The sequence below is a fragment of the Sylvia atricapilla genome, chromosome 3 (genome assembly GCF_009819655.1).
Source record: "Sylvia atricapilla isolate bSylAtr1 chromosome 3, bSylAtr1.pri, whole genome shotgun sequence".
NCBI classification, from domain to species: Eukaryota; Metazoa; Chordata; class Aves; order Passeriformes; family Sylviidae; genus Sylvia; species Sylvia atricapilla.
This window is the reverse complement of record NC_089142.1, coordinates 81,115,457-81,187,545: the sequence shown is the minus strand read 5'-3', so window position 1 is coordinate 81,187,545 and position 72,089 is coordinate 81,115,457.

Here is a 72,089-nt window from a genome sequence, read left to right as displayed (position 1 = left end):
TTTGATATCTACCACAGAAAATATTTTCTTTTCCTGAAGAAAAAGTGAAGTTTCACAGTGGTTTTGAGGTTTCAACTTTGTTCAGAACTGAGCAGAACTGCCTCAGAATGAAGTTAATTTTCCCCAAGTTGTGCATGTTTCATTCCCTCTTTCTCTACCACCCTCAACTGAAGATGAACAAGGATTCAGGAATACAAACCCTCAGTTTCTGTGGGCCTCTGTGTTGTTCTGGTGGGAATTGCCCGTTCCTTTTATCAAGATGTACTTGAAGATACAAGAGAGAGTCCTGCATTGCTGAAGGAGGTGGTTGCTTGGAGCCTATTGTTAAAAGTGGGGCAGGACTGGCCTCAGCATGTTCCTGTCCTGGCTCCTGTATGTCACCTGGCCAAACTCTTGTCTTACCAAAGCCAAACTCAGACTTTATTATGCTGAAGTTACTGAGGAGAGCAGACTTCTGCCTGCTAACTGATTGTCTGTATGATTACATGCTACTATTTCAGTTGGACAGTTTTATTTTTCTGTGCCTCTTGGCTAAATGAACCTCTGACCTGTTAAGTGCCAAATGCTGAAAGAATTACCCGTTTATTCCATCCACCTGATGGACTCCAGCAGAAAGCCTAGTGGGCAATAAGGCAGCCTTGGCTTTAAGGAGGTGCTGAACAGTGAGAATAGAAGTCATTACTCTTCATTTCTCTATTAGTTTCACTGCTCATTTAATAGTGATGGGCAAAGAAAAACATTAATATCCTATCCAGCAGCCAAATGCACCAAAGTGGGAGTGTGACTCGTGTGTTTTCCTCTTTCCTAATGGTATCATTAAAATTTAACAAGTCCTCTAAATCACGTTAGTATTCCCAGGGTTAATATGCTGAGATTGCTGGCAGCATTCCCACAGGAAGAGTTAACAGTGGCTGAGGCTGTGTGGCTGGTGTTTGCTGCTCGGAGAGAGGTGTTGGGACTGGAGTAGCCCTGGCACCAGAAAGGCACAATCGAGTCTTTGGTGACAGGGGCACTTACAATACACATACATATTCTTTGGTATTTACCTCTCCCTTTGCACTCCCTCCTTGCTTTTCTCTGCCCATTAGCCCTAAAGCTGTCAGATATCTCGTCTGCTGTTAGATTTCTAATGGAGATTCTTGACAGTAAGCCTGCGTATGTGTGAACCTAGCAGGAAGGCATACAAGTGTGCTGGTCGGTGTGAGTGTCAGATTTAAGAGATTGTTAGACCATAGATGGCTTTTACTGGAGGTCGAGAAGGCTAACAGAGTAGGAGATGCAATTAAAATGGTATTTGTTAGAAAGGAATAGCTAGCTGTCTGGGCAGACTGAATGTGGGGAAATGATGGGTAGCTGGAAGGCCATTAATGATGGCTTTGTAAGCAGCTCTGCAGCATGGGTGGTAAGCCTAAATCCAGAGCTGTACTTTTAGTATGCCTAATAAGACTGGCTTTTTTTTTTTTTTCCTGTTTCAAATCCATTTCTGAATAATGGATTTGACAAAAAAATCTCTGGATTTTGGATTGGATTTAGAGATGGGTGAAATAAGTTATGGTGAGGAAGAGAAGAAACTGGCTTTGGGAGCCTTCTCCATCACCTTAAAAACAAGGCTCTGCAAAATTCGATAGAGTTGATCTTTGTGAAGGATTTCAGTGCTCTGGCAAAGAGGCTGTTTGGTGAGGAATATGAGATGGGGCAGGCAACCCATTGAAATGCTTCCTCATTTTGAATGATTGGGATCTGCTTTGTGTAAGCTCTTGACAAGAGCTTAATTGTTACAGGTATTTAATCACATCTCTCCTTTGTTCTGGGTGTGTGTGGTTTTTTTTTTTTTTTTTTTTTCCCCACCGTTGAACTGTTCAGTGCTTGGCTTCACAATAATTTTTAACAATTTTCAAAGTTGCAAGGAATGGGGTAGGCACTGAAGACAGGTTGGCCAATACATTTTGGTGTCCTAAAAGACGTGAGCAGCTCTGTGTATAGAAAGGACCCGAGGAGAAATATGAGAGGAAGAATACAAGGTGTGGAGACAGAAATGAAGTGGGGAACAAAGTTGGTCCAGGCAGCAAAGCAGCAGTGCTTCCATGGCACAGGTGGCATGCTGAGGAAGCAAGGAGAAATGAGTAATAAACCATGGTTCTGTAAAAGCCTGAGCTTGCTGTAAAGTCTTGCAGAAATTATGCATATGAAAGTTGTGTTTTGCTTTTCCTTTAGAAAGCTATCTCTAAAATTTATTGTCACTCAGTCTGTCTCTCTTTCTTAAAACAGAAACTAGCAAGCAGCTAGAAGAGTAGAAAGCATTAACTCAAAGATGTCTTTGGTTTAATGCACTTTGTTATTTTTCATTTTGAAATTTATTTATTTTATCCAAAGGCTAAAGTGCTGGTGTATCCTGTGATCTAAAGATGTGACTGAGCTTTCTTTCTTACATCTAATTGATTTGTTTCTCTTTTTAGCAGTCACAAAGACATTTCATCTATGAAATGTTCATCTATGTCAAATTGAGATTTTGTATGAAATAGGAATTCAGTTCATTGCACTAGCAATTTTACCCAGCACAGCAAATAAATGATGTGTATTTTAGTGCATCAGCAATAGGAATGAATTCAGTGTCGCTTTCTTTTGCCTGTGCCTGTCTGTGAAGGGAAAAAATCTTTGATTTCCAGATTAATTTGAATTCTTATAATGTTAAGCTTACTAATTCTGTAGTATTATTATACTAGACACTCTAAGGCATGATATTAAGTGGCAGTACTTGTTAATGCTTTAAAAGCAGAATAGAATAGACTTAAGGTGTGAGAGGACAGCTGAAGGTGGAGGGCTATACATGAAGGCTGAATCCACTGGCACTGATGGCTCTAAATGAAGCACTTTACAGACTGAAGTGCTTTAAATTGCCATCCTTCTTTGTCAGTCCTAGTTACTTGGTTCTTCCTAGCCTGGTCTGCTACTGTCTTGCCTGTTTAATATTCCACTTAAGTATAACAAGAGATGAAACATCCAAGATGTCTGTATCCTCCAGGAGTCAGCACTACTGATGGGAGTACTTGTGTTAGCTGTTTATAAGCAATGAGCTAAACAGGGCTATAAAGAGGAGAGGGAGCAGGAGGGAAACTGTTGTGACTTCTCTTAATTTGCTGTTCTTTTTATCAGCAAAGGAAATAAATTTCGTACCTTTCCGACTCCAAACCCATGTGCTCTGGGTAATACAAATTGTTTCAATAAGCGCACACTGCTAAGGCCTAGATAAGGGTTATTTCTGTGCCTGAAATACCAAGGACTGGAGTGTGCTGTGTGGAAAGCTGGTGTGGAATCGTGCTGCTGAGGAAGCTGTGTGTAGTAATGCGCATGGGTGACACTGATAAATGGCTCCTCTAAGCAGGCATCTGCAGCAAATTGTCACATTGAGACTTCCCGGCATACCCCAGACCTCTGCATGAATGAAATCTCTGTTGTGCCATTATTTACCCACCTCCGTATGAAATGAGGGGATAGGCTTCAGTGCAGCTTTTATATGAGTTTTCTCTCTTTATGTTCATATGTGCATATATATTTATTTTCCTGCACTTTCTACAGCAATGGCTGCAGAACTCCCAATGTTCTCTCACTGATTAGACATAGGGCTTTCTGAAGTGGGATAAAATGGCTTTCAGGGTAAAGGATGGGTCTTTTACTTCTAGAAACCTAAAATGAAATGTTTTATTTATTCTGGTTTTTGACTAGACATGTGTTTAATTAAAGATAAATAATAAGCATGGTTTGGTTTTTGTTGATTTATTTTGTTTGTGGCTGTTTTAGTAGAGGTTGCGGTGGCTGGAAAGGGGAAAAGCTGGATTGTTTTCCTTTATGAACGAGTCATAATTACTTTCTTCAAAAGGCAGTGAGATAGTCTTCAAATTATTTTGCACTGAAGGAAAGCTTCATCTTTTCCTCGTTATCCCTGGACATGACTCATTCATGACAAGAATCAGACTTGCTTTTCACCTTTCTTCAACATATTTTGGTTTTTTATTTTTTCTGCCTTTGTGGTGATTTTCTAGGATAACTTATGATTGAAACTCTGGTAATTTAAACTTTGATAGAAAGGTCTCTTAAGATCAGGGTAGAATTTCTGGCCAACCTAGGAAAAAAAGTAGTTAATTTTTTGTAGTTAGCATATACTCCCAGTACATAAAGATGCTGATAAGTTCCCTGCTGTTCTTAATTCCAGTCAATTCGTCCAGCTTCACGTCTCTAAGCTGCTGCGAATTTACCTGCAAGGATGTAAAACGATAACCTCTGAATTCAGCAGCAGAAGGATAACATTGTGTCAGGCCAGAAGCACTTAGCACCTACACAAAACTTAGCTCCTGGATTACACTAACAAGCACCTTAGCCGAAGTTTGCCTTCACCGTGATGCGCATAAATCTGACAGGGAGTTTGGGTGCAGCTGAGGTGAGGATGGATGTCCTGTCCCACCACCCTGCTGTGGTGTTGATGGCTGTCTCCAGCTCTCTGCTCTGCCCTGCTGCTGCAGCTCCCTTAAATTGTTGCTTCATTATTGGAACCCTTAGCTTCTTGCTGTCTTAGCCTTTGCCGTCGGGCTGTTTCTGTATGTCTTGCTGGCTTTCAGCAAAAATTGGATATTTGCTGGTGATGTGGAATGGGAATTTGCCCACACAATTTTCCATAGGTGAAGACCTTTTTTAATCACTTGGTGGAAGAGGACAGATGCTCTTAGAAGTAGTTAGGTGGTTTGTAACAGAATACTCATAGAAGTCACAGGATTTCACACATCTGTGAATATTCACACCAATGTGCCCATTACCAAAGTAGGTACATAGATCTCATCTGCATGAAATATTTACCTCTTCTGTTTTTACAGCTGAGAAGAGTAACAGAGCAATCTGGTGAACTTATTAGTTGCATAAAATGGTGTCCAGGTTTCTTACCTGCTTGTGATGTTGACTAATAGACTTTTCCCTTTCTTGCTAATGTTCCATTCTCCAGCAGTTTTATGCTGATTAGGTGTTGGCTTTTCTGACTCTGTACAGAGAGGGAGAAGGGACGTGCGGTTTGCATTTAAAGCTGTCAGCCTTAAAGGAATTGGATATGACAGTTGAATATATGGTAACTACTTACCCAGGTATAACAAAAATTTATTTGGAAAGACCTTGACTTCTGATTCTTTGTCTGGTACCAGAAATTGGCTCTTAGTTTACCAATGACAACAACAAAAAGATTGCTAATGGAGTTAGGTGTGTTTATTAATTCTCTTTCTTCCTACCTTGGACAGTTCACATCTATGAATAATTTAATTGTCCTTGGCTGTTTGCTGGTGTGAATGGCATGCTTTTAGGCATTCTATATTCATGTAGTATTTGTTAATGTTTGTTTTGTATTCTGTCTGCCACTGTGCCTTTCCAGAGATCAAATGGATGATGCAAGACTTGACAACATATAAATGCTATTAAACTGGATCTGAAAGAACAGAAAAGGAAGCCTTTGTCATTTAATTAGTTAGAACATTAATTGGAATAGATCCTTCAGTGTTTTTCTTTTCAGTGGAGAAGTAAATATTTGTGAAAGTGTTTTGCTACTTTTTGTAAAGTTTGTCTTGAGAACATGTCTAGAATTTATAAGTAACAATTTGTATTGGCTTACATGATATCTTAAATGTGTTCCATCTCTGTTTTCTTTCCCTATACATTCTTTTATATTGTCATTATTAACAAGTTTTAAACTGCAAAAATATTAGTTTTGGGGTTTTAATTCTCTTTGTCTTCACTGAGGATTGTATTGCTTTAACTGCTGTTGTCATGATACTCGTTAAGCAAAAAAAAAAAAAAAAGGCATCTATAAATTTTTTGTTTCCATCCTTCTGATGCAAACATAAGCATCTTTATGAGGTATTTGTTAGATCCTGTCAGTAACCCTCATGAGCCTTGGGTTGTAACCCTGAGAACAGTAGGCAAAAAGCACACTCTGAGATACTGTGGTCTGCAGTTTTGCCAGGTGACAAGGAAACCAGGTTAATGCTTTATTGCAGTTCTATGGAGTGTTCTCACTGTCTCTTTCTGACAGAGTTTCATCTCTCAGAAAAAAACCCTACGCAAAAAACAAGAAATAAAAACATTTTCTATCATGAGTAAATTGCTTAATGCCTGCTTTCCTGCTGGCTGTTACATTAATAGTAACTTTTTAGGGTAACATTGAAATTTGTCATCCTTAATTAAAGACTGTTGGAAGGTATGTTGCTGCTCTAACAGCCTTCACTTTTGTAGCTATTCTGCACAAGCTCTCCAGAGTTCCTCAAAACTATCTGTCTTCATGTGGTCTTGTGGTGCCTGCCAGAGTCCACTACATGTGCTGGGCTTCATAAAAATGTTGCATATCCCTTTAGGCAGCAGAGGGTCTTTTAAGGTACTTTTGATGCTGACTGCCTTGAATGCAGAGGAATAATTTCCCCAAAGCCAGCCCCAGTGTTGCTGGACAGTTGGTTAGCAGGTATGTACTCGCTTTGCTTGGCCTTAAAGTCCTGCCCTGCAGCTCTGGGTGTCAGTCTGGCTGTGCTGCTGAGCTCGGTGCCAGTGCTGCAGTGTGCCCTGAGGAAGGTGTTTGGAGACACCGTGCTCAGTGTGGGCAGGGCTGGATGTGCTGCCTCTTTGTCTGTGGAACGGCTTGTTAGGCTGCCTTTAATTTGAACCGTCTGTGACAACCTACGTGGTCTGTTCTAATACTGTTTTCATGTCAGACTTCCAGTGGCATGCTGTGAGAGAGCTGGAGACCAGCAAGGGAATTAAGGTAGAAAATCCACGGGAAACATGTTGCAGTGCACGTACAATTAACTGGCAAATAATTATGCTCATTGTTGACTGTACATCCCACACCAGACACTGTCACTGTTTTTATCCTGTCAGCTGTAGAGACTCTGAAATGGCAGGGTGTAAAACAAGGGTGAAATGCATCTGTAGTTGTTCCAGTGTTTGTTAAAGGCCACCCTTCTCTTGGGTGAAGCGGTATTGGACTTTGTGCTTCCCTGTATCATTGTCCCTTGAAGGATCCATTCAGGCAGTCTGGGACTTGTTAGAGCACCCAGAACACAGAGTTGCTAATTGGCTTAAAGCCCTATCCTTTCTCTACATACTGCTGTTTCTCTTCCTGTAACCAGGAAACATACTGTATACCTTTTCCCTTTAAAAAACTTCTCTGTTTTTTAACCTCTCTACCCCATTTTCTGCTCCCTTTTGGTAATTTTATTTTCCCTAACTAATGGCTCACCTGGATAGGATTGCTGCTGGCTCTGTGATTATAGCAATTAACCCTAACCCTAAGGAAATGGCTTGCTGTGTTGCCTGGCAGACAGGGTCTGCAGAAGCTGGTAAAAAAGAACAGATCACACTTCACTTTACTTTCATTTTAATCTTGTTATTGATTTTTCAAGGAAAGCAGCTTACTGTGAAGGATTTTGTCCATTTTCAGGTTGGCTAGGTTATTCCAAAATCTGTTGACTTGGCTAGTTTTTCAGAGTTGCTGTGAATTTCTTACAGCTTATAGCAAACAAAGGGTTTGGTTGTTTTGTAAACAGGACTTCTCAACTGGGTTAAAGGAATCGAGGACTACAGCTGGAAACACTGTCATAACAGTATTTTTTTTCTGCATGTTGGACTTGATTCTATAGAGGTGTTTAGCAAAGTCTTAGTGTTGTCTTTCACTTGGTGGTATAGAATAATGAAAATCCAGTTTTAAGTGAAGTTAGAGCCTTGGGAATACAGTGTTGTCTTTAGCAAGCTTGCTCACACATGAGTAACTAACACCAGATGTGTAAGCAAGAGTTTTGAATGTTGGGATTGAGCAGTGTATGTGTAGGTATCTGAAAGCTGGCCTCACTCTGTGCACCAGGTGTTATCAAAGAGCACCTCTCAACTAACAGCAGAGGCAATAATGTGAACAAGCTGCCTGAACTGGGGTGGCATGGCACAATTAAATCTTTGTAGGGCTAACCTCTCAGCCTGCTGAATTGGCTGCATGAGAGGTAGATCTGCACCCAAACAATCACAGGGCTAATAAACCTACAACTGGTTTTTGTGCTTTCATAGCCCCCATAATCATTCTTTTGCCCAGACAGAAAATTCAGAACAAGCTCAAAGTTACTTAGTCCAGCCTCCACTTCAAAGCAGGGTGGACTGCAGTATTAAATCAACTTGTTCTGGGGCTCATGAAGAGAAATGATGAGCATCTACAAGATATTGTACAGCCTCTTGTACCCCTCTTACCATTGCTTTTACAATCCTGTCCTCTCAAGTGCACATTCTTGCCCTGTCTTACACCTGCATTTACTTTTCTCATCTCTTTGTGAACTTGTTAGAGAGCTAATGTGGCAAAATCAAACCCTGCCCCAAACTCATGGTCCTGGTAAAAAGGGAGCTTAATGCATTAAATGTTGCTCAGTAAATCAGACCTCGTTTTACCTATGATCTCTTTCAGTCTGGAGCTATTTGTGGTTTTTAGAGCCAAACCCTACACCCTGATTGATCAAGACATGAACTGCTCATCTTACATCACTATACATAAACACTATGATTCTCCTTACAGCCGTGGGCAAGTGTTTTTTTTTTGTCCTTTTGCCCCACAGCATGTGAGTGCATGATGAAAAAACATGCTTGTAACTAGAGGGGAAAAAGCTAGACTTTTCACAAACTGCAGTCTTATTTGTTACACTTCTGTTAGCATTCCTCATGCTATTTTGTTGGTATTTTACTTTTTTTTTTTTTTTTAAACTTTTTATCCATTTAAATGAGAATGCCTACCCTTAAGAGTTGGTATGAAGGCAGTGAATTTGTATGGCAATGCAGGTAGATGGACAAGTGCAGTATTGACAGGAGCAGTTTAAATGTGGTGTTTTGTACTCTACTGATGTGTGGTGATGGGTGACCACTTGCAGTGACAAATAGCAGATTATATTTCATCTAATCGAAGAAAGTCTAGAAGAAGGAAAAAGGTGCTTGAAATCCATAAATGGGTCTTACAGACACATTTGAGTTCCCCCTGCACATGCTGAAAAGATGGGATTTAACCCTGCTGAGACCAAGGTGTTTGTACCGTACTGGTGTCTGTTTCCTTACCAGACAGTCCAACACAGAAAGCTTCTTTTCTACAGCTGTACAACATGCAGAGCTTTACCTGGATCTGCTTTTCCTGTGGCTAAACAGCTTTCTGCAGGTGCCTGCCTTTGGGAGGGAGTGTGACAACAGCTGCATGGGGCTTCTCCAGGTTCTCTGTTTTTGGTCAGCACAGGCACTGAGCTCTTAAGCTCCTCTAGAGCGTGTCCCTTAGTTGTTCAGAGCTTCAGTGCTGTTGATTCTCTTTCTCTTCATCCAGCTGTGGTGGAAAAAAGGAACTAAGTGCAAGTCCCTTGGCTGTCACTACCAATCATACAGTACAAGAATTTAGTACAATACAAGGGTGCTTTCTACCATTTCATCAGGTTGGTGTAATCGTAAGTGTAAATGTTGATCAACTTCCTTTGCATCATCCACTCTCCTTTTGTTATCATTTTTGTCCTATACACCCAATAACTCTGTCTCAGCGCCCCCTCACTTTTTTTTTTTTTTTTTTTTTTTTTTAATTATAGCTATTTTGAAAACTTAGAAAAAGATCCAAAGTTTTTTGAGTAACCCTCTTGGTAAAAAAATGAAACCATACCTCCAACGGTCAGATTTTAAAGAGATAATGGGACTAACCTCAGACCTGGATGCCAGACACTGAGCAAGTATCCTTGTATCTTCAAATGGTTCTGAACTTGATCTGCCCTGGTTTGTTTCAAGGCACAAATACCAAAGCTCTTGGACCAAAAGAGTAACTAGGGAGTGGCAAGGTAGAAATGAGCCCTGGCAATGGCCTTCCCTCTCTGAGTGGATACTGGTTCTCTCAGCACTGCAGGAACACACATATAAAGTAAAGGAATATGGATGCTAGATACCCATTTTTTACATGGGCAAATCCTCTAGAGGCTGGTTGCCTGGGTTTGCTGGCCAAATTGACTGATGGTGTTTTCATTCCACAAGTGGCTACTGTCCTGCACTGTGAGATCTTGGTGAGCATGTGTGATAGAAAAACAAATGGCCAGAGAAGGAGGAGAAAATCTGCCCCAAGTTTTAATTCATTCCTGTCAGTTTCTAATGTCTTTTGAGCTGCCTCCTTGTAGCAATAGGAATTATATTTAATAGGAGCCTTTCCATGTTCAGACAGTTTAATTATTCAAAATGCATTAAGATTTTTTAAATATCAGGACAACTTCTAGTAATAAATACATTAGTTCAGTTTTCAAAGCGCACCCAAGTAATTCACAAGTATTAATGAATTTTCCTCCAGGCTTTTGTCTGCCCTGGAGGATATATGACTAAAGATCAAAGGCATGGAAGAGTGAAATGACTTGCCATAGTCAGAGAGCCTGTGATTCCCAGGACCTGTGTTTTAATGACAAAAAGCAATGTATCACAGCGAATAGTTCCTAACCTTCTATATGGAAACTGAACATCTTTCTTACAGTAGCACAGACAAATCTTATGGCCTTGAACAAACTGTGTTACCTACAAGTTTTTTTTTACCTTTCTTTGCCCTGACTCCTTTGTATCTCTGCTAAGACTGTAAATTCTCACTAGGAAAAAACTTGACTTCCTTGTACAGTGCATGGCATAAGGGATCTTGATATTTTTTAGTTATTGTTTTTAGCTGTTGCCTCTAAGAGCTACCAAAATGTGAAAAATAAAATAAATTTAGAAAGGGATTTTGTGTAATGTTATTTCAGGTTTTACTCTCCCTAATGTTGTTTTCTGTTTTCTTTTTTTTTTTTTTCATTGCTGCTTTAGCACTGTGAGTGTCTATAGTGCTTTAGATTGCCATAAAGCTTTATATTCTACATACTTGCATAGAATATTACTTTCTCCATGCTAGTTGCTGCTGTTATAAAAATTAAATGCTCAAACAGTAGTCTATTTCACCCTCCCTCATTTAACTACCTCTTATTTTGAATTATGGAAGTACCTGGTAGATTTGACTTAACTTCTCCTGCTCTGTTTTTCTTTTCTTTTCTTTTTTTTTTTTTTTTTTTTTAAATATGCCGCACATAAATGCATTGACAAATTTAAATTAGCCTCAACGGTAGTTTACTGTTGGACCAGCATACACTCTACCCAACTGTAAAGAAAGAAGAATGTGTTAATGTCACAAACACATCCTCTCTTTAACAGCTCTGTAGTTGTAAGCAGCATGGTTGCCTGTGTAATGCTTGCTGACACTCAGAATTTTGTCTTGTAATTGCAGCAGGGGAAAATACAACCCCTGTCAGAGTCAGTGGTGGGTCAATGGAGAACAAAGGCAGTAATCAATCCAAGGCCTAATTAAAGGCAATGGTGCCAGGAAATGATAGGGAATCCAACATCCTGACACTCAAACTTCCCTAATTGGACCAATGTTCTTCATAAACTGCCCTGTGACCCACTCCGCATTGCCCCAGCTATGATATCTCACTCTGTGCTGAGTGTTTTGCTTTGCTCTCGAGTTCCAGGCAGAGTTGGATAGAGGATCGATTAGCAGCGATTGCTGTCGGTTTATATCCCTTCACTTCACTCTTTTTGGTAAGGGCTCAGCTTCTGAATGATGGTTATGAGCCAGTCAGCACCCTACCAGAGCTGTTAAGCTCTTGAAAAGGGATGAGGTAGCTCAGAGAGGAATATGATAAGGCTGCTGCCATTCTCAGGTTCTTTAAATGGGAGAGCTAATAGGGAAAATGGTGCTTTGGGATGGAGGAGGGAACTTTGGCTCATTAATGATTTCATTTGAAATGTTGTAGTTCCTACTTGACAAGATTAAAAGAAAAACCCTCTGAAGAACTTGACAGCAGAAGAGGAGTTTAAACAACCAGTATTTGTGACCAAGAAACAAAATTGCTTTCTGCATCTGTACATTTTCATGTGTGGTAAAGTGTAGCAGTTGCTGCAGGAGTTTGAGGAAAAATCCTACAAACCCTTTATGAGCTCTCCATAAGTGTAAAGCCAATAAATACACGTTAACATGAGTTGTGCATTATGTCCTAGTTAAATAATTTTTAAGTAAAGTTAAAAAGCAGGTGCTCCTGCAGAGCATCTCAAGTGTGGAAGAGAAATCCTAATGGAATTAGTAGCTTTGCCGAGAAATATGTTTTGAGCAGCAGGCTAATTGTACTTCTGCAGAAATTTATTCATTTCTTCTCCAACACTTGTCTATTGGCCATTTTTGTACAACAATGAGAAATAGTTAATGCTTTCTTTCACGCTGAGGAAAACTTTCTAGAGAATATAGTGGAACTAAAGTCTGGAAAAAATATCAAGATCTAGCACTTTTTTCATGAAGGACATGAAGATCTACAGCTGGGGACAGGGAGAAGGTTGTGGGTGGTAAATTGCAGCATGTCAGAGTTACTATATAGTTGACACTACCATGCTTTATTGTTGATGTGATTCTGAATTTTTGCAGTTGTATCACTCTTGTACATCCCTCCTCAGCTATAGTACAAGGTAGTCAACAGTAATTAATGAACTTAATGGAATGTTGCATATGTAACATTGTTATGATGCAGTTAATGAGAGATGCCTCTGCCTGAATTAAGGTGCAAAGGAGACCCATATGCTGAAGTCAATATTCCAGATTTTATTTAACAAAAAATGTGAGGTAGAGAGAAACAGAAATGTGGGGTGGGTGGGGGGAGAGAGATTGATCAAGTAGAGGATAGTCACCACCTGTGGACCCTGTTGTGTCCTGTTGGTGCTCTTTCATCCTAAAGTTCTTGGTGGGGGATGGGGATCCTGAGGTTGTTCAAGGGTTTTTGCTATTAATACATTTCAAGGGAGGAATTAATGCTCATTGGCTACACAGTTCTGTGATGCTAATTAGTCCACATGCTCAGTCTTTCTCTGCTCTCAGGCTGGTGGGTTTCCAGGCTCAGCGGGCCGTGAGTCGTTCTGATCTCCCCTTGATGGAATTACATCTTACCCAGTCAGAGCTGATTCAGCATAGTTGCTGAGTTGGCTTTCCTTGTGGCCCATAAATTCTGCATTTTTTTCTGTCCATTATCAGTGATACATTCTTCTCCCCCAGCTTTGTTAACCTCCCCCTAGGTCTGAGATAACACCTAGACAATAGTACCACCTTTAATCCCAAGTTCCTGCTCTGGGGGCTTATCTTACAGTCCAAGTTCCCTTCTGTGCTTATCTCATGGCAAAGTCCTTCTGTGGCCTTAACAGTGTTTGAGATGGGCAGCTGTACTCTCTGGGTCCCCATACATATGCCAGCATATTTCTGAAGGGCTGGGCTGCACGTTAGGCTGTGACATTGGTGTGCCCTGGTAGCAGCTGAGACAGGAGCCTTCCCGTGAGCCAGCTGCCCATCAGTCTGTGGAACATGTGCTTGTTCAGTTTGCTCAGGAGTGTGAGTGCTGGGTACAGTGCGGACAGGGATGATTCCCTGGAAATGAAATTACTTGAGATATTTTTCAGAGTTTCTTTTTTTTTTTTTTTTCAGAGAAATTGGAGAAATTATAATCACACCTGTCTAGCTGCTCATTGAATTATTTAAGTGAGCTACCTATAGCTCTTATTTCCTGAGTATTTTTTTAACTGAGAGTTCGATGCCACTGAGTAAGAGGTATTCTTCATTGTGAAGTGGAAAGATCATTATTTAAAATACAGATAAATACAAGCTACCCTGTCTGTGCTAGTAGTGGTGTGGGTGGTGGTTTTTTTTTTTTTTTCCCCCAGAGCCCTGTAAATGTTGCAAGAAAAAATGAATTTTGAACATAGGTGGAATAGATCTGAGGTAACTAGATAGTCTCTGGACAAAAAAAAGGCCAGATCTCAGGTTTTCTCCGCGTCCACTGTACTTGACTGCAGAATTAACTCTTTAGATGAAAAGGCATTGAAGGAAGTACTGAGTAACTTTTTTCCTGTTTTCAGGTAAAAACTGATGCTGATGACACTTCTAAACACTTTTGAATCATGCAAGTCTTAAGGCAACAGAGCAATTTTTTTCTATACCGACAAATTTGAGTGAAGTTGTTTTCTAGTACCTAATCACGATAATGAAAGTTAATCCAAGTTTGAACTTCAAACCATTTGAAGAATAACTAATAAACACAACTAATGAGTGGTCTTTCTGTGTATGTATTAGAGATAGGGTTTCTTTGTATGCTACTTAAAAAAACTTGGAAATGTCTCAGTTGCTTGTTATAGGAGGTGTGGAAAACTCTCCACAGACTTGCCTGTCTCCTAAGCAGCCCAGCCTCCTGCAAATTATACATCTTGCAGGGAAGCATTATTAATTCCAGTGGAGTGGCCTGTGGCACCGACCAAATCTGTTTATAATCCTTCAGCACTCTGATATTGCCTGTACTTCTAACAAGAAGAATCCAGAAGCATGTAGAGGGGGAGAAATGGATCCACATTTCAATGTGAGTAGTACTTTTATAAAAGAACAGCAACTGTTTCCTGTTAAATATCTGCAGTTTAACTCTGTCTAGTGGCAGAGGAGTTTTATAAATTTTTTGCAAATTAAAAAACAAACCTAAAACTTAATAAATATATCTACTCAACCAGCCAGTTCCCAAAGATGGAGAGGCAGGCTTTTTTTTTTATCTGCATGGTACTCTGATAAACTAAGTTTTTGGTCAGATCCATGAACCTCCTCTCAAATAAAGAAAAACAACTTTGGTGGGGGGGAGGAAAGCCAAGACCAAACCATAATGAAATCATAATGTTGTATCCCTGTAAGGCTATCAAAGGCTGGTATGTCATTATTTATCTTTTTGATGAGTTTATTACTGTTTTTGTGTGCCCTACCAGGTTGCCATGTACTGGGACCTAATAGATGCATATTATATATATGTGTGTCCATATTAAGTGTATATATATACACATAAAACATATATATATGTTACTTAGCTACAGATCTAACTGAGTAGCAGGCTATTTTGAGCAGAAGGACCAGCTAAATTCAGAGCTCTTTCTGGTTGGCAGGTCAATAACACAGCTCTGCTTTTATCTGGCAAGATAAGTCTTCCCCAGCCTCATTCTGTTTTTCTCTGTGCAGTGTATAGCAGATGGATTTGAATCGCAAGATTGGCTGATGCATCGTATAAAATGCAGCCCAAGATAAAAAAATTCTCCTAAACTTGCTGCAGAGAATAACGCTGACTGGAGTAAAACAAGATGAGTAGGTTTTTGGGTAGACTTTAGAGGATTTGTCAAATTTAAACGGAGAATTTCGTCTGGCTTTTGAGCTGATAGAGTACTTCAGTTGCAACTGAGTTTTTCTGCTGCAGTAGTTCAAAGGCATCCAGATTAGTTAGTCCTTGTTATTACTTGTAATCTTTATATGTTAATTAAATCAGAAGGCCTTCTGATGAAGTGATGATTTTTTCATCATCAATCTGCATCTGATAGTCACTGCACAATATTTGTTTGATACCTGCTATCGTTTTGTGGCATTAGCAAGACTAACTCTCGCAAAGAGTCCATGCTGCTTTCTGCTGTTGCCAAGTCACTGGTTGCACATCAAATTGCACTTTGACTGTTCACATGAAAACTGGGGTTGCAACTGAGTCCCCTGTGGGCTGGTGGCTGTTTACCCCCAGTTTTGCCCTGAGTGGAAGGAGGCAAATGAGAAGTTTACAGTGGCAAAATGTGTCAGGTATGGACCATAGCCTTTGCATGCCACCACCTGACCTCGTGCTGGACGTACATGTTGGAATGACATTCAGACTGGGTTATTAACTTATGCCTACCTTCTTATGAATATTTTTTTTAATTGGCATCACTGACAGAATTGGTGTCTTCTTTCCCATATATATTCAGATTTCCATTGCATGCCTCCTAACCTGTAGCCATCACTGTGCTTTTAACAACTCATCTGATTTCAATAATATTTCTTCTTTTGGTTGTGTTTACTATTAGAAATCAGTATTTGCTGACACCTACACAACATTCAAAGCTGAAATTTATTCATGTGAGCTATGAACTTGAAGTCTGTCAGATGCAGCAGGGCATTAATGAAAGGAAAACGACAGACTCCTTAACAGTGTTGTTATATTTTGAAGGGCAAACTTAATGTTATTTAGTGTCTTACATGAGATTGTCCTGTTCATAATAGAGCAGGTTAGGGGAAGAAAAAATACAGCTCATTGAAATTGTTTATGAAAGTTTGTGTCCAGTGTCATGTTCTTTCTTGCTTCATTAGTATTGGTTATCTCCTGCTCTTTTTTACCTTTTCGTGCCTCTTGGGCAGACTCCATCATGTTGGCTGTTGTATTTCATTATTTGTATCTTCTGCTGAACTCTGTGGGAATCAGGGTTCTGTAATGATGTGCACTATGTACACAAAAGAAAGAACTGCTTGATAATGATAGCAATAACAGAACAACACCCTCAGACATTCTACTTAGTTTGAATGTTTATTCTCTTGCTTATGACATGAGAGTACTGTTTAATCATGCTACACTAGTAGTTATTCAGCCAGACAGTTTTCTGTTCTGAAAGGTTTCTAACACTTCTAAATGCTGTGTAGCCCCAGGAAAGGGGTTGCCGAGCTCAGGATGCAGTGTCTCCTTATGTTTTCAGAGTGTGCAAGAAAACCTATAGAAGAATTTTAGGACTGAAGCAATGGGATGGAAATGTGTTTCACAGAATTTCTGTGGAACTTTCTACAAATTCCAATGCCTATGTTTCACTGCCTGAAGTAACACAAGCAAACAACCTGTTCTAGAAGGGCCACAGGAAGCTTAAGTTGGTATAAGTTTATTACAGAAATCTTGAGGTGACAGTTGTAAAATTTTAGTGTGCTGTGATTAAACTGTATTATCACTCTAACTTATGACAGTTGTAATAACATAAATGGATTTGATGATTTAGTCAACATGAGTGATTGGACATGGTAATAAAAAAGTTAATTCTAAGCAGTAGACTGTAAATGCAGCTGCTTATTCTGTTTTTGTTGTAGAAGCAAATGAGGAATAAAATGTCATTATATGGATAAAAACTTCCCCAAGTCTCTGAACTTTCAATGAGTAAAGCATTAGACAGAAAAAAAATGTTTCTTCAAACATCTCAACTCCTTTTTCTTTTCCTTCAGGCAGCAGTTTTCATGACTATAGGGAAGTTTTACCCTGCAAGGGTTATTTACCACCTGGACTGTTATACCACTGCAACTTCTAGGATGTTTCTACTCAAAGGCAAGAGGAGGTAACTTTGGTAAATGGCTTATAATTCCAGGTCTTGCATCTTTCACCCTGCCCTGTGCTTAGTGCTCTGCTCTGTAGACACAGCTGGAGACAAGCTGTTGGCTGAGAAATAAAATGTCATTAAATGCTCTCACAGGTTATTACCTTGTTTTCAGATTAGCTGAAACCGTCAACACAATCAAACCCTTCTGCTTGTGTGGTGACAGCCCTTTTCTGGGGTTTGTTTTTCAGTGGCCAGTGTGTGTGGCTATAGCTCTAGTCCTGCAAGCAATCGAACTGGCAAGGTAATTCTGTGCCAGTTTGTCTGTGAAGGCTGGTAATGGGTTCCTGGGTGCAGAAAAGTGGTTCTTGTGCTGTCAGTGCAAGTGCCAGCTTGCCCTGCCAGCAAGCACTTCTATCTGGCCTTCCTCCTTCCTTGCTGTGATGCTCCAACGTGCACAGTTAGTGTGGTGTGCTTCTCTTGTAGCATCCCACAGTTTTTCCCAGTTTTGCTGCCTGTGGGCTAGCTCTAATGTATGGGCTTTTCATTAAGCACTGGGGGGCTGATCTGTGTCCAAGTGTGTATGTCAGCTTTGTGCCCTGTGTTCAGAGGCAACACAGTGCTCTGGCATCTGTTTTGTTGTTTGGTGTGTCAGGAAGGTACGTGGCGTATGTGTTACTCCTGTGATGCCGATGCACAAGCCCCCTCTCTTGCTTCTCAGTTCTGTGTGAACCAGTGCATGGCATTTCAGCTAAATTCTGTAGTTTGTGGTCATAGGAGCATGACTCTCTTCAGTCTTTTGAAATCCATGGTGGGATGGCTGTGTGAGGAAATCCTTGATTTGTGAATAAGAACACTTTGTCTAGACTTGGGCACAGCTTGGTTCTTAATTCTCTGTGGTTGCTTGGGCTAGACCAACATGAATGCAAAAGGGTGGAAATGATTATTCCATATCTTGTTTGACACAGCTTGGTCCTAGTGAAAATGTAATGTGCAAGACAGCAGGGAGCACAAGGTGTTCTCAACTTGCATAGATTCTGTCATCATTGCTATCATGTAATCACATCAGATTTTAATACTCAGACCTGCTGGATTTTCTGTTGTTTTCTTTCAAATGTCTGTAAAGTAGAGCCCTTTTTTTTGCCTGAAATCAGTGTTGTGCTGACCTTAACACCTAGTCTACTGCTCAAGTAGTGTCTGGAGAAATTCCTAAGGCTTCGAAGTACGTTTTGCTTGGATGAAGATATCAGCATTAATCCAGTGGATACAGATAGAAAAGAAATACTTTGGAGGAGAGCTCATGTGAGCCAGGGGTGAGTTGTCTTTGCTTTTTAAAAGATGATTTCACGTGCAGTGCTTCATCTGTGTGTAAAACAGCATTAAGTGCTTTACTGCTGCTATTGTGTGAGCAGTAGTAGAAGGGAATTACAGGAAGGGGTAAAAGGGAGTTTTGGCTTGACTTGCTGTGAATCCCTAATCAGATGTTGAGTGAGTGACTAAATATTAACACCTTTCAGGACACTAAGCACTTATAAATTCTGCCTTAAATTCCTGTGAGGGTACTTGGCATGGAGAAGGCAGAAGCAATTTGTTATCAGGATAGGCATGCCTTTGAAAAGGGTTTGTTGATTTGAGAGGCTGTGCCTAATCAGGTGCAATGATGAGCTAAATTTCTAGCTCAAATGCAGCTGTATGTGAGTGAAACTGAACAAATGGTGTTTTCTGGATTTCAAATTTCAGGTGTACCCCACTTCAAATTTTCCCTTGCCAGTAGAAATGCTGCCTAGCAAGCCTCTCAGTGGTGAGGGGCTGATTCTAGCTGGAACGTCAGCTCTTCAGGACTGACTTGCCTCCAGCAGGATGGTGGTGAGAATTGAAGGGCAAAAGCGAGGAGGAAACCGTTGTGGGATGAGATAAAGACAGTCTAAAATGGAAAAAAACCCCACTCCAAACAAACAAACAACCAAACAAAAAACCCCCACAGGATCTCTCCTCACTTCCACGTTTTGTTTTGGTCCAAAACAAGCCATGCAAAATGTTGTAGTGGGTTCTTTTTGGATAGTGTTTTTTCTTTGAGGGTTCTTGTTGGTATAGTCTGTAGTTACCTGATTTGTGCAGAAAGCTAAAGTGGAAAGTGTATTGCCAATCACCTTTTTCTCCCCTTTAAATATTAGGCTGTGACTATTTTTCCCTTGTTTTAAGTCTTGTAATTCAAGTGGCTCCCATCAAATTTCTAACCCTGCTGGTGGATGGCAACTGAAGAACTTGGTACAGCCAGGTATCTTCATCTGTCCTACTCAGGGAGCACAACTTCTGGAAAAAATAAGGCATGTGAACCTTATATTTGTGAACCTATATATTTGGAGGCACAATTTTATTTTTATAGCCAAAACTATGTGAACAAGCAGAAGTAAAGAAACAAGGCCAAAGTCCAGACTAAGTTAACCTAATTATCTGAAGCTGCTGAAAGCTTCTATTTTGGGTGAAATTCTAGACTCACTCTCACTTTAGTCCTGACTTTGAAAAAATCTGAATAACAAAATTATAATTTCCATTCCTCATGACAGAGCTAGCTGCAATTACACAGAAAATACTGAGAGTGCCTGTGGGCTTTCTCAGCATGCAAAATAATCCTGAACTGTGGCCTGCCTTTAAAAACATCAAATGCTATTAATGGAGAGCCTGTATTCTTCAGAATAAGTGAGAGGGCGTAGGAAAGGAAGAAAAGGGTCAAATTGCCTCCAGCAAGTCGTGTGCTTTAGGTAGTGATGGACTGGCAGGTTGTCAAAACACAGATGGATGCTTCTGTAATGTATGAACAACATGACATCAGAATGAATGAGCAGAGTTCTGCTTTCCCAGTCTCCTTCCACCTCTGTCGGGTCATTAGCTGCATTGCATAATTTGTGTGTGTGAAACATTTTATGAAGTCACTGTGGTACTTGTCAAGCTACCTGTCATTATCCCCCATGTAAGGCAGTTATTCTGTCTGCTCCTACTTTGGTCTGTCCCCCTCCCCTCGGGAGGTACAGCACAGCTGACTTGGATTTCGGTTTTAACTGGTGCCTAAAATTGCCCCTTCTGAAAGACATTGGTTGACTTTTGGCGGTGGCATTGCTTGCAGAGCTGGAGATAGATCTGTTGGTAAGCTAAGACTTAGGTGCTTTTGGACCAGCAGGAGAAGGCTGTTCGTGTTTCCTTCTTCACTTGAATGACTCTATTTACTTCATTGAGTTCAGTGCTGGCAGGAGAAGTGAATCTTTCCCTTGATTTGGTGCATTTCTTTTAATTTTGTTGTTTTTTTTTCTATGTTTAGGTTTTCTCAGTTCTCTTATAAAAGTGCTGTACACTTTTGCCTAAAAACATGTATATTTTATACTTTTGGTAGTCTGAAGAAACCCTGCTGAGTGTGTTGGGCTCTTAGCAGTATTTAAACTCATGCTTATAAAACCAAATTTTCATCACTGTTAAAATTCATAAGACCAGATTTTTATCTCAAAAAATCAGCAAATGACAGTGGAGGAAGACTCCCTACATTCTTTGATGTGTCAGGTTGTATCTATGATGAGGGAATGGATGGCAGAAGCTGGGAAGTTTCACTGCTGATGAAAGCTGGACACAAGAGGTGAGTTTTCCAGTAATGTTTGCTGAGTGTTTTAGGACCTTGCTTACAAGTCTATGTATTTTAAAGAAAAGATATACCAAGACACACACACACAAATTGTAGACAAATTTGGCTCCCACATACATGTCCACCAGACTTTCCAGGCCTAGTTACCTCCATCTTTCCACTCTGACAGGTTTCAGGTAGGCTACAGATGTCACAGGCACTCGAGAACAGCTCCTGTCAGTGATGTGGGCAAGCCCCTGTGTGTCCCATCTGTGTATGCAGGAGATGGTGAAGTAGCCAGCTGCTCTGATTTGAGTTTATGCTTATTTCTGTTGTTGCTATTTCTGCCTAATTGGGCATAATCCTAATGAAAGCACCATAGAGAAAGTTACATATGTAAATCTTTGCTGAATCAGGACCAGAAATATTCCTACAACTTCCCACTATTTAAAAAGACTACTTGCCTGTGACCAGCATTACCACTTTAATTTTTATTAGAATTATTCTTGGTCTCTGCAAAAAAAGGGCTGGAATTGTGCTTCAACTGAGGAGGTTCTGACATTGCAGTGTGTTAAAATCAGAGAAATAACTGGGCTGTCACTAACTTTGTGCCTCTGAGGCTGATGTTTGCCAGTAACAGACAAGGACAAGGCAGGATGTGAAGGTGTGCGTAAGGTCGAGGGGGAGGATAAGCTATGGGTATCTTCAGGGAGGATGAAGGTACTGATGGAATCATGATGTGGGTTGTCTGGAAGCATGGAACATAGAGCTGGGATGCATGTGAGAAACATTGGTGTTGGATGTGGGGTATGGGGAGAGGAAGAGGGGTGTTTTCTGCTGCAGGTTCTGTGCTGGCCTCTGCCCAGACTGCTGTGTCCCGGACTGAGCTCTGGCTCCATTTCCTTCAGGTAAAAGCAGACAAGCACAGCTTGTGGCACAGCCTCCATAGTAATCAAGGAAATGGTAATTGGTCTCTTGGGTAAGTAGCTGTGCAAGGCTACAGGAGGGGTGTTTGTTGCTTATGTCCCTCCCAAAATGCTAGTACAGGGACTGAGTGGGTGGGACCAGTTGTGCTGCCGCAGGACTAGTGTCTTACTTGCCTTCTGCAGAGCAGGTTGTCAAGGTAATTCACAAATGAGTGTGAAGTGGTTAATATTATAAATGACACCAGAAGATTAATCTTTACAATAAAAACCCAGCTACAAAAAACATCTTAAGTCAAAACAAGGCTTGAAAGATGCATTTCTAGAGCAGTAAAAATTAGTTTCAGGTAAGTGACCTCCGTCACTGTTTGAAAATGCTGTTCTTGGTCTTTTAAGAACATTTACTGGTCTACTCTAACAGCAGGTCCTTCTCTGAACTAACATTTTTTTTGTGAGTGTGTGACTCTTCTGTATTGGTGTGGTACAGCTCCAGATCTCCTCTGTAGACAGGATGGTTTTCTTGGCAATCTGTGATACAATTACATGTTGAAGCATGCAGTGAGAAACTACTTTTGGCCAGCAATAAAATGACAGTGATTGCCCATAACTGCTGAAAACAGTTTTGAATTTTATTAATGAGATACTCCAAACAACATCTTGTAGACTATTGTCTCAGTTAACAGCCAATTTGTAAGAGTTAAGTGTTGTGTAATTTACATTTATTTCCCCTATTTATATTGAAAGGACACTTGCTGTCCATAATCACCCATCCTCCAGATACAAGTTGATGCTTTTCAGTTGCTGTTTCTCCTAAAAAAAGTGGAAATAAACACACAAATTAGAGTCATATTGATTAGTCTCATCCAGGATATAAGTAGAGTTTTTATTATGCATCTGTTTCTCTGCATTTTGGGAAGGCTAGCTGCAAGCACCAGGAATAATTCTAATAAAAATTGAAGTGGTAAGGCTGGTCACATGGAAGTGTTTTTTTTTTTAAATAGTGGGAAGTTGTAGGAATCTTTCTGGTCTTGATTCAGCAAAGATTTACATATGCAACTTTCTATATCATGCTTTCATTAGGACTGTATAAAGAAAAATGAACAATGAATGTGCAGTACAAAAAATGGAGGAAACAAATCTTAGCAGAGAGAAAAATTCTAAATTGTCGTGTCGATTTATGGTGTGGTTTGGCTGTGCTCCTGGGAGGAAAAAGCAAGCAGGAGTGACAGGTACAATGAGGTGGTTGTGGGAATTCTTAGTCTCGTTGCCTACATACCAAGCAAAGTCAAGGACATATAAGTTTCACCTCTCTGTTGAGGACTAAAAGATTTCCTTGTGTGTCCTGCATATAATGAACAACTTCTCCCCAAACTTTGATGTTACTGTTCACCTTCAGGGTCAGGTGGAGGGGTAAGTGCTGTTGATTCTTCATGTGTGCTGATTTTGCGTAGTAGGGCCCACTCTTTCTTCACTTGTCCCTTCCTTGCAGTGAAGTTATGGATGTACTATCTTCAATGAGCTTGGTCCAAATAAGTATGAGAGCTCCTCATCGATATTGAAATCAGCTTACCTGAGTGTATTCCTGCCAGTTGGCTCTGTTCTGTGAAGGAAATGGGATCTGAGGCTTCTTGAGGTCGCTTTCAGTCTGAGGGATACTGTAATCCTGTTCCCTGATTAATGCATGCTTTACCCCCATGGTCCAGTGATGCTGACTCCAATCTGAGGAACAGGAATTACTGTGCTATATGTAATAATTACCTTCTTTTGTAGCATTGCTTTAGCAAGTTTATTTTAGGTTGAAGCTCTAGTAGTCATCTGGGATCAAAACATTAGGAAAAGTAGTTCTCCAACAGAGCAATAGAGGAGGTTTTTATGTGCATAATTTCTTCCCATAGATATTTTCAAATATTATAGCTTTGAGGAAATAAAGTCCATTGCAGGAAAATGAGGGGAAAATTAACAATTCCACTCTTTCTTGCTTTGTTCATCAACACTCTGTGTTTTGGGATAGAGGAAATGCTGAGGTAAACATGGGGTTTGGGATTGACTTTCTCCCCAGCTGTGACAGGTTTAATAGAAATGCATATGATGGAGTGATTTCTAGTTTGGTTTTGTCTCTCTTCCCTCCATTGCTGCCATACCTGGGGAGGTATTACTGCCAGTTTCCTGCAGGTGGTGTGAAGTGTTGCAGAATGTTTTGTTTTACTGCAGGAGAGGAGGAAGAGATATTTCAATGAAACAATTAATTTTTCTACTGGGAATTCTAATGCTAACAAATACCTACATAAGGCTAGTGGAACTCCATCCACAGACTTGATACTACCCTCTGTAGTGAAAGAATATGCAGGTAACTTCTGACAAGGATCTATCTTGATTGCTGAACCTTCTTCAGGATTTTGTCTCTTGGTAACTAAAATCATGTATTTGTACATAATATTCATGTCTAAATATTACCATAAGGAGTAGAATATGAAATAATTCAACTCTTTGCTTAATCAAATAAACGGTTATATTCAAAGATACTTTTTCAGAGGAAATGCTCTGAAATTCATCTTCTTGTTCCTTGTTCTCTGCAGGAACTGATTACCTTAGTTGCTGTGGAAGTCACATGAAGGGTCGTATATGCTGTGGAAAAAGAACTAAAGACAGTTTTTCTCACTTCCTTTAATGATACACAAATATGTCTCTGTGCAGCTCATGTGAACAGCACAGTCCAGTAGAGTGCTGAATTTCTTGCTCATCTGATGAATTACAGGAATGTTTCCACAGATGCTACCTGGTGCAATTAAGGAGGGAAGGTACATCTCTCTCCCCTTTCTTTTCATTCTTCATTTGCTGCTGCTAGCTTTGCCTTTGTGCTGACTTGCTCAGGAGGAGCAGAAAGACGAGATTCAGAAATGCGCTGCTCAGAATAAAAATGTTCAGTGTAGTCGTATCTCTGAAGCTGATGGTAGAAGATAGAAGATTGATTGTGACTTTTTTTTTGCTTGTGAATCTATGAATGAATTTGTTGATGATTTTCACATTAGGGAGGTCTCCCAGTGGTGAGACAGCTAAAGGTTTAACAGCTCTTGCTCCTTACGTTCTCTTTTGAACAGGATTTCAAGAGCAGGTGGATCTTAAATGAGAAAAAATGTTGCCCTGAACTGGTGGAAAGAATGGAGTGAAGCACAACAAGCTTCCAAGTCTGATTATAGGGATCAGTTAATCAAACACTGAACTTATGAATTTAATCATGGTTTCCTTCATCTTTTTCAAGAGGCTGCAGTAACCATAAAAATGAAAGATTTCTTTCAACTTTGCAGGTAGCAACACTGGAAATACTTCAGCTGGTTCAGTCAGTTTTGAAGAAACAATGCTATTAAAGAGACCTGTAATCACACAGGCCTGCAAATAGTAATCACTGGGTAAGAAATTATGGTCTCTTTTAGACACAGGGAATATCTAATTGATCCCTGAAGCTATGGGTGGGCTAAAACCTGCTGTGACACCTTAGGTGTACATGGGCGAGAGAGCAGGGGGATTAATCCTTTATTAAAAAACCAAAGCAAACCCCAGAACATTCACAGCATTAAATATCTGTCCATCAAGCAAGCCTTGGATTGTTTTTATTAATAGCCATTAAGCGCTGTGCATAGTAAGCGTGAAATTGTTGTACTTGCAAGGGAATAGAATTGTCTTGTGCACACAGCACCTTTGTGATGCACTTGCCTTGGTGTGAAGTGGGTTGAAGCCTTTTAATTTAGTTTTGACTTCTAAACAGAGATATGTATGCTTGCCTTAAATGCCCTACTATCACCTCCTTCCTGTCTTCCCACTTTTCCCCCAAAAAATTTAATTATGAGTAGCCTCAGGAGGTCTGTGGGGGCAGAATGGTTTGTCACATAGAAGTTAACTGTTTTTACACATAACTGATGTGTAAAACATGAGTCTATGCCTTTTAACAGAAAAGTTAATTTTTCTGTTTCCAAGAATAACTTTTAGTCATAGTATGTAATGTCCTCTTGCTGAACTTGAAAAGTATTTCACTATTAAAGGTAGAAAGATCTTATTTGTAAGATAATTTCAGCTGTGCTTGTGGTTGGATGTGAATGCAAGATGAATCATCATTATGGAAGAATTAAGTTCTGTTTGGGCAGGTGTGTACTACTCATTCTGTGGTACACAGTTTACTTTTTTTGTGTCTCTGTGTGTAGCATTTGAAACAGTTCCTTGGGGGCTCAGATTTGTAAATAAAGCTAGTCCCAGTGATGGTATGAATTTGTAGTGAATTAGGAAGGTGAATAAGGGAATATATTCTCCTTGGTCTTTGTACTGTCTCACACATACATGTCTGACAAATAAGATTTTCTCCCAGATAATCCTGCCGTACAATTTCATTTGGCAGAAAAATTGACGGCTTGTTTACTGGTATTAGAATGAGTGCTGATATTATACAGCCTGTAACTGTTGCAACATTAAAAAATAAGTTTAAAAAGGTTGTCACTGATTAGGAGATACAGCATCTGAAAGCAAAAAATCAGCCCTTTACAGAGGCCCCATCAACATGTGCCATTCCCAAGAACTGAGGGAGTTGTAGGATGAGTGATAAGACATCTACTATGTCATCCGTGGCCTGCAGATGCTCTATCTGAACAGTATATAAGAGTTAAAGTCCCAAAAGCTTGTGTCAGACTTTTTTACTATATACTATTTTTTTTTTTCATTATTTCATAAACGGTTAAGGATTCGTGTGTGGTTTTTCTCAGTCTGGAGGTTCTGTGAAGGCTCGGGCTTACTACCATGAGGTGATGTGTCCCTGTCCTAAAATCTTGAATCAAAAGTCTTCAAGAGTCTGAATCCATAGAGTGGAGTTGATAGTAAATTCATTGTCCCTTTACTTATTGAGGCAGTGTTATTTGTTTTTCTTAGGAAGTTATATGCAGGATATGTTCCTCTGATTTGCTACCCCAAGGGAGACATGGGTCTCCCTTGAAAAAGGGATTTGATTACATGAGCGAAGGAGAACCTGACCTTCAGATGGTTCACCCTCCACAGTTGAGGGAGGGGAGATAAGAGTTTAAGCATACACTTGAGGGAAGAGAGATGTGCAAATCTTGCTTAGGGAGGCAAAACTCTTAGGCTTAATTACTGTTATATCTGAAAGAAGCTTGATGATTTTGTTCCTGCTGTTTGATTCGGGAGCAGTAACTGATGTGGAGGACAGAGTAATAGGAAAGAAATCCTTACGAAAGCTTTCTGGAAGCTGACATTTCATTCTGGGATTTTTTGTCTGGTAGCAGTTGGCTTGCCAGCTTGTAGTCCTGAGCTCCGGGCATAACAGCAACCACCTTCTTTCCAAAACCTGTCCTTTTGTTCTACCTCATCCCCTCTAGCCAGTGACATGTTTTGTCAGGTACAGCGGTGCTCACAGTTGCTGCTAATGGCTGAGGAGTGAGACATTTTTGGGGTGCTGGGTGTTATCTAGGCATAGATGATGCTTGAAATGAAACTTTATGATGTTAAATCCAAGTGGTCATTAATCTCTGGGCTGTAATCCTCTTTGCTTCAGGTCACTATTGTTCATGTGAAAATGAGCACGAGACATAGTTTTGCGGGCATGTTTATGTGCCCTTCAGAAGTGTTTTGATGCCAATTTAAACCACATCACGACACTTAATATCTCGGTGTCTCTGGAGACTTGAAACCCTCATGGTTTCAAAAATATGATGGAACTATTTATGTCTGAGTATTTCTGTTCTGCCTGATAGCAGCTCTCTCAACATGTGTTAGGGCCTAGGCTGTCAATCTAGTTGTCAATACAAGGATCAGCTGTTATTAACCTTCCGAAACTATGTACTAAAGCTTTTATAATAAACTGTGACTCAGAACTTAAATGAGGTTATTGTTGCTATTGCCTGGCAGAATGATTTCCCAACCTGAGCCTATCAAACATTGTGCTTCTCAGACAGCAGCTTGAAGAACAGCATCAAAACAGGAGGATGAGCATGTTAGAAAGTGTTAGACTCTTCTTGAAGTGCTGCAAGACTGCTGCTCAAACACTTGTAACTCTTCTTGAATCTGAAGGCTTTCTTTTTCTGTTTATTGGATCAATCCCTTTGTGCAGGTGAAATAATGAAATGTCTTTATTTGGAAACGGAGAAATGGTGTTGCACATTAGCCGTGGCCTTTAAGGTGTCTGTAAATACTTTTCCTGGACTGGTAAATTCCACTAAATCTGCAAGTGAGGACAGATTTCTTTCATACTATCATGTAGTACTGAACTGTGAGTAAACCTTATTGCTGCATGCTTCATGCTTTCCTAGCTTGATAATGAATTACTAAGAACTATTGATCAAAAACGTGGTGGTTTTGTTTTTTTTTTTTTTTTTTTTTGTTCCCAGCTGTGTGCTTCTTTAGCTGTAATTTGATATGACCATACTTCTGTAGTCCACGAATGAAATATGTGGTATAACTGAATTATATTCAGGCAGTCAAGTTGTACATCTAATCCTTTTCTGCCGTAATTTAAGTCATATATTGGTTTAACTGTATTTGCTTTCTGTTAACTGTTGTGATTCCTGACATTCCCGACATGATTTGAAGTAAAGTTTTTTTTTTATTTCACTTCAGCATTGCTATGGGTATCAAAGCTATACTGACCATTCCTTTTAATTTCTCCCTTTTTACTGCTGGTAATTCAGTTTGCCCTTTTGTGATTCTGTATGAGTTCTTAAAAACTAGTTTATTCTTTAAGTATTTTTGGTACATCTCATTGAACCATGCCAGCCTAAATATATAGTCTGTACCTACTTTATTAATTTCTCTTTTTTCTATTTTTTCCTATCTTAAAATGCTTGTTCTTAATTCTTATTAAAAATAATGTAAAGCCCAAGGTAAAAGTAGTTGTTTGAGCTGTGCCATCAGGTATTTCTTCACATTCTCTGTTGGTTAGTAGAAGACTTTCCTACAGTAATGGATTTGTCTAATCTGCATCTTTCTACTTCTAACTTTTAGTTATTAATTTAACTTCTGTATTATTTCCCTTGGTAGTTGTGACTCATAGTGTGCCCATGCCTTAGCCTTTCTGATTTTTACATCTCTCCTGCTTGTATGTGTCTCTTTATACTCATATCAATGTATCTTGGTACCTCTCCTTTTTTGACTTCTACGATCCCGAAAGAGCTCTTGCTGAAGCCTTATTGAGCTGCTGTTATATATCTTTGACTTTCATCCCCAGAAAAACATTTTGTTGTTGGATCCTTTAACGCTACTCTTCTTTAGAAAAGAGCAGCTTTTCATTTTTCCCTTCTGAGTTGCTTCCTATGGGATCACAAACTCCCTCACCACTTCTTCCCCTCCCTATTCATACTCATTGTTGCAGAATCACTTCAATCTAAAATGCCTTTTATGCTTAGTCTGGCAACTAGAGGCATTTGTTGCAAAGGGAGTTTGCACAAATGTGATCACTAATTTTGATATAATTGACAAACTAGGGTGACTAGATTCTGAAGGCAACTTGAGCCCAGAAGGGTTTATGTTACTCAAAATCAGATTAGATATCTAGAAGGAGAGAAACTCCCATGGATCAAGGACAAATGAACCCCTAAATGAATTGGTATAGAAGAGATGGATGGACCATTACTGTGATCAGATACAGCTATTTCTGTGCTTGGCTGATAACCTGAGAGGTGGTAGATTGGTGTATGGTCTGTCAGAAAGAGGGAAGAAAATAATTTTGTCTTCCACTGTCTGCCAACATCCGTGTATTTTGGGGATAAGGATTAAATAATCGTGATAAACATCAGTGTTGCAACTGGCCGTGTTGGGGAATTATTTATGTATGTGAGCTGTGTATGGGATCAGATGCCAATATCTCTAATGGTGGTGTCCATGGAGAGGAATTTATTTTAAAGTTTGTGGAATTATTTTAAATCTAGCCTTGTAACATTTCATACTGCTTATAAATGTAATACATCCATAGCAAATACATATGTATGGGGACAGATGACTGAAGGTGCAGTAATTTTAATTTTCCAATTGTTCTGCATTTGCCAGCAGGATTGGCTTCATGCTCATTGTCCATTCTGTGATAATTGTATTGCAGATCCCTGTAGACACATGACTATTTGAGCACAGAGCAACTGATATTACACAGTTGTTTCCATGTCTGTGTTTGTTAAACATATGGAAAATAGGCATGGAAGCTTCAGCCCTAATATTCCTCTGAAGTTCATTATTTTATCAAACTTTCTAATGTTGAGAAAAAGTACCAACTGTCTTTCAGCTGCTTATTGGTTTGTGTTTCTGTGGTGGTTTCTTCGGGTTTTTTTTCTCCAGCTCTTTAAATCATGTTCCCAAATAGCTTTTTCTGTGTGTAGGTTTTCTGTGACTTAATATAAAGCACATCACAGACTTTGGAAACCAGAGAATCACTTTCCACAATCCCTTTGTTTGTTTGTTTTGTTTTGGGATTTCTGTTTTATTTCCTTATCAAAGCAAAATACTTTTTCTATGTTAAGCATGTTGTGAGTGTGAAGGGTGCTCTGTGTCTTAAGCATGATCTAGTGTGAAGCAGACAGACCACCCATTTTCAAAACGTCTCAGAGAACAAAAGATGTTCATACTGACAGATCACATGTTCTGTCATTGTAACACCAAACTATTAAGTAAAACTGTCCCTCAAGGCAAAGCATCTCATTTATTATGCTTTGAATGAGTATCTTGTTTATTAAGATGTACTAAGTAGCTAAATCCAGATTGTACTGCAGGCAAGGAAAATTGATTTATCACAGCTCTTTGTTATCGGGTGCTTTATGTTTAGTGTAATTGTCTTTAGTTTAAGACTAAGGAGGATATTTTAAAGTATCAAGTCCTGCTCCAGAATATGCAATTTGTTGTTTTTAAACTGGCTCACTCTAGAAGTTATGGTGATGAATGACAGCACATGCTTGCTGGAGTGAGCAAGATGCATGAGCAGCATGTGCACACTTGTCTTTATCAGCGCTGTTATATTGAGTAGGGAAAAAACCTGGGGTTCTTAGGTACCTAAGGGTTCTTCTGGATCTTCTTTTGGTGAATAAAAATATGTGTGGTCCTGCTGAATTCTGCTTATGTAATCTCAGTAAGGGTCATCTGGTCAACATGAACTGTCATTGGAAGACATGACATGAGGTTTCTTGGTCTGACATTTGTTTCCCTAAATCGTCAGAAGAGATGGAGGAAGGAGGAGGGGGAAGGAGTAAACTGAAGAAGACAGAGGAAGGAATTCTGTAAGGCATGGAAGTGTTTGAGAAATTATGTGCTTATGAGTTGTTGTGGAGGTGGGAGGCAAAAATGTTCTCTGTGTCAGCATTTATATCTTTACACAGGATCTTGATCTGGCAGAAGGGGCTAAAGCTGAGGGAGACAGCGGGCACACCAGAATTAGTGGTAACAGTTAAGAATCAAAAGAAAGTAAAATCCCAGCTCCAGATGGTCTAACCTTGTGCAGTGCTTCTCAGTCATCTTGTGGGGACACATGGTGCTGATTAAGCTTGAAACTGCAAATAATGGTATAAATTGACTGGCTGGTTGTAGGCTGTTTATGATCCCCAGCTTAGCAAGATTTTGTTACCTCATCTGAAAAACATCAACTCAGACAATCATGTCTAAGGCTTTTGGGAAAGGTTTTAAGGAAAGCCAGTGGTAACATTGCTAACAATATCTCCTCCCCACTCCCAGATGCCTCCAATCTTCCCATTCTTTTTCTTGAGAGAGGAGAATTACTCACTGTTACATGTATTGTAGCTCTTGGCATGCAGGGACTACTCATGGGTTTTCATTCCATCTGTGGACTTGGTCTCTGTCCTCTGTATTCTTTGAATTTGTTTTGGGCATGGCTTTTTGATGAGCTATGCCACTGAGATTTAGTAGTAAAGCCTTCTCTGACAGGCTGTTAAGCTGAGAAAGACACAGTGATGCTGAGCCTCATTTCCTCCATCTGTGAAAATCTGAAAAAATGGTGGAATGAAATATTACCTGTCTTGTTTCACAGGAATTGCAAGCAGCCAAAGGAAGGTGTGATCTTTACATGAGCACTTGAACAAGTATGTAGCACGCCTGCCTCTGGCTTTAACCAGTTTCTCTAAACCACAGCACAACTGGTGATGATGATGGTTTGTATCTCTTGGTTCTAGAATAGGAGCAAGGACTTTCTATGGAGAGATTATATTTAGAAGTCTCTGTTTTCTGACAGCTAGTACGGCCATCTCAAAGATTCTTGTACGATCTTTCTGAAACTTGAACCGAGGTTGACACTGTAGCTGTGTTGTGTGTTGGAGCCCGTTAATTCTGACTTGTATGTGCTGGGTGGGTATCTTGCTGTGTAATGCCCCTAGACACCTGAATCATCTGACTGACCAGGAATATGCCTACAGCAATTGTGTGGAAATCAGGAACACACTCATTAGAGAATACTAGCAGGCTGCAGCTTAGCTTTCCATTCAAGATGTTTCTCTGTAGCACATGTGTGTTTTATCTTTCTCATTTGTTCCTTTTGGGAGGGAGGGAGGGAGAGGAGGAGAGCAACAATCTACAGAGCCTCCTGAATCCAATTTATTTTTTCTCCTCCCCTTTTGAAAGTCGTATTTCCCCACTCGATGCAGACACAGCCGAATTGTAGTAAATTCTGCCATCTGCTGATGATCTCTTCTGGCTGCTTGCCAGCATCCTTGTAATGTGTGGCTAAATCCAAATCAGTCGAGGACATTAGTAGGATTCGGCCCACGCTATAGGTAAAGAGAGGCAAAGTATCCAACTGTTTTAGCCAGTGGCCTGGCTTTTGATAAAACAATTATTTTTGTGCTACTAGAATTATTCTTTATGTTCTAAATCAGCATTCACATGCAAGAACTGAGTTTCTGTTTACAGCTTTATTAACTACGTTATATTAATCTCTTAGTTACTGCTGATTACAAAAAGTAGTAGCTAACCAGTCTCTTGAATTTGAATGTTGTCAGTTGCTGGGAAATATAGGCAGTGAGAGGGGAATTCTCGTGTTGTAGGGGAGTTAAACCTTTCCTGTATTTGTGTTGCTTCTATTGTAATTTGGAAACAGATAAAATTGTGGTGATGTATTAATTGTCTGCAGATGATTTGGTTGGGGGCTTCCAGAAACAGGGTATCTCACAGTGTTTGTGGTTTTGTGGGAAAAACTGAAAGAACAGATAAAACTGTATCCAGTTGTTGATTTGTATTTGCATTCCTAGCACTTGCCTTGCCCTGGATCCCCTGTGCTTTTTTGAGTGTATCTCAGCACCAAAGGCTACCTCTTGGGCCAATCTCTTCCCAACCATTGAAACACAAAGGCAGCAAAAATGAGAGCAAGCTTACAGTGAACTTGGAGCAGATAACTTACAGAAGAACATGTAAAGATACAATATGGAAACAATCTCTGACGGTATTCCTCCTTCATTTATTTTTCTATTGATTTTTCCAATAAAAGAAACTGTTACTGTGGCTGCAGTAGGCAGGATGCACATGCTCTCAAGTCAGCTTTGTTATGTTGGTCCTCATTTTTTAGGACAGGCTGGTCACTGGAGGAAGGGGAAAGAGACTTCTGGTGTATTGCACATCAGTCTGAATTTGAAGTGTTTTGCATCTTCCTCAACAACATACAGTTAGTTGATTAGAACAGAAGTTCTGGCTCGGCTGTGTTTCTGGTGTAGTATTTTTTACACGGCACTTCTAATGCTATGTTTCAACTCCTTTTTAGTGGCTGAATGTGAAACAGTTAGCAAAGAAAGATCACTGAAGTTCTTAAATCTTATGCATGGTGGGCAAGTAGGGTGTGAGAAGGATTTCCAATAAACGGGGAGTATGTGATATTTTAATAATAAACTCTACCCAAAGAACACGTCATCCATGAGAGCTGCTTAGAAAGTGATACCTTTTAGTCTTGAATTCCCATGTTTTGTCTGCCATGCTATTCTTTAAGGTATTACTGATAACACCTGTCCTGGGACAGTTGAAGCTAAGACCAGCTATGTTCCTTGATGCTTTTCCTGTCTTTTTTTGCACACTGCAGTTTTCCAGCAGAGCGTCTAGAAACTCAGTGACACAGCTGCAAGATTTTCTTTCCTCTGGGTTCCCTACAATTTGTACTGTGGCTTGGCCTCCTTTTCTACTAGGCATGCTTTAGGTAAAGGTACCAAAGATTAGCGTAAATGCGGCAGTAGGCTATAGAAAGATCTGAGTAGGCCTCAGAAAATGACAAAGTAATTTTAAAATTTTAGCCTTCAATTCTGGAAGTACTTAAGTACCTACTTTATTTTATGCACCATGACTAACTGTACCAAAAGCAGTGGGACTCCGATGACCCTGATGCAGTTCAAGTGAGAGATGCTACATAGCTTCAATCTGGAGTATGATTTTGATCTGTTAAATGGCATCTTCTTTGCAAACAGGCTCTCCATCTTAGATCACACTGTCATAGGTTAACCACTACACACACTATGGTGAACCCTTCGTGTTTTAACTGAAATTCAGAGAACACCTGGTAGCTGAAGTACAAAGAAGCTGAGTGGTTTTCACCAGCTGTGGTTTTCCAAAGACACTTTCTGCTTATTGCTTTCCAGTTCTAGATACTCTCCCTCTTTCCCTTTCTTGCCTGGAGAAGCAAGAAGTTATCCATTTATTAACAACATGTCAGTCTCTGTCAAAAAGACCAGCTGTAAGTCGGGATGAGGCGAGAGAGGGGATGGGTATGAACTGAAGAGGTTCTTGGGTTCTGCAGTAATACAAGCTCTGGCTTGGATTGCTGCCAGCCACTGGGGGTTGCAGTGTCGTGGGAGGGGAAAAGGGGTAGGTATAGGGATTTATTTAGCAGTTAATTCAAGTAGCTTGTAAGCTTTTGAATGGTGAGCAATCAGCCCAGTAGGGGAGCTCTTCCACTGTGTCTTGTGATGTGTGCTTGCTATTAAGCGTTTATTACAGAATGAAAGCATGTTGTGTTAAAACACTGGGTACTTAACAAGCAGCATGCCCCTTGGCTAATCTAACAGACACCCTGTGTTTGGCTGGAGGAGTAGAATAGGTCAGCATGGCCTTTCTTCTTTTAAATTACACTGTTTAAATTCTTGTTGACCTCCTCTTCTCATGAAATAACTGAAAAGTCACATCTTCAAATTCAGCAACTTTTCTTAAAACCTTGAGTGGTTCACTGGCACAGACACTGAGGGAGAGGGCATCGGTGTCTGCTTGCCAAGGTAGCGTGCACAGGTTCTTGCCTGAACAAGTGTTTAGAAAGAAGAGATGACATACACAAAGGGATCAAGTGCACTCCAGCAAGTTTGCAGATGATACCCAGCTGAGTGGTGTGGCTGACACTCCACTCCTGAAGGATGGAATGCCATCCAGAGGGACCTGGATGAGCTTGACAAGTGGGCCCATAGGAACTTTGTGTGGTTTAAAAAGAGCAAGTGCAAGGGGCTGCACCTGGGTTGGGGCACTCCTGGTATTGATACAGGCTGGGGATGAACAGATGGAGAGCAGCCCTGGGGAAACGACCTGGGGATGCTGGTGGAGGAGGCTGGACATGACCCAGCCATGAGAACTCTTAGCCCAGAGAGCCAAACGTGTCCTGGGCTGCATCCAAAGCAGAGTGGGCAGCAGGGCAGAGGAGGGGATTCTGCCCCACCGCTCTGCTCTGGTGAGACCTCACCTGGACTGATGCATCCAGATTTGGAGTCTCCAGCTGAGAGCATTGGGATTGTTCAGTCTAGAAGAGAGAAGGCTGAGAGGTGACCCAGTTATAGGCTTCTAGCACCTGAAGGGCATCTACAAGAAAGATGGGAAGAGTCCTGCTTACAAGGGCATGTAGTGACAGGACAAGGGGTAGTGGCTTTCAACTGAGAGTAGGTTAAATTAGATATTGGGGGAAACATTTTTATCGTGAGGGTAGTAAGGCACAGAAGGTTGCCCAGGGAAGTTGTGGATGTGCCATTCTTGGAGCTGTTCAAAGGCAAGCTGGATGGGGCTCTGAGCAAGCTGGTATAGTAGAAGGTATCCCTGTCCATGGCAAGAGGATTGGAACAAGATGATCTTTCAGCTCCCTTACAACCCAACCATTCTATGGTTCTATGATTTTTTTAAAGTGGCTTTTAAGCAATTGGGATTTATGCCTTTGATTTATTTATTTCTGTTTTGAAGTACAAACTTTTAATTTTGCCTAATTCTCTTCTGTACCTTTCATTTGTGTTGAGAATATTGAGTTTATGAGCTATCTTATCAAAGCCAAGCTTGAAATGTATGCTCTAGGGTGGCAAGAGGACGCATTAACTGAATGTATTAAATCTTAGCCGAAGGTGTTTTATCTAAAATTTTAATTGTATGGTTGTGTTAACTGAATGCAAATAAAATGCTTCTAAAGTAGTCTGACCTAAACCATAATCTTTTTGGCTTTTGTCTGTGGCTGTCAGGATAGATGGTGGCAAGACACGTTTGGGGTACTGGAGAGTTGTAATGTGCTTTATGAAGCATTTTAGTGTTAAAGTGAGTATGTGAAATGCTGTGTAATTGTACATCCCCGAAGATAGTTGATATGTAAGTTTAGAAAGATAGAGTAACAGGAAGATTTTTCCACCTAAAAACTAAAAGGTATAGCACTAGATGTGATCAAAGAGGTGGAAAATACTGTATGTATTTTTTTCTGGTTGGTTTGTTTTATCTGGCTAAATCTTGTGAACTCCTTCCTGCTATAAGCAAACTGTAGAAAGCAAAGAATAGTGGTCAACCCATCATGCATCTCCTGTGCTCAGATGGGGAATTAAAAAATATTTTTCTAGGCTTTCCATAGGTGGCTGCAAGCACAAAGCAATTCTTTAGCTTTAAGATTGGTGTTTAAGGACTGCGGAAAGGAAAGGGGCATTGTTCCTGGGGAAAAGGAAAGATCAGTTTCTGCAGAGGAGTTGCCCCACTACAAGCTGGTCTTACAACTGTACAGCTGCCAGGACTTGTGTGCATGGTGAGGGAGGAAATAGAGTCTCATGTTCCTGATTCAAGATGGAAAATTTCAGTTTTGCTGTGGGAACTGGATGGCAAGTCCTGAAAATGTGCAAGGCCCTGCGCAGAGGGGCACCCTCATTTCTGAGACCATGGTTGCACCAGAATCTGTCATCTGGTGCAGGTAAGAACTGCATTTTCCCCAAATCTTTGGGAAGCACTACTTCTGCTTCAGTGAATACTGTGTGAAATCCACTTTGGTTTAGATGAGATGTATAAGGGAATAGCTTTCTTTTGTGGTCTTTCATTTTATTCTCAATGCAATAAATGCTTTGTGCTTCTACTAAATGGCAACAGCTGCTGATAATAGATGGGTGTCAAATCTCCCACTGGTTCCTGTACAATGTGAAGGTGTGTTGAAGGCTGCCACACCAAGGTACCAACCATACAGTAGAATACTTAACAACCTTCCAGCTGTGTTTTTAAAAGAGGTATCTGTTTCCATCATATAGAATTGAATGTTTCATCGAATTAAAAAGAAAAAAAAAAAAAAAAAAAAGAATAGAACCAATCCAAATCTGTCTCAATACAGCTTTCCATACAGTAGTTACCAAGCTCAGTTTGCCTTTTTATCTTTAGTCGTTCTTCTAAAAGTAGACAAGTAGACCTTCTAAAAGTCATTGGTGCCAGTTGTGTCTTGACACCCTTTAGCCTCTGGAGAGGCTATTGTTAAAAGTCTTTTCAGTAGATATGGCAGCAGCTGTTAAAGTTTGTTTTCTTTACAGGTAAGTGAATGTTTACCTGCAGGAAAGTAAGTCCAGCATTTCTGAGTCAGAATAATCTTGAGTGTTAATAGCACAAGTTTGAAATATGCAGACAATCTCTGAAATAATTCCAGATCATGGCTGAACATATTGAACAGTGTATGTAAACAACATTTTTCTTGCAGCTGGATCAAAGCTCTTTTATTCTGTTTTAAATAGCTGAAGAATAAACAGGTTAGTGGCTAGGAATTAACATTCAGTTTAGTAATTTCAAGTCTGCTTGATTAGCAGCAGGCTTCTTTCTAGGCTTCCCTTTTTTCATGCTGGGCTACCAAACTGCAGGGTGTACAGGTTCTGCAACTGAGTTGTCAAAGTGGCAAGAGACAGTGTTCAGCAAATGTGATTCTGGACATCCACTTGCAGGAAAATGTACTTTAAAATAAGCCAACAGACCTCAGACCTTATAGCTGATCTTTTGCTGTACTGAATAATTGGCTCCTTTTTCTCTGTTGGCTCCTTGCTGATCCAAGGTATTTTACTATTTAGTGATTTATTTTCTTTAACAACCTTTATTAGAAATCTTTTCTGACAGTGTTTTTCAGAACTATAAATAAATGAGAAATAATTAGCAATTCATTCACTATTTACATGCTGAGGAGCTTGAATAGGTGGTAATAAAGGCCTTGCACGCTCTTTACTGACTGGCATGTTATGCCAATGGCTTTCCTGTAGTCTTCTGCTACAGAACAGATGGTAATGGCACACACTTGAGTCCAGGAAACCAGTGCAAAGTGTCTTCCGATGTTAGTCTGACACTGCTAGCAGGAGGTCTTCTGATATTTGTTATCTATCTTCTCTCAGGTACCTGCAGGGCAGATGTGCAGTGCAGCCTCCAGATGCTGGGGCTCAGGACGAGCCTGTTGGTAGAATGGATGCTGTGAAAGTCATGTAGTGCCTATGGCACTCCTATCACACACACACAGAATATTCTGAATTGATATGGATAATGCCATGCAGAGTCAGGATCAAAACTGGGACTAAGAGCTGCTGTAATGTGTGACACTTTCAGTGACACTCATCACATTAAAAAAAAAAAAAAAAAATTGTGCATCAAATTTTGTTTCTTTATTAGTAAGGAATGGAAATAGGACATGTGGTAGGTTAAACTGCCCACAGTATCTTCATTGTAAAGTTCATTCCATAAAAAATATTGGACTTACCTGGACTTTTTATTACCTAACTCCCAGGACCACCACAGCACCAAGTCATGTATCTGGGTTGTTTTTTTTTTTTCCTTTTCTTCCTCTCTCCTACCTCCCCTGTCAGCTTTTCCTTTTTTAGGGAAAACTAAATGCTGAATAAATTGAAGCAAACCACAGCTGGGTTTAGGTCTTTTTTTCTAAAGCAAGTCTGGCATGCCTTCTACCTTTAAGGAATCTACATGTTCTGCAGAAGTCTAGGTTATAGATTTATTTTCTTGTCAGCAAGATCTACTGTGGTATTGTCAACTGTTGATATTAATCTAGATCTAAGTGATCAGTTGGCTGCTGATTATACAAGAAAATATTTAGCTCCTCTTTGTATCAATACATTGGTATTCACTACTAAGCACAAATATTGTTTAGATGTGATGATTTTATTTAAAATAAATACTACTACTAGATGTAGTACTGGGGAGCATCAGGAACTAGCTACTGTCCCATAATGCCTGTTGTAATTTGAAAAATCAAATCACTCTGGAACAGTTATGTGTCTATTCCCTCTTTCTAAAGTAAATGAGGTGGTTTGGCTTTCATTATTAGATACAGCAAAAGGTCATAATTGCAGTGATAGAGATGCTTTTATATCCATTTTCTTCCACTGCTAGTTCTAGATAGGTCTTTAGAAAAAAGAGGAAGAATGCTGTAAGTCAGTTGTGTAAGTACCTGTGCACATATTCTATACTTGTAACATGTCTTGAAGGTGAGTTTGACTTCCTGAAGGGAAGTGTAGGGATCTGAGAGCTGACTTACAGAGCAGACATAAGATGACTGTGTGATTTAAGTGTACTCACAGTTCTTCAGGGATATCTGCAAGATGGTGGCAATGCCTTGTATGGAAAAAATCAAGCTCATAAAAAATATGACTCATGGCATTCCATAAGATACTCATTTTTGTTTAAGAGAATTGCTGTTTGTAACCTGTCGAAGAAGGCCTGACAAGAATAAAGTAGAACCAAATGTAAAGGTTTTGTCTGAGTTAAACCTGTGAGTTTTAGAAATATTTTTTAAAAAATATAGTGAATGTATCGTGTTTACAGATACCCTGCACAGAGCTTTCTGCTTGAAGTACAGTTTTGTTTTTGTCAGTAATGACTGTTCTCAACACAACTACAGGCATGTGAGAAACAGGATAATAAAGAGTTGATTTGAAGTCAGTTATTTGAAGTTATGTTGTTTCCTCCTGTGGAGTTCAGGAGTTCAGGACATTCTTGAGAAAAGTGAGATGTTGTACATAAGTGCTGAGAAATAGTAAACTTGTAAAAAACTGCTTAACTGGTATTTTCAGGGTTTCTTTTGCAGTTTTTCTGATCTATTGGAAATGATTATCCACATTTGATTTCAGTCATTCTTGCTTTAGTGGCTCAAAGCCTTTGAACCTACTTGCTGACTGTGTTTTCCTGTCCAAGCAGGATGGTCCATAAATGACCATTGATTGCAGGTCCCCCAGCTTGCATGTCTCCAGGTTGGTTTGACTCCTCCTTCTAAGCTCTGAATCCCTCTTTTGTGTGTACCAGACAAGTTCCAGTTTGAGGTTTTGCTTGAATCTTTCTTTACCTTTCATTCAATCTTCATGTGAGCGGCTTGACTGGGCCTCAGAACTGATCTGTGGGAGTGGAAATACATTGAGCTGGTTGGGATATGTCTGAACTCCCCTGGCTGGGATAGCAAGCTGGGGAGGGAGATGGTACCATGAGTCAGGGTAATACTCAGCAGAAGGTTCCTGTAGGTGGGCTCTGTGTGTACAGTGGGAAAACTACTTAAACCTCAGTAAAGGATTCTACTGAGTTGCTATTTATAATGGCTTTGGTAGATTTAACCTTGAAATTTCACGTCTGAGAATGTAAGGCTAATTTGTCGGATTGAGAGAGACTTCAATGACCCCTATCTTAACTCAGCTGTCAGAAAGACAGATTAACCCCTTCCCAAGATCTTTCTTATCATTCATCACTTCTGTTTTAGTCTGAGACCTCAACTACTCACTTTCAGTTGCCCACAGACACACTGCTTGTGTATGATAAGGAGGCATTTGTTAAATCATTTTGGGAAACAAAAGCTTAGATAGGTAAGCTAATTTTGGTAACCTTTTTGTTAGTTTTTTTCCCTTATTCCCAAAATTACAAGTCATTTCCCATACACTGTCTTACTTCAAAAGTTACAGTAGTTCTTAGTTGAATGAAATGTATGTCAAACTACATTAAATGTACTCTTTGGATATTGCAAGCCCAATACATATTCCTTCAGAAACTAAGTCTAATAATAGTTCTAGGAGTAGAAATAACTTAAAAGGTTCAATAGCTAGTTTAATGTCCTGCACTGGTCACTACAGGCTCTTGTAGGTTAGTTCTTTGCATCTGAAGTGGGGAAAAATAATTCTATTGTATGTAACTTATTTCCTCTGTTTCTCCCTTGCTGGGAAAGACCTGCATTCAAAAATAGTTCTTATTTTGAGGCTGAGTGCTGCTTAGGTTTCTCAAGGAGCAGAAGTGGGTGGAGGTGGGTGTTTTGTTTTGTTGCTTTGATTTTTTTTTTATTTTTTTTTAACGTTGACATTTTAAAAAACTAAATGTACCTTTTCAGATTAATTTCTAGCAGCCTGTTAGACGCTAGTTTAAATCTCCCTGTTTCCATTTGCTGCTTCTTCGTCTTGGTACCTTTTAAGTGTGTGTGAAGATACAGTTTTACTTCTTGCTTCTCTGGTAAGGAGGTGAGCTGGGAGTTGCTTTGTTCTTCACTGTAGTGTAAGGCTGATTCTGAGCTAATAGAGAGGGAAGCTGGAAGCATCAAAGTTTATGTAGAGTTTACCACGTGAAAACCAGTGTAGGAAGAAAACAAATTCTGAGAAACTTATACCTGAGTATATTTGTTTCGAAGTTGAATAGTGAGAGCATAGCTTGAGCAAACTACTTGCTATTATCACGCATTGTTCTTTTGATGCATTGGAGTTAGAAGCTCAGAAAGACAGTTTAGAAGAAGAGTGAGGTTATTCAAATTTAAAAGGAAAAGTTCTGTCAAGAAAAATGATTCTAAGAGCAGTTCAAGGAAAAAAACAAAACACAAATAATAAAATATTACAGAATTATAATGCTGTAACTTTTGACCTATGCCACAGGCTGCATTTCAGTCATTGTGCATAAATTTTAGTCCAGCAGTCTGCGTATCATTTATGTAGACAGCTTTTCAGTCACCCGAGTCGATTTCATTATCAAGGGGTAACATTCTTTGTTTGTTCCATTCACTTCTAAATATTCCATTTTAAGTTCCATTTAGCCTCACAGGTAAGCTGCAAACAGTATGTTTCATGATATCTCTTGCCTGCTTCATGCTTTACTGATTTCTTTGGATCTGCTTGCACAGATAAGTACTACAGCAGCTTAGAGGCTGCCGCAGGCAAACCCAGAGCATTTGGTGTTTTGGGCTTCAGACCTCAGCCTTCCTCTGATGGACTTATTGGGATACGAAGTTCTGAAATCAGTGTTCATTCTGGACATAGTTTAAAAGAGAAAAAGTGAGAATTCCTGCTCTTAAGTTTGAGGGTATTTTAGAAAAAAAACCCTGAACCTTTCTGTTTTAGAGGGCATGATGTGTTCTAAGGGACTATTGGCACAGTAAAGATGCAAAACTACTGCATTAGAAGATCGACAGGCAAAAATGTCTGTGAAAATGGACAATCTACAGAACTTGCATGGGACAAAACTTCTTTCCTGACTCTGTTACTGAAGGTCATAGGTTGTTCAACACTTTTGTGCAGTTCCCTCACTTGTAACATGAATGAGAGAATAAATAATTGCAAGAGCTGTTGAACTGATGACTTATTTCCTTCTCCATAGTTCCAAGCTGTTACTGTAGGGTTTGTTTTTATTTTTCATTGTTTCCCTTCTTTAGTATTTGAATACATGAGTTTGTTCTGTTTATTAGCTCTTAAATCTGGAAAATATTCTATGTCATAGAGGCACCAACTTGTACCTGACACAAGTTTAAGAAAGGAGAAATATTCTTGGCTATTATTGATGGAGACTTATCTCAGGAAACTGTTGTTAGAACTAGTTTTCAAGTAGAAAAAAATCTTTCCGCAACTTGATTGTTTTAATGTCATGTACAAGAGTTGCCAAGCCTTCAAAGATCAAAAGACTGACATGATAAATAACAACTTCTATAATATGACACTTAAAATTTAAAATATACCTTGAAATGTTGCTGTTTATTAGTGTCTGTGTGAGGAGGAGGAGTGGGGATAGGTTCAGAATTTATGGAAGTGGTACAGTGTCTCTAAAATGGCCTTTACCACCTCCTGGTGGTGCCACCATGTTGACCCCACACAAGCCCTAACAAATGCTGTTCTCCCCTGGAGCCGCCCTGCTGCCCTACCAGAGCTTACTGAGATCTTGGGAAGGAGGACTAGAAGCTGGTGGCTCCTTCTCTGGCAGATGACAGGCTGAAAGGAGTAATTTCTACATAATCTTCCCTATCCTTTTCTCCCATGCCTGCTCTGCTGGGCAGAAGGAGGAATGTTCTCCCCTTCTGCAAGAAGGGAAAAACGTGCTTCCCAGAGCCTTGACAAACAGTCAGGTTCTACCAGATCAAAGTTTCACTAGTGACTCGTTGTGTTTAATGTACTATATTTTGGGGTGTTCTTTTGAGGGGAGAGTTAAGAATGTGAGTACTTGGATGAATAAAATAGGTTTAAAAATAATCAGAAAGCTTTGCCAAAGAAGTGTGACAGCAGCTAGAAACACTGATGTGTTTTGCAGTTACACCACAGACTGTTCCTTGTCAGTGGCTTGCTCTTGTTTAATGATTAGGAGGCTATTAACTGATTGTATTGTGCCTTTTAAGGATTATCAGATCTTTGGTCTAACTGCCATTAAAAATGAAACCAAAACATAACCCTCAAACAAACAAACAAAAAAAAACCCCACACCTTCAAGTAATACCTTTTCTGTTTCACAAAGAAACAATTCTGTTCTGTGATTGAACCATTTTAATTTAACTGCTACTTAAAAAAAATACTTTTTGTGGCTTTTCCCCCCTCTCTCCCCTAGTTAAAAGCAATGTAATGAACGTTTGACCAGGTTTGCTGGAGCAGTGAGATGATTCATTGATAAGTGACTGGAGATGATGGTTAACCCAGTTTTAAAAGGATAGAAGTGATCAGATGTAGCAGAGAAATGATGTTTGTGTAGAAGTCTCTGCATGCCCTCCCCTATTGGGCCACTCCCCGTATTGCGCCATATCTTCTTTAGTGCCTGAACAAACCTGGTGCTTCAGAGTGTCTTAAGATAATCAGGCATCAGTAGTCTGCTCAGTGATTGCAGCCCACAAATATTATTTAAAGTAACAAGAGAAATCAAAGTGGCCACATTTCCCTTGAAATACAAATTCTGAACCTGAATTTCCCATGAATGTGTGCACTGGTGTGCACGTGCACACATGTCGGTACTGTGTGCATGTCTTTGTGTTGTACGTGTGTTTACAAAATTATCAAGTGGATAAGAACAACAATAATATATATATTTGGAGTCTGAGCAGAATTACCCACAAATGGAAGATCTGGGGATTTTTTTCCCATTTGTTTGCCATTAGTGAGTATTTTCAAGAAAATACTGTGTTCTAATGAAAACCTAGCAGTTGGTTTTTCATATGCATGCATATAATCCACTCAAGCTATTCCCTATTCACCTCATCCAACTCAGTTCCCTCCTTCCATTTAGGAAATTCAGCATTCTCTAAAGCCCAGATAGGGGTTATCAATCATGTTCAATATTAGGTTACTTGCAGAAGAGAGTCATTACCTTTAATGTGTAATAACTGTGCCATGAAGATAATACAATAAAATCCAAGAAATGTAATTTAGAAAGGCTTCCTGCTCAAGCTTAAAAAAAAAAAGTTATAATCCCATCCTTAGGGTCACAGAAAATCTTGTTTATTTTATTCCTTCTACTTTGTTTGTGTCTTTTGGGGCTTCTTGCAGAGTAATGCATCATCTGCCTGGGATGGTTCTCGGTGTGGGTCTGCTGCATTCAGTTATTTCTATAGAAACACCCAAGAATATTGGTGGTATGGCACAGCTGTTGTGCTGTACAGAGAGCAAACATTGTGTTGGATTGTGATTGTGATGGTCCTGCTGAAAAATCCTACAATTTGATGGATTACAATGGATGGGACTATGCTGCAGTATTAACATAAGTGTGAATGGTGCCCAAATGGAAGTTCTGGAAATTTGGACAAATATAAGCAAGTTTTTTGTGGTCAAATATGCCCTTAGGGAAGCAGATGGCTGTTTTTTGGAGAGACTTCAGTGGGAGGGAGGGCCAGGATGTGGAGCTGCTGTTACTGCTTTGTACCTTTTCCTTTGGCTTTGTTCTCTAACACTGACACACAACTGTGCCTGGCAGTCCCTCTGAAAAGGGAGCAAGGTAATGTCAGCTTTAGAAGGTAGAAAAGTAATGAGGAAATAAATAGAAAAGAGGACTTCTGTCTTGGGGAGAGAAGTGTAACCTGGTTGCTTCAAGCAGCCTTTTGTGAGAGATTCCCTCCCTTTTTTGGGTTTTAAGTAACCATTTAACAAAATGGTTCAATTCTTTATTTATTTATTTTTGAAAAATCTGGCAGTGGCAGATCCAAAGCAGTTCCATTTTAGACTTGAACAGTGTTTCTCCACTCCTAGAGATGATGTGGCTGTAGATGTCTTTCCATGAGGGGATCATTAGTTTTATTTTTTTCCTCAGTGCCTTGGAATAAATTCTTTTAATTGACTCAGTTGCCAGAATTCTGTCTTCATTCACTTCACTGGCAAATGTTTACCATTTCAAAATATTCGGTCAACTGTTCATTTTAATTTTGTTTCATTATTTTTTCTCTACTGGGTACCTTCCCAAAAGGTTTTAAGTTGTTCCACTTGCTGTACTTCAAATATCAGCAACTAATGGTTTCTGCTAGTTTGATAAATTCAGTTTTCAGTGTTGGAGTTTTTAACAAGGAGAGGGCTTCCATGAACTATTCTCTCTAGAATTAAAGATGGTAGCTTCCAGTGCATGTCTTTGCTGTGATATATTTTGCTGTTAAACTTTTAGTGGGGTTCCTACAATTTTCTGTTGGAATACACCTCTTCCTGCTGTTGTTTCCAATTGTCTCTATCTTGGAGAGCAAAGCAGCCTTTACAGGTAAAGATGACTTTCTTTGGATTTACTCCTCATTTCTTTTGGGTGCATACTTATAAGCAAGGAAGCAATGATGCAAAGTAACAAAATCAGTCAACTGAACTCACATTCTTTTAGATCTAAAATTATAACTAAGTTGGAGATTATAGTACTGGTTCTCTGTAGTACTAGAAGAGGTAGTGATCAATGTTTGAGAGGGAAATTGAAAGAAGAAGTAGAGTACTGCCAGGAGGCTTTGGCCAGGTTTTGTGTTACTAAGGGGCTTGAGGTAGGTCCTTGGGCAGGAGTGGACTGTTAGCAAAGCTTCTAACAGTGTTCTGCCACTTCAGCTCGCTTAATATTCAACTCTGAAATGTGATGTTTCAGTGGGCAATATTAGCAGTTCTGCTTCTTTAACAGTCCAGCTTCAGTGTGGTGGTACGAGTTTATAGTTTCACTAGATAATTCTATATGTAAATAGTTAAAAAAAAAACAAACTGAAGGAATTTGGATTGTCTCTCAATAGGAAACAGCTCTTTTCACTAAACTCTGAAAAAAATAGCCATCAATTAAAAATAGAGGCAGCTGAATATACAGAAAGCTTTTCTCTGCCATGTATTTCTCTCCACATATGCAACCAAAACTCAAACTGAACTTGGCTCTTGACAATTCTCATGATGCTGATGTTGCTTTGTCTCTGGACACTGAAATAATCCAGTAAATGTGCTCTCTGCTTAAGTGCAACTTTAATTTGAAAATCACATCCATGGCAGTTCTCGGAAATCCTATTTGGAATTACTAAGCATGATTGCTCATGCTGGAAATGCTTTAAAATTCAGTCCAGTCAGATACCAGAAACTATTTCAAGTGACTTTTCTAGCCAATCTTTGTTACACAGCATGGGTTAGAATTAGTGTCTGCACATCAAATATAGTCAACATGCTAATTATTCTGTGGAGCAGGAATCTTGACAAAGCACTATGGAATAAATTCTAAAAGAGCATCATAGTTGATATGCACTTAAAAAATGTGGATTAGGATTGGCAAATTATATCTAGTGTGAATTAGTGTCTTGGCTTGAATTAATACAAGAAAAGTATCTAGAGACTATTTTCTGGATCAAACTTGTTGATGCAATGTCATATTTGATCTATTAAATATATTTTTCTTCATACTGCACCTATTGCTAGTCAGCACTTATTAGATGTTTCTTACTTTTGTAGCCTTAAAAATTTCTCTGAAACTCCAATGGTCAAACTTTGTTTCTCCCCATAATAAAATATTGCATAAGAGAGACAGTAAACCCTACATATATGCTTGTGGTTGCCTATCAGATTTTGCTTAACTGGAAACTGCATCTGAGTAAGCACTAGCCTTTGGAAAGATGTCAATGTGTTGTGAATCCTGACCCCATAATGCAGGAGTGTGTATGTGTATGGACAAATCAAGGTAATTATTTTGCAGTACATAAAACAGGATTATGACTAAGTCTGCATTTCCTTTAAAGTTTTCACAAAACTTTTCTCAAATGCTTGGCTATATTCACTGCTGTTACTTCTCATGAAACCAAGGCATCACTGCCTTAGTCACACTTCACTTCAGTTTGTTCTGGGCATTGCTGGTGTGCGGTTGGAGAAGATGCCATCCAACATATCCTGCACCTGTTTGGGCTAGCATCGATTTGAAAGATAAACGCCTTAAAAGTTGTCAACCATCTGAGGGAGCTCATCTTTCTCAAATTAAGTCCCTGCTGAGCTGGTTGGAGATCCCAGTGGCTGGGTGACTGGTACTCAGGCACCCAACATTCCCATTTGCTTGAATGGGAAGCAAAAATCTGTCATAAAGCTTCAGGTTGGTTAGAGGTGGTGTGTAAAAGTTAAATCTGAGAGTAAATCATGCTGCCAACCATGCAACTTTCTGCATCATGATTTCTGGCTCATAGCATCTTTCTGGGGAAGTTTTCTGGGAGCTGTGGATTCTCCAAGAGTACTGAATGTAATCACAGGCAGCAAATTTTTATTAACACTGCAATTTAGAAGTAAGAGATCTGACTTCAGTACTCTTGAGAATGTTAAGTTCTGAAGCCAGAGACACTGTTGGAATACTCTTAAAGTGTAGCAGCAACTGATGATCTTTGCTCTGTTGACACCCATCTTAGCTATGATTATAGTTAGGGCTAGGAAACAAGATGGATGTTCCCAGTTTAGATCTTAAATCATTAATAAGAAGAATGATTTGAAATGTGCTTTGCTAAAAAATGCCAGTCTGGAGACTTACCATTTTATGTGTTGTTGGAGACTTTGCCCACTTTAATGTGAGGAGTAGTTTTCAGTGTTTTCAGTTTTTAATATTGAAATGGCCTATAACAAAAATTATTTTTATGGTGAACCTTGTAAATAACTTTGCTTGAAGGAACATGTCTCATTTTCTTCAAGCTGCTGCCTTTCACTATAAGACTGCATAGCAGTCAATAGTCTGCCCTTTCTTTATTTCTTGTGGGATTTATTTTTTACTTACTGTATATAAACCCACATAACAACACCAAGATTCATGTTAAACTAGGTAGCCCTCATGTCCATGTATATGTCTGTGAGGTTGTGTGGTTTCCCCTGTAATGGAGACAATTTTAAAGCGTACACTCTACTTTTCTAACTTGGCAACAGAGTGTCAGGCCAAAGAGCCTGTGAGGCTGGTGAATAAATTTTTTTCTCTGAAGGGAGAGTAGATCTAGGGCTCCTACTCCTTTGTTCTTTTAATAGCAGCCTGCTTTTGTTTTGCTTTAAGAAAATAATTCTGTGGTCTGTTTACTGTGGCCAGAATCTCAAGCAGGGAGAGATGGTAAAACCATCTGGTCTACTGCTCCAAAACACAGTTTGTTTGGGTTTGTGATTAAAAAAAAAAAAAAAAAATCTGAAAATATACTTACTTTAAGAGGATACCTTTTGCTTTGGACTCTTAATGGAGCTGCAATGGTTGAGCAAAGCTAATTGATTTCCATAACTTAACCTTGTGTCTGTTCCCTACGGTTTCTTTTAGCTTTGGAGCTTGTTGTGATAGTTTTGCACAATACTAGTTAAAATATGAACTGGAAATAGAGGCATCAGCCGTGTCAGGAGATGTAGGCACGATGTAACTTAGCATTTCTTTGGCTACCTTAGACTGAATTGGTTGCCTGCTTTTTGTGTTGCTAGGTGTCTGTGACTAGACTTCTGTTAAATGTATATACACACACAAAGTGGTTTTGCTAAGCTGAGTTTATTATTTTTATGCAGGTCTATGTAATGTATTAGTTCATTGTTTTAAGGCCACAGATCTTAAACATGTGGAGCATGCTTAGTATGACAGCACAGTGTTAACAAATTTTTTTTTTTGCCTTTGCTAGGTTTAAATTTAACAGTGGTTTCTGAGCTGTGGCTCACAGCATACTTCTTAGTAGTTAGAGGGCAGCAGTAGGATTCTGTGGCAATTACTGTCTTCAGCTGCCACTCACATTAAGAGAAACCTACACACATGATGCTCTTGCCTAGTGTAAATCTGTGGTTCCTATCATCTCTGGACTATCACAAAACAATGGCTTGGAAAGATGTAGACTTTGTGCAATAGGAGGTGGTAGAGACTGTGTCTTCAAGTTCCTTCCAGCAGCTATGCACTGTTCTGTGAAAGCCTTTTGGAAACCTTGAATTGCCGCATTTATGTTTCTTAAAAAAAAAGGATAATAAAAAAACTCCTGTGAGTTTCATCACAAGATTTATTTGCGCCGTTAACTGCTGTGATGAAGGTGATCCCTGAAGTCTTCAGCACAAGCCTGGTAACAGATGACTTTGTCGGAGCTGTATATTGGATCTGTTACAAGCAGATGATGTATGGCTTGGTCAGATTGTGTTTGCCTTGGATTTCTGTTTCCTAGTAGTGGAAATTTTGTTGCACAGTCTTTCATGTGATTATTTAATAAAGACAGACGGGAAGTATGAGCAACACATGCACTAGTGTGCAACAAACATTAAAGGCCTTAATTTTTCTAATTTAAAATCAAGATTTTTCATTTAAATCTCTTGACGAAGGAGTTCTTAAGTGACAGACAGGAAAAGACTTGCCATGTATTTTATACTGTTTTTTGTAAAGCCCCACAGTTTGTTTTAGGTTGATGGATCCATTTCTTCCGAAAAACAGGACAAGGACTGGTCCTGGGCTCCTTGCTCTCTGTTTCTCTGTCGTGTCTTGTATTATATTGGACTTGGAATGTGCAATGCATTTGTTGTTAGTTGCTTATAAAAATATAATGAAACAAGAATGAAATACTAATTTTATATTCATCTTGGAAAATTTTCGCTTTCTTTGTTTGTGTGGCTAGTCCAAGGGAAAACCTGCAGGACAGCATTTGTGAGCCAGGGAAATCGGGTTTGTTCTTTGAATGTGTGACAGAAATACTTAGGTACTGTAACACTTTTTGTTCAATATCTGATTTGCTTATGGATTCACCTGTTCTTTTTTCATACTTGATGAAGCAAAGCTTGGAGAAACAGATGGAAAATATAATGGGAACTGGAATGAATGAATATAGCTTGTGGTAGAACCCAAAATGTGATTTGATCTAATAGTCTTTCTTTTCTCTATTATTTTAATTCTCAGTATTGCATTCAGGGAACAAAATAAGTCTTCCTGTGGGTTATTCATCACCTGTAATTTTCCATAAGTGTTTCTCAAAGTCTCCTGGAGTAACTGTATTTGTTTCACGTATCAAAGGAAGTGAGATCAAATCCTGTTATGATGTTCTTTTCCATCAGGTTAACTGAGTTTTCTCATTTTAGAATGAACTTACAGGGGGATGGGAAAAAAAAAAAGTGATATCCTATCAGCAGTTTTTTGGATCTTATATATTCAAAATTGCATCTTGCAAAGAAAGACAAAAATAAGAAAAACCTTAGAGAAGACGAGATATGACATCCCACAAGTATTATGTGTTTGTATAAATGTGTTCCATGTGAAAGTTATAATTAGTGGACTCAGGCAAAGAACCTTGCCTGTGCAATAATAGATAGGTCCTGACTCTAGTCCTCAAGCTGTCCATTATAGAAGAAATTCTATTGTTTCTGTAGCCATTGGAGAGAGAGCTGGCCATGCGCAACCTCTCTGACCTGTGATTACCTGGGGACTGCTGATTTCCTTTCCCTCTTCCCTATATAGTCAGAAATATTAAGTGATTTTTATTTTGAACAAACTTTCTGTAGGGTAGCGCCATTGCCAGAGCAGACTTGATGTGGAAAGTGCTCACACAGCCTCCATGGGGAGAGCGTTTTGCTGGAGTATGAGGTGCAACATCAATAATAAAATAAGAGATTCTTGAGAACAAAATATGTTGGCAGAGTATTTGGTTAAATGTATTTGTAACTCACAGATTCAAATCACGTTGTCTGAGTGAGGCAGAGGGACCATCACATGACTTAGGAGAAAGTTTGCCATTTTACAACCATTTTGTATGAAGAGATTGAACTTCTCCCTGGGCAACTGAGTATATTTCTTGGTGATTGAGACAGTGGTATTCTGCATAAGAGTTTGATGGTAGGAAACAGCCTATGCTTTACACAGCCATCCAGACTTTTGTGGGGTCAGGACACAGAAGATAGAAGCAAAATACTGTATTTCATAGGCATGTATAACAAGAATTAAAGTATTCTGACTCTTCAAACTCTGGACAGATATTCTCATTCCATCTGATTAGCAGCGGCACAAAGACATTGTCTACAAGAACAGGCCAGATTTTGGTGTCTGAAATGTAGTTTTGGCAATGCATTCCCTGTGGAACCTGCTGCTCTGTAAATGGGGTTGCAAGCTCTGCTCCTCTGCATTTGCCCTCCAAGCGTTTTGGATAGGCTTTTTTGGTGGGCACCTTATAGATACTGATTGCAGAATCCCTCAGCAGGAATTCCTGGGAGAAGAGGGTTCAAAAAATGGTGTGTATTGCATCAGCAGACAAGTGAGGTGATTATTTCACTATTAACCAAACTCTGGTTATTGGCAGCAGTGTGAAGTTATCACTGACTTGGAGTTGCTGTATCCTCTTGAAGTCCCATTCTTGGGAAGCACAGCAGCCTAGATTTGGCTCTGGTCGCTCTTGTGCTATTCTTGTCGTTTTGAGAGAAGTCAAAGGGCTGGAACAGAACACGTAAAGCAGAAATGTAGACATAATTTTAAAGGAGCTACTGCTGAATACTGAGATGTATGCAGAATGGTGGTGGGGATGAAATTGCAGTTTAACTGTGGGAGTCTTGTTGACTTTTCTCAGTGATTTGACAGCTGCCTGTTGCCAAAGAACTGGGGCAAGGTCCTCTGCCTCTAGAGGCTGAGGCATACCTGCAGGCAGCTGGGCTGTGTTCTGCATGTAGAGAAGAACAGATTCCATGAACTCCCAGTGCTGCTTGCAAAGTACCTACTTACCTCAAAGTTGATGGTAATTCACCTCTGTTTCTAAAAGTGAAAGTCTTTTGCTGGTTAAATTTATGAGAAGAAACTTCAGAAACTGGCCTTTGGTTAAAAAAAAACCCCACCATTTTAAAGCTCTTTTTTTTTTTTTTTTTTTTTTTTTTTTTTTTTTTTTTTTTTTTTTTTTTTCCCAAAGACATGTTTTTGTGCCTGTTGTTTTTTTTTTTTTTTTTTTTTCTTGCACTTGACAGACAGTCAGTAGCTGCCAGATGCTAATGAAATTGTAAGGGATGGAGATGCTGAAATGGCATCCCTTTGGTACAACTAGTGTATTCCAGGGGCAGCCATAAATGCAATCTACTGGAAGCAGGGAGCCATTTCACTCTAGCACAGATGGTTTAATGCAGCTGTAAGAGAGGAGGAGAGAGGATAAACCCCACCTGAGGGCTGGCAGGGGACTTGTGAGCACTGCAGCCTTGCAGCTGGGGTATAGGATAGGGCAACTTCAGAGACGTGACCTGTCATGAATAATGCACCTGGGTGGGATTTACTGCTCTGCATTTGTCTGCCCAGGTAAATGATGTTCAATGTCCTCCAAAAAGGTGCCTGGTTGAAAGTATTTTTATTATATAATTTTATCCTTTTGTTTTTAAGTGCATAGGGCAGTGTATCAAGTACTCAAGTAGCAGAGCTACCATTATGGCCAAATTCAACTAAATTGTCAAGCTAAGGGCTTGAGAGTCCATTTGATGTCTCCTGACCTCTAGTCTCTCAAGTGATGGGTTTTTTTTGTGGGGGTGTGGTGGGTTTTTTTGTTTTGTTGTTGTTATGTGGGGTTTTTTGTTTGTTTTGGAGTCTTTTTTTGGGGATGTGTGTGTGTGGTTTTTTTGGGTAGCTGAATTCTCTTGAGGGCTGCAGGTATCATGATGCTCAGTAATAGAAGCTGTGCAAGTAAGAGTGGAGGTCTATGAGACTTTGGGTGCTGAGCTGGTAGTAAAACTGTCCCTTAGGAAAGTGTTGCAGGTTGCTTCTTCCTGACTTGTAGTGCCTCCTCTTTACTCTTCTCAGCACCCCCTTAGGAAAGTGTTGCAGGTTGCTTCTTCCTGACTTGTAGTGCCTCCTCTTTACTCTTCTCAGCACCATTTAGGTTGCCCTAGTGCTATATTTAAAGAAATGGGGGAGATAACAATTTTAACTTCCTGACTTTTCTGATCATGCTCTCTGTTCATAAAGACTTAAAGATGAGTGGAATCTTGATTCCTAGTGTCGTTATGGGTCACGCTTCTGCTCTTTAATACTCTTGTTCCTGCTCTAGTGTGGCAAAGATGATAGGCTTAGGTTGTAATGTGTCTAAAAGTGTGGTGCTTGTATCCCTGTAGCTAAATATACCATTGCATATAGACAGTTTCAATTTTAATTCCTTTTGATCAGATATTCAGTGGTGATCCAGTATTCAATAGCATATATGGGCTTTCTTCCCCCCAATACACAGGATTCCCATGTTTTTCTCATCTGAGTGTTAGAAACCTGCTGTTTCTAAAATCACTTTCTGTACTTTGTCCAGATGTAGGCAGCACCGGATTGTAGGCTATGTATAAAGATGCTTATTAAATGCTTTATTTTCCTCATTCTGAATGTATTTCACTGAATAGATTTAGAAGTTGAATTATTGAGGAGCTGCATATAACCTGAACTGCAGAAACAAGATGTGTCAGAGACTGTCGGCCAGACTTCAGTTGTACAGCCAATGGCACCTGGCCCGTGTCAGCACTGATGTGGTCAGCAGGAGCAGGGCAGTGACTGTCCCCCTGTACTGGGCACTGGTGAGGCCAGGCCTCGAGTGCTGTGCCCAGTTCTGGGCTCCTCACCCTCAGGACATTGAGGTCCTGGAGAGTGTCCAGAGAAGGGCAGTGGAGCTGGGGAAGGGTCTGGAACACAGATCCTATGAAGAGCAGCTGAGGTTTAGCCTGGAGAAAAGGAGCCTCATGAAAGATTTTGTCAGACTTTACAACTGCTTGAAAGGAGATTGTAGTGAGGTGGTGATGCTCTCCCTTTCCTAGTGAAAATTGACAGGACAAGAAGAAACAGCCTCAAGCTGTGCTAGTGAAGGTCTAGGCAGGATATTAGGGAAAACTTACTCACAGAAAGGGTTGGCAAATATTGGAACAGGCTCCCCAGGGAAGTAGTTGAGTCGCTGCCCCTGGAGGTGTTTCCAAGATGTGCAAATATGGCCTAGGGACATTGTTCAGTGGTGGTCTTGGCAGTGCTGGGTTAATGGTTGGACTCAATGGTCTTAAAGGTGTTTTCCAACCTGAATGATTCTATGATATTAAACTCTCTGCTAATCTGTATCAGCACTGTAGCTGTCAGAAGCATGCTTTTGAGGACAAGCAGGTCACTAGTGAGTTTCAGATCAGAAATTCACTAGTCTTTCTTCTTTTTGTAAGTAGGTGCTGAAGTCCCAACAATTCTAAGGGCCCATCCTGTGAGCGATGCTAAAGCTGAAGCAGTTTCATTTTACTGGAGAACCTTGATAAATTGTTAATCTGCTGCTCCTGAGAACAGGAGTGAAAGAGATCCATTCAGGAAGATTTATTGCTTTCAAGGATGAGCCCAAAGAAAATCAATCCACAGCCAGCAGAAAAGGCCACATCCATGTTGGTTGGAACTCTGTTTATTGCAGAAGTTTTAGCCACACTGGTCTGGAAATTGCTGTAAATTTTCAATTTTAAGTGATTTTTTTTGTTTGTTTTTATGTATATTAGTGTTGTTTGCTTTACTGTTTTTTTGGTTATCATGAGGGTTTTTGTTTTATGGGAAGGTGTGTGTGGGTTGTTTGAATTTTTTTTTTCTTTTTTTGTGCTCTTATATAACATCTATATTGCTTGGTATTGTGCTTTCACATCCCAAGGAGCCATTATCATTTCATAAAGCAGATTTGTGTGAGACTGTTGGTCATTTCAGAATTCAGAAATCTAGATCTAATTTTAACATATTTACAGTTTTTGCTGTATTGCTTTCATAAATTAAATGGCTTTAGTGTGAATTAAGAAAGGACAAAGATCAAACATTCAGTTTTCTGATCATTCAGCATTAACACAATAATCTTGAAAGCATCCTCCTACTCCAGCTGAAGACAAATGATGCCTTCTTACAGGATTTGGAATATATGGATTTGGTTCCTGACTCTGCAGTGCCTCCCAGTTTAACCTGGTTGTGTTCTCTGGATGCTTCTTGGGTATAAATACACTTTCTGCTGCAGCAGTGACAGATTCATCCTCTCATGAGAGAGAGATGGTGGTCTTTTTTTGTACCTGCCGTTAGTTAGAGGGGCGAGAATGCCTGACTGTGCTTTATTTACCAATATTTTACCAAAGGGGGTTGATATTCAATCTGTGGGCTAGTGGAGAAAAAAGAATTACAAGAGTAGTGCTCTTCTGTCATCTCAGGGTTGCTGTTACACTTCTGTTATTCACGTTGGTTATTCCAAATACTTTGGAATGTTTGGTATGTTTTTTGGAATAGTCTTCTGGTCATTTAGGAGCTGCGTGAGCCAAGCCCTAAATCACCTCATTACCATTTCTTCTTCTCAGTAGTAGGTAGAATTATTCCATAGTGCCTAAGCTGATTTAAAGGACGAGAGCTAACAAAAATCACACTTCTTTTGTACTTAAGGTGAGAGTAAATTGCCTGTTTGTGATTTGTATTTGGTAGTACTGTATGATTCTTCAGAACATAAACATGTGCTTTGTGTGGTGATCTTAAGAGCCTCTTTATCTTGGTGATTTTTTTTTGAAAGTGAATAAATGGTCTGACAATGGTAAGGTAAGAGTCTAAACTGAAACAAAGTGACATGGTCTTGATCTGGTGCTAGACTGCTTCATGAAGTTTAATCCATGCTCTTTTTTAAACTGCCTATGGAAGAGAGAAGTGTAGTGTTTCTTTTATGTTGTATTATTTTGTGACATTTTCTCACAATTTGTGTGTACTTTTCTTTTCCTTGTATTATCCATGACCTTCCCTCCACATAGATATTGTCCGGAGTGTTCATATGGAGCGTCCATACTTCTGGGAGAATGCAAGCAAAGCTGGTCAAAGCAAAGTCTTTGCACTCTTGTGTTTAGGGAATTTCAGGATGTTTGTATTAGCAATCCATGTAAATAAATCACTAGCAACAATTTTGCTTTTTCAGTGGAGAAAATGACTTGCAATAGCCTTGCTAAACTACAGTGCAGTATAATGCTCAGTCAAACTGTTTGATGTATTTAGGACATTTTTATAGTCACTGAAGGAAGGCATAGTCCTCAAGAGCTGACTTTACCAACTCAGACACTCTTAAAGGTGTCTGTTTTCCTCCTCCAACTGTAGTGTGTGCTTAGGCTCAAGTGATGTCAGAGTAGCCCATCTTTGAATATGGGTCTATGATGCTGTCCAAATGCTGTTCAGTTGTGAACTGAATTGAAATCTTTTGCATTGTGTTCTCTTTTTATGCCTGATGTTACCTTTGGATGTATTGCTGTGTCAGTGTTAATACTCTTGGTTTTGTCTTTTTTTTGAGATATGTATAATTGTCAGCTTTTCAGAATAAGTTGTGGTACAGAACTATAAAAGTCACAAAATAATTCAACTGCACTTAAAACTGTGCCCCAAAGTCTGCCTAGTGTATGGATTTAAATTTAAAAGAATTTAAAGATCCTGTTCTCAGATTCCACATGGGTTCCTAAGACAAAAAGTGTGCTTGCACCAGCAAAAACCAGTTCCACGTATTTAAGCTTTAGTAGCACTAATAAAATCTTATCTCTGAAGTAGTTGGACCTGTCATCGAGAGATCCCTAAATGAGGGATCCTGACCTTATCACAGATTCCAGGTCAGGAAGGCTAATGCTTTCTATGCTGAACTTTTTATGTGATGAATGAGCCTTTCCTTGGTCAATAAAGTTTCACTTTGCTGACTGTTTTGATTTTCTTTTCCATTCACTTCAACTTCCTGCATGAATTCCATTTGCCCTGACTTACTGTATCCTTCTCATCATGTTGAGTTTTTTGTCTTAGACTACCAGCCTGCTTTGTAAAATGTGCTAAATCTTATGTTGGGTGGAGAAAAGTGGATATCTCATCAGCTCACTAAGGGAGTCTTGGCAGGGAGGAAAAGATTAACATACTCCTTCCACTCGCACAAGTGCTAATTGATCTGCCACCTAGGCAGGATCTGGCTTTCAGGTGGGGTGTAACTGCTTCTAGTTTTGTTTAGTATCACCTCCTTCTGTTCCCTGATGGCTGGGATTTGGTCACTTGTCAAACAAAGTGATGGTAACAGACAGGAGAAGGACTTGCAGTGTACCCTTGCTTGTCTGTGGGTTTGTGAGACAGCTTTAGGGAGGTCAAAGCAGAGTAAAAAAAAATTCCTTAATTATGAGTGCTAATCCAGTAGAAGAAGTAGCAAAATTTGAGAGGTATCTGTTAGCTAGTCTGTACTTCATGGAACATAGCTTGGGGGGGTATGAATCTGTACCTTGAACTTTTGTGTGTACCTTAAAGATTTAAATTAGGCTTAAAAGGTGGAATGGCTATGTGTAAAGAAATGCGCAATGCACAGAGCCTTCAGTCTGATGCATTTCTACTATTGCTGAAGCATTTCTGCTACTTCTCAAGCCTAGCTCCTTGGCAATGCAACCTGCCCTTCCCTCTGTGCAATGACTTCCAGTGAAACACAGTGTCACACTTGGAGTGCTCAGTGAGTGGGTTTAGCATAACTGAACTATTAATTAAAATTCTGGAGTAAAAACTGAATATCCAAGGCTAATCAGAGTGAAACTACAAAAATGCATATTTCTGATTGAAATATAGCCCTTGTGTATCTAGCTTGAGGGTGTCTCACTAAAATTCATTGCAAATCTCCCTGTAGCTGTTTCACATGCAAAATAATTTCTTCGATTTGGTTTTCTCTAGCTGAATATATTGTGACCAGCACAGCACCTGGTATGTCAAAAGAAGTGTTCATACTCTATATTATTTGCTTCTCCATCTGGAGAGAAGATGAAAACTAACAGTTTAATTTTAGAGCTGAAAGATGATTGCATGCTGTAGTGGTGAGTGAAGTAGAATTTAGGCAGAGCAGAATGTCCAAATATCCACTTTCATAATGTCTGCTCCCTAGTGTTTGTGTTTCACTTCAGTCAACACCCTCCATCTCTTAATGTTTCTCCACTCTACCTAAAAAATAAATTATCTGTTAAATCTTTACATGCACAGGCAAGCTGGCAGGATGTTAGTAAGAAGTTCTGTTAGTAAAAGTTAAAATCTTGAGCAGTAGCTCTTTCAAAGTTACACCTTTTGAAATTATGGCTCAGTTGAGAGGTTGATACTAGTGAGCTGCTTTGAAGAACTGGATGCTGAGGAAACAAACAACTGACTTGATGGTATTAATTTGCTCTGCTATTTGGTCAAAGGTTGCTTATGGAGGGAAAATATGGTCAAAGACAAGGTTCCAGAAACTTGCTTTTCTGTTTGTTCCTTTTAAAAGGGGAAAATAAAATGCTCCAAGAACCAATTTTTTCCTTATTTCTCTAATTTTAAGTGAGAACCCTATTTTCTCAATTTTTTCAGAGACAGTGGAAAAGGGAGTTAATTCTCAGCATGCAGTGATCTTACAGCATTTCCTTCATGGTGAGTGCTGTGTTTGCTGATGGTCCTTTGAAGTGTCATATACAAAGAAATCCTATGTCTTATGGAAGGACTTCTTTTTAATTCATAAAAGGCTGGAAAGAAAGTAATGTTGCTGCATGTCTCTGCAATACTTATAGAAGAGTGAGGAGTAAAGAAAAACTTTGGGACTATGTGTGGAGAGAAAATGGAAAGATGCAGTCCTGAAATTCAGTACTAATGGAATTAGTGTGAGCAAGACCATGCCCTGAGTGTTTTAAAGGATATAGAGCAGTTCAAAGAGCTATAGACCTGCTCTTGTTTTCTGACTGCAGTGAAAGTTGTTTATCATTGGAAGCAAAAAATTGGATTCCTTCTTGCTCTTGCAAGATTTAGTTTCTTTTGGTTAGTATTTACATTAAAAAAGTCTAATGTGTTTCAAATTAGGGTAATTTGAGGTTTGGATAGGAGCTCTCTAATAAACATAATCAAGAAAAGATGTTCCATGGAGTAAGTTGCATAATATCTAGGTTTCTAACTGTGTTTTACTTCCCCATCTGCCCCACCCAACCAATACCAGAAGAGTTTACATTTATTTTTAGCTTTACAGGGTTTCTATTTTCTTTTTTCTAGTCGCTTTCATATCACAGTGGTATCTTGACTTCTGAATAGTTTCTGGTGTTTGGAAACCCTGGGGAGCTCTAAGGGGCAGGAGAGTGTTTGGGGAATGGCAGGGAACGAGGAGGGGGCCATTTCAGCACTCACAGCTCTTCATCTGCATGGTGCCTCTGTGCTCTCCAAGAGCAGAATGGAGAGGGTGGTGTTGCAAACGTCTGAAAACTGAATTTTGTACTGGCATCAAAGCTCGGTGGTCCAAGTCAGGGTGGTCAGGGAGCTCCTCAGCTGTGAGCAGGGTGCTGTGGGTCTGCAGCATGGCTACCCAGACCCCATGTTTGTTGGCCAAGCCTTTTTACAGCTCTGTGGTAGCTGTGACACACATTTCCCTCACATGGGATTTTTCTGCACATGGGACTGCTGTGATACCATTTAAAATTATCATCTGGGCTGCTTCTTATACTATTTACTTCTGTTTTCAGACTTATTTTGAAATTAAATGAACTTTGTAGAAGGTAAAGGGACAACATTTTTGTAAATTACTGCACATTATGAGCCATTATGGCCCAAATATGTCCCTCCCTGTGGAAGCCCCTTTACAGCCTTATTTGGCTATATGAAGAAGGACTGGGTTGCAGACTACTGACTTTACCCTAAAAAAATCTTTCTGTTTTGGACATTGCTCGTAGTGACTTAGGCAACCTGTTTCATGGATTTATCTCATGAGTGATGTACTAAAGCTGCAAATGAAATGTGACACAGGAATCACTTTCCTGGGATGAGACCTAAAGATGTTTTAATGCATTGAATCAAGAATAGGTTTAAGACTTAAGGCAGTGTCCCAAATCTGTGAGCAGGACCATAGTTGCTGCCTGCCCAGGCAGAGCATGTCCCACAGGGATGCATGGCACTGTTCTGCACATTTGCTCCTGCTTTGGAGCATGCCACAATGTATTTGACAGTAGACTTGGTCATATGAGTTCTGAGCCCAGTTTGTACATGTACAGGAGGTGATTTCTGCTCTGTCACTTGTACAGGAAGCCTGAGGATTCCCTCGTCTGAGGAAGTAAGGGAGGAGGACTTTCAGTAGTGGTGGCTGTGATGTGTAGTGAGTATGTAGAAAGACGGAATCTTTAGCAATCGTGTCCCAGATAGTGACTTGAACATCTGTTCTGCCAGATACCATAGCCCACGCAGATCTGGATTGCTCTAAAAGACATAAGGAAAAATGTCAGGAGCTTCTGTCTAAACATCAGGAAACTTTGACCATGCAGGTGACTGAGCACTTACTCAAGTTGCCCAAAGAGGTTGTGGAGTCCGTTGGAGATGTTCAAAAGCTGTTTGGACCAGACCTGGTCCTAGGCAGTCTGTTATAGGTGGTCCTACTTGAGCAGGGATGTTGTATAGAGATTACATCTGGGGGTCCCTTCCAAACTCAGCTGTTTTGTGATTCTGTTGCTTTGCTTCTCTTACTGAAGAATCTACAAGTACTCTTGGATCAGCCAGAACCTGGGACCTGGGCAAGTAGAGTATAGGAAGTGCAATTTCTATACTTCAAAAGAGTACGGTTTTGCAATTTCTGTTTGGGACTGATTTTGCAAGAAGGGGTCAGAATTATTTATTTATTGTGTTACAGATTTCCATCTTCAAGTTAAAAACTCTTCTAAATGTCCTTGAGAGAAATAACTTGGGTTGTCTTCAAGCTTTTGAGATTTCTTTTTGTATAGCCCTCTGAGAACTGACTTAATATGCTATTAAATAGCAGAGGCACTTTTCTGTGTAGATTTTTAAAAAATTCCAACATGGGAATGAGGAAATTAGCCATAATGAGGTTCAAGACAGAGACATTCCAGTGCTTATTTGTGTAGAAGAGGGCTGCAAACACCTTATGCATCTGATAGGTCTGGCATTGCTGCCAAGTAAAAGTGTGAAACCAATTTTGTGCAAAGCCTGGTGGGAACAGGGGCAGAAGGTTGGGTGGGGAATGAGAGGTTCACATCTGTTGTGGAAGATGGTGTAGAATGTTCTAGCTGTGCACATATATTCTCCCTAGAAATAAAATTAATAAGTGGTGGTGTATTCAATGTTTATTTTTTAAAAAAAGCCATAAAAACTCTGAATGTATACATATACATGTCATATTTCATTAGTTATATTTGCACTGGATACCAGCTGATGTCTCTGTAATCCTTCCCTTTCCATGTCCCTTAAGTTTTGCATAGTAAGTTCAGAAAATGCTACAGAAGTGGATGCCAGAAAAGGTCTCTGGTGAAATTTTGTGAGCATGCTGGAAAATGTTCTGTGGATGGTAACTTGGGAGAATAAGTTAAATTACAATACTAAATGCAGGGTTTAGTTGAGAGCATGAAAAGCATTTAAAATTAGAAGAGGGAGGGGGAGTTGAACTTCCCAGTAACTCCAGACTGCCAGTCCCATTGGTAATCAGTGGAGTCCTCAATGGGGACTCTGTAAGCATTAATAAAACAAGAAGATCCCAGTGTTCTAGTATCACATCTTGAAAACTGTAGAAGACCTTAGATGTAGCTTGTGTAGTGTCGATGATAAAATAATTTCAGACAGATACTGTGAGCTGGAGCCACAGTTCTGGTTATTAGTATCAAACTGTACAAATGGCTGCAAAAATAGCTAAAATGTTTGTAATTAAATATGTCAAATAATTTGTGCAGTACAACTGTATATCCATCTGCAAAACTGAAGCATGGGGGACAAAAAATCTTTACAGCATACTAGGTGGAGCCACTGTATGCTTCCAAAGTGGTCTGTTGGCATATAGGAATCAGGTCCTTGCATGCATCTTCCAGCCTGTGAATGCAGTTTGTTTTTCCTATGGGACACAGCTCGGGTTCTTGCCAGCTTGAGTGGTGCAGTATTCTAGGGTTCTTCTGCTTGTGTTACTTGCTCATCTGAAAAAGTAAATACAAACTCAGAGTGAATTATTGTAGGGCAGTCTCCAACCTTTGCTCAGGTCCTGAGTAGAAGGGCTGATAATTGACAATCTGTTTCATTTTTGTCATATATTAATTACTTGGTGGCTGCTTTTTTCTCTTTCCCCATCTGCTGCAGTTAGCTGGACTGTGGGGCCACAAGGGATGGCTGCTCAGCAGCACACCTTCTTCAAGAACTATAGAGAATGTGTCTTGCCTTGCCATGCATGAGGGTGGACAGTGCAGTTTCTGAGGAGATGGAGGTTTTAAACCCCAGAAGGCTCCTCTGCTGAGTGGTGTGGCTTAAAGGGGTGCAGCTGTGTGAAGAGAATGGTCCAGTTGCTTAGCAGTCTGGGAGGATCTAAGGATCCTGGTAGAATAGCTCTGGAGGTTAGAACTGCCAATAAACAACCTCATGCTTGGCAGCTTTTCTTAGCAAGGTTTTCTCCAGTGCCAGGTGTCGCTGCTTCAGTGTCTCTGTTGCTCCTCATGATTATCTAAGGGCTGTAGACACCAAGGTTGGGGATGCAGATACTGCTCTGGGAGCTGGCTGCAAAATACTTCAAATGGCTGTGCCTCGAGAATTTGGCCTAAGACCACAGTGGTCCCTTTAATCACTGCTGACCTGCTCATGCTCCTTCAGCCCTCTGACCCTCAATCTCATCTCCATCCCAGTGCAATTCTTCTGCTTCAGCACTAGAAGTAGAAATAGTGAGAGTTGGTGCTAATTCCAGAACATTATGCTCCTTAGCTTGTGCCTCATCTCCTTTCAGAGAAGAATAATCTCTGATGGGAACTGTTTGGGTCTGCCTGGATCAGAAGGAGTAAAGATGTGTATGAGGGATAAATAGAGACTAATAACAAAATGAGACCCAAGCTCTGGAAACGAAACTAAGGAAGATAAGGTAATGCAGCGGTAGGAGAGTTTTCTCACAATTGTTTTCTTTCTGGATATGTAGCTTTCAGCTATTCAGACAAAAATAAATTGAAACCTGTAGAATACCAACTCCTTGTTTCCCCTTTCCTTGAAGCATCTTTCTCAGATGATGTTAACACTATTGTCTTTGTTTGTTTAGTTGTTTTTTAAAAAATCTAAATCCAGATGTCAGTTTGTCAACAAAAATAATATTTTTTTTCAGGTTGCATGAATTATGTATGGATGTAGACTTTAAAATGTGTTTACTTAATCAGTGGTTGCTGAAATTTGTAGAAGGTACTTCAGGAGGCCATTGGGTTACTCTCCTCATTGTAAATGATTTTTATTTAAGAAGGTATGTCTAGATTTTCTTAAATTGGGTTTGATTTCTGAATCTGAGACCTGAATCAGTAATGGAGAAACCTGGAGCTTGATTTGGAGGGTTACTCTGTAGATTTATTGTGGGAGGTGTCCTTGGGTAGAAGGGAGTGAGAAGAGCAGTGTCACAGTGGCAGTGATTGTTTTTACAACTATTAGCTTTGTTCATTCAAATGTAATTCCCATTTCCCTGTTGATAATGCTGTGACTGTGACACAAGAAGTCCTGTATCAGTCCAAAGTCATGATCAGTGTCTTTTAATCTTTACAAAAGTTGGAAATCCACACTCCTCACTGGTTAGAGAGCTTTTCATCTGATACTTTAACTTGAGGTACATTGTATTTTTGTTTAAGGCCGGCTAGTGTTACTACTGGAAGGTTTTTCCCCTCCTATTTTTTTCTTCTTTTTGTTGTTTTGTTTTTGTGTGTGTGTCTCATTTGGGGACTATTTGGGAAAAGGTTTGTAATCTTAGCCTTCATCAGACCACACAAGTCAAGAGGCTGATCCCCTCTTGGGCTTGTCAGCAGTCAGCTTAATCAGGACAGAACGTGAGCTGTGGTGGGAATGGGTTAGACATGTTTTTAGCCCACACTTGTAGATCGGTGTCGTGGGGGGCGAGCAACACTGAGCTGTTTGGCAGTGAGGGCTCATTATGTGCCTGTCCCCTGTGGTCCCCCGGCAAGGGCTTGGGCTTCTGTTCACGGTGAATGGATGTGGGGAGGGGAGTGCTTGGCCTCCTTCAACTGTGAATGCTTTCATTGAGACCTTGGTGAGAACTCTTTCCAGCTGAGCCCTCTTGCATCCTTCACCATTTGAATTGTCTGGGAGTTTGTGAAAGTGCAGAGGATGGGATATAGGCTATGGCAGCCTGGGGTTTCCCAGTGTGAGTAATTTTGAACAAACCCAGTACTTCTGCACTGAAACAATGCCTACTTTTTGAGTTTGTGTTATTCTTTTTTTAATAGGTGACAACAACAGGAGGTTATTAGCTGTACTCCAAAGCTCCCCAAATCTGTCTGTAAAGATATGTGTTCAAACAGAGCATTTACCAGCCTGGAGGAACACAGTGGTAGATGTTAGACAATGTTGCTTGCTTCTGGCTGTGAGTGTTCAGAAGCAGCAGTGGTCTCAGGGGGCTGACCATGGCCCACAGGATCATATTGTACTCTGTCCCAGCTTCAGCTGGTTTTAGATTAATGAAGGTTTCTTCTGTAACCACATCACCAGATGCCTGGCAGCCAAGTAGCCCATCAGCCTTTGGAGCCAAGCTGGTACCTTCCCTCAGGGCAACCTTATATCGTGCAACTCTGTCATCTTGAGTCAGTGCTGGTATAGTGAGTGCCTTCTGCATCACTTGGCACAGAAGCAGCCCAATGCAGGGCCTGCAAAGGCCATGGTGAGTGGAGTTGGAGCTCTCTTCTTGTCATGTAAAGCCACACTCAGCAGCCCGACAGCTTCCATCCTGACCTTGGCTTCTTGTCTTCCCCACACGTCTTCCTGCACTCACCAGCCCCTCAAAGCCAGACTCCAGCACCTAGTCTTGGCACAAAATACCAAAACCTGTGCAATTCCTGCCTCAGCAGATGCAGGCAGAGTCTGCTGAATTGGAGCTGAAGCATATGCTGAAGTGTACACATGAGTTTATAGTTTGGGTAGAAAGTCACACACTGACATAGTGTAATGAAATTTAGCAGGTGTGTTTGCATCAGACTTAAGGAAAAAAGGCTGTGTGTCAGAACACACTTTCTGCCACGTGTGTTGGCATGGCTAAACAGTGCAACTACCCCAAGGCTGGAGAAAAGAGCTTTGCCTGGAGAAAAGGTGTCCTGTGCATGGCAGTTAGTCCTCATGCTGTATTGGAAGGCAGTCATGATAGAGTTACTCAGTTTGCACTGGATGTAGTTTAGATTCCTGTTACTTTCGTAAGTTTCTTCAGGATTCTGTGGGGTTTTTTCCTCTTTTTTCCCCTTTGCATATCACAAATATTTGTACTATGCTACTAAAATATAAGCTGATCTTGCAACTGGAGTGGAACTCTGCAAACAACTTTATTAATGAATTATTCCCAGCTGAAAAGCTGAGGTGTGCTCCTGCTTCTTGCCCTGTATCCTAAATGGAATAAATGTTCTTTCATGGCTGCTGTAATGCTTTTAGACTTGGCTGCGTGGAAGTTAGGGGCACGTAAACAACCTCAAAGGTAGATTTTAACTTTTCTGGTGCATTTTTGTTTGTTTTCATATGTCTGTAATATTTTATGCAAGCATAAAAATGATATCAACACATTTAAGCTATTGTGCATGAGAAATCTGTGGAATATTATGTGATCAGAAGTGATAAAAGAAGTGTACATGCATATACAAATTTTGCTTCCAAAGAGAAGTTTTTGGTATGTTGCACCTCATTTTAGGTGTTCCAGGGATCACAGGCAGTATTTATAAGTGATTTCATGTGCACAATAGAAATTAAGCAAAGCCATAATTAGACAATTTGATAACTAGATCATTAACAAGCTCTTAATATAACTGTGCTAATGGAACAGCTATAAATATAAAACTCTGGTTACTGTCTGGCGTTACATCAAAGCTGCAGAGCTTTCACAAGCAAACATAACTCACACTGAGATAGTGCGAAACTGTTAGAATGAAATTTCACTGGGTTGCAGTGGGATTTTTCTTTCTTCAGTTCACAGTACTAATAAAAACAAACACAAGTGCTAATAAAAAAATAACAAATCATATTATGCACACCCAAAGTGGTAAATATGGTGTCAATTAACCTGAGCTGGGATCAGGGTGCAGAGTGAGATGGAGTGTCAACAACTGAGGGGCAGGGGAAGGCTTGAAGGGTACCTGCTGCATTTGAGAGCTGATAAGCCTGGTGAGCCTGAGGCTGGACTCCAAAAGGCTGTGCAAACCAGGAAGGGAACATGGCCATTGTATTGCTGGCAGGAAAGGAACAGAGGATGGTGGTGGTGCTTTTCCCTCTTTGAGGTAAAAAGAGGGTTTCCAAGAGGCTGAGTCACTGAAGGGTAGTTTGATCTTGGACATGATGAGAATTTGCAGAGTCCTGAGGCAGAAAGAAGCAGAAAAACCCTTCTGTGGGTGAAGAAGGCATGGGGTGAGAGGGAGGTGATAGTGATAACAGGCCAAATGTTGCTGAGGGGGAAAGATTTACCAGATGGCAGTGAGACTGTGAGAGCCTGTATGGCTAGACAGCAGGGGACTTTGGCTGCCTGTGGAGCAAGTGGCTGTCAATACCTGGTATGTGGCCACTGTTTAAAGCAGCAGCCCACTGCAGGCCTGGTATGTGTCAGGGAGGAGGTTTCAAACAGGTGTGTCAAATCTCAATATTGCTTACAGGATGCTCTCATGAAACCTCTGTCCATTCAAAACACAGCATAAAGTGTTTTGGGAAAGCAGGGTGGCATACAACTCATTAATAGGAAAGTTGTGATCTTCCTTCTAGGTCAGCAATTGTTTACCTCATCAAGAGGGGTAAACTTGACACAAATTGCTTGTGTCAGAAATTAGGAGAAAAAAATTCTTTCAAAGGTCATTGCCTTGATTTCTTCTCTCTCCCTCCTTCATCCCCTTCCAGTCTCACCATCAGCTTCAAGTAGGTGTTTTGTCTTTTTCTTCTGTCATCTAAAGGATTGTACAGTCATCTTAGGACAGTTCTCAGCAACTCAAGATCTCTTAACTAACCCTCCAGCTTTCTCAATGCCTACTTGCTTGATTCTGGGTGCATTCCCATGAAGGAACTAACTTCTAAAAAAGGCATGTAACAGCTCTGTGAATATTGATATGCATGTTTAGTTCAGTTGAGATAAAAAGGTGATGGAAGGCCCCAGTCAACAATATTAGTGTGAGATGTGACTGCCACTGAGTGGTAGGAGCAGGCTTGTGTGCAGCTTGGAATGCTCTGCATGTACAAGGACTTGAGAACCAGTCGAGAGAGGAGACTCATTCCTATTTCCAAATTACATATTCTTAGCAATGTTATCTATCTAATGCAAAGTTGAAACACAGAGAAGAGGCAAATACTTTTCAGTTTTTCATGTGCTTCTGACTGTGAGTGTGCATGGGAGAGGCTTCATCATTTCTGTGAAGTTGTCTTCATGATCTCCTTTCCCAGTGGTTAGGAATAATATTCATTCCCTTGTCCCTCAGATGGCATGCAGATAAGCTCCATCTGGTTTGAATGAAGTGGGCAGAAATTTACTTCTACTTGCTAAGATTAAAATTTCTTGGGTTGCTTGGTGTTTTCACATTCAAGGACATGAAAGATCATCAGTTTAAAGTGGGAATTTCAAATGGCCCCGTTAAACTAAAACCCTTCAGGTTTTAACTATCTGTGATTAGTTCTGTACTAAGACCTGCAATGCCCTAATTCTAATCAGTCCATGTTCCCAAATCCTCTCCAGTCAAGCTAAGATAGGCAAAAAAGAAACTGGAAAAGAGAACCTGAATGAATGTTTCTTGAGGAGAGCATATTCAAGATGAATGAAAGATAGATTTGCTGCACCTCACTGTGAAGTGGATGAAATGGTAGAATTCTTTCCAAAAGTCAAGTGAATCAAACAAGAACACAATAACCCAAAATTAAAAGGAAGTTTTGCAAAGGCAAAGTTCTTTACCCATTGTATAAGCCACCAACATCTGTATCAATCTATTGACTCTTTTCCTTTTTTTGCTTACTTCTTCCCTTCCAAAGGAGTGGTCTTGCATGCAATTTAAAGATAATAATGCTTCTCAGACAGGAGAGAAAAGCATAAGAGTGAGCTGCAGAAATAGTTTAAAAAGCAGGATTCAGAAGCTAGCTGAAGAGGAGCAATAGTTTTTAGTGCTCTGATGCCTGTCAGTTGTAGATGTGCTGAAGCTGAATAGATTTGTTTACAAAATTTTACATATCAAATAGTTCTTTTGAGATTGCTAAATGATTGAATAACCCCCACAATTATCTTTCTATTGACTATTTGCTTAAATGAAAAGATACTCAAGTTTGAAAAGCAGTTAGAAATGGTTTTATCTTGCCACAAACGTCTTTTAAATCAAGGGAACAGTAAGCATATAGGTGTCACAAATACTATCCTGACCTTCTCATTGTGATATTTAGTTACCCCACTTCAGGTATGACAACTTTTTGAGAAATCACTGGTTACTGTGTCAATAGAGGCTCAGTGCTGGCATTTGTTAAAGAACTCTAATGCTTTCCTCTCAGGAAAAGCAAGCTAAACTTTGAAAATTTGGAGGTGTGTCAGAACAAGGATTGCTGCTGTAGCCTGGTTACTCAAAGAGGTTCAAGTGATCTGTTGATTAGAGGTTTATCAAGGCTTCTAATAATGAGGAAGTTTGAAAGGGGAAAAATGGTATTTAAACATGTCTGGCCTGTGTAATCATAGGTCATATGCTTTATGCTTATCCCAGGTGAGCTTGAAAGGGTGGGTAAAAGGACATCAACTACACAGAAAACATCTCTGTGAATGGCATCAGAGAGATTTTATGGCAAAAAGCTATCATATCTGCCACTATGGTGAGGAGTGAAAGTAACATTTGGTTGATAAGGCTCACAGTTTGTAAGCTCATGGAAGCTCATCTAATCCTGACAATAGCTGGGTCAGATTTGTAGCTGGACCTCAGTTGAGCAAAGAGGCAGAAATAGCCACTGACTTCTGTGAGGTGACTGGAAACCTGAGCAAAAATGCCTCTGAAGTACATCTGGGCTCCATGAATGACACTAAATTGCTTATAGCAATGATGCAGAAAAGTACCAGGGGATGAAGGTGAGCAGTCAATTGAACACAGGCTCATAGTGTGCTCTGGTGGCTAAGAAAGCAAATGCAATCTTTCCATATCCAGTCAGTAAAGTAGAATGCAAAGAAGGGAGAACAGAGCTGCTGTTCTTTCTAGCATAAGGGTTAAGGTTTCTGCAATTCTGAGTTTGTTTCTATTCTTTGTTTTATCAAAAGGGTCCTGACAAATGCTGCCCTTTCAGCAACAGCTGAGTTTGTCTGCCACATAACTGCAGAAGAGTCTTCCCTCCAGGAGACCCTGTTATGCTGTGGCCAGAGATTTAACAGAGCTCTAGACAACTGCATAGCAGAGCTCTTTGGTCAAGACTTGGATTTGCACCACTGAATGTGTATTTAGATTTTCCTGCTGCTGTTTCATCTCTTCTTCCCAACCCAATTAAAAATCTGGCTGCTGTCTAGCTAACACAAACACCTGTGTGCCAGATGTGTACAGCTGTAAGTCCGTCAGTGCTGATCCATCAGCAGAGCCTTGAGCCAGTCCATGGAACAATTAGAAAACACCTTTTGGTTTTTTTTATCCTCCTTTTTCTGTCCCATTTTTAATCCTCCTATTTTTCCAGGGTTTTCTCTCTTCTGCTTCCTGCCGCTGCAAGTCTGTGAGGTGAGCCCTACTCAGACTTTCTGTCTCTTTCTGATAAGAAAACAGCCTAAACCAAAGGAACCCATTTTTCTGGCTGCAGAGTGGCTGGTTAATACTGACAAGTGTTAAATTATAAAAGTCCAAATGTCAGTTGTATGTGCCAGCTCAAGAAAAATACCTTGAAATACTAATGTTGTGATGGCTACACCAGACAGGATTAAGACTTCATTTTTTGAATTCCCCATCATTCTGAAAAGAACTGGTCTCCCAGATGTGTTTTGGAGATACTGACTGTCAGATAGGGTGTACTCTCATTGCCTTTTTGAAATGGAAGGCTCAAGTCAGCAGCAGAATGTTCAAGTTTGACAGACAAGAATGGTAATAGTTAAAGAGGTGAGGCATAATAATACTGCTGAGGTTTTTACTGCAGTTGGTAAGACAGTGCTTTTACAAGGGCTTTCTGGAAACAGGCTGATGTAAAAATGCTCTAACTCCACTGTGCTTTCCTCATGACCACTGTCTCTGCTGTCCCCAGCATGGAGTAACAGAGGGGGGTGTTCCTGCTAGGGAAAGGAGAGAGTTTCAGAAGAAAGAGAGTGAAATATGTTCTTTTCTACCAGAGGAGATGGTTTCATTTGTTTAGCTGGGAGTGATAATGGATGTCTTATTTGAAGATGCCATATTGTGTGTGAGGGGTGAACTCTGTGGCAGGGAGGGTGAGAAGTATGGTCTTGCCCAGAGAAGGTATCAATTGCTGTGAACAGAGCAATAGGACAAGGGAGACCACCTTGCTGCCCCCTTGGTCTTGCTCATGTGCAACCTTGGCTTTTACTTACCAGAAGACTGCTTGAGCTAGTGGAGATCCCACCAATATAAATAATTCAGATCATTCAGTCTTTACTGACTGAGGTGAACTGATTTTTACCCAAGGGTTCCCAGCTCAGTTTGATGGTGGAGTGCTGCTAATTTAGAGTCCCAGTGTCATGCTTATTTGAAGAAAACCTCCCATTGATTTCAGTATATTTGGACTTTTGCTTTAACAGAAGTGGTGCCATTGTAACAGTGAGGAGCTATTTTTCAACTGTTGGGACTCTGGAATGCTGCAAACAGAAAATCTCTCAAATGTAGCCTAGAAGATGATAGGATATGTTTAAGTTAGGATGCAGAGTCACTTGGAAAATAGCCTAAGTGCCTCTGAAAACTAAATTAAAAGTATAATCTCTTTATTAAGCTGGAAAGTACAACCCAGGAGAGAAAGGAGAATGTAGGAGACTTTTATTTTCCTGTTTTCTTCTCCCCTCCTTTTTTTTCCTAAATAGAGACTAACTATGGACTAAGAGAATTGTGTTTAGAGCAGAAATGTTTGCACAGTCATGGAATAACATGGGGTTTTTTATCAGGATAAAGCATCCCTCCTACTAAAGTTTCTTAATTAGTTCTTCTACACCCCGCCTGTGGAGTGGGAGAATCTGGAAAATATGCTCCTTCCAAGGAAGAACTTTGATCATTGCTTTCCCCTACCTCTCCCTTACCTTGTGTGATTGATTACATACCAGAATCATTCTGCAGGGACCCTTTCAGAAACAAAAGAGCTCCATGAGTCTTCCGTGAGCATCTTCAAGTAGAAGCTGGCCTCTGTGATTTAGTTAGTATTGACTGCTTTGTCTTTCTGTAAAGAGCAATGAGTAATATTGGTTTGAAGAACACAATTTGTTCAAGAAGGTCTTGAGATCCATGAAATATTTGATTTTTCTCTGAGGTAATGACGCAAGGCTACCATGTCTACATTGCATAGGCTGTCATTAACCAAATTAAATACAGTTATGTATGAAATTGTAGTGAGTATGACCTATATTAGTATTTACCTCCTGTATGCTTGCCGGAGAGTAGAATGTG